We start from the raw sequence: 72,089 nt of genomic DNA on the forward strand, positions 1-72,089 counted from the left end.
TAGAAAGTTAAAATCCCCTACCATAACCACCCTATTATTCTTACACATAACTGAAATCTCTTTACAAATTTGTTTCTCAATTTCTCACTGACTGTTAAGGTGTCTACAATACATTCCCAATAAGGTGATCATACCTTTCTTATTTCTCAGTTCCAATCAAATAACTTCCATTGATGTATTTTCAGGAATATCCTTTGCAAGTACAGCAGTAATGCTATCATTTATCAAAAATGCCACTGACCATCCTCTCTTGACCCTTTTCTATCCTTCCTATGGCATTTGTATGCTGGAACATTAAGCTGCCTGTCCTGTCCATCTTGAGCAGGTTTCTGAATTGCTATAATATCCTAACATGACCAAAAGTTCATCTGCCTTCCTTGTTAGACCTCTTGCATTGAAGTAAGTGCAGTTTAATTTATCAGTCCAACATTGCTCTCTGCTTTGCTCCTGCCTGTCCTGACTATTTGACTCGATCAGTTTCCCAACTGTACCAGTCTCAGAGTGACCCCTTTCCTCACTGTTTCCCTCGGTCCCATCCCAACAACTATCCAGCCTCCCACACCCCCCGCCCTCCAAACTTACTAGTTTAAACCCTCCTGAGCAGCTCGAGCAAATCTCACTACCAATATTAGTCCCCTTCCAATTTGGGTGCAATCTGTCCTTCTTGTACAAGTCATTTCTACTCCAGAAGAAATGCTAATGATCCAAAAATGTGAACCCTTCTACCCTGCACAAGCTCCTCAGCCTTGCATTCATCTGCTCTATCATCCTATTCCTATCCTCAGTAGCTCATAGCACCAGCAGTAATGCAGATATTACTACCCTTGAGGACCACCCTTTTAAATTCCTGCCTAACTTCTATATTCTCCCTTCAGAATCTCATCCTTTTCCCTTCCTATATAATTAGTTCCAATGTGTCCAATGACCTCCTGCTGGTCCCTCTCCCCTTTTGAGAACACTCTGCTCCTTCTCTGACAAATCCTAAATCCCAGCAGCAGTGAAGCAGCATACCATTCTGATATTTTGCAGCTGGTCGCAGAAACGCCTGTCTGTGCCTCTGATTAGAATGTGTTGCTGGAAAAGCGCAGCAGGTCAGGCAGCATCCAAGGAACAGGAAATTCGACGTTTCGGGCATAAGCCCTTCATCAGGCTTATGCCCGAAACGTTGAATTTCCTGTTCCTTGGATGTTGCCTGACCTGCTGCGCTTTTCCAGCAACACATTTTCAGCTCTGATCTCCAGCATCTGCAGACCTCACTTTCTCCTGTGCCTCTGATTAGAAAATTCCCCAACACAATTGAGTGTTTGGAACCCAATATACCCCTCATTACATTACAATCAGTCTCAATATCAGAAAGCTGGCTGTTAGTGCTACATTCCCCTGACAGTCCATCACCTGCTACATTTTCCAAAACAACATACTTGTTTGAAATGGGGATAGCCATAGAAGACTGCTGCACTAACTGACTACCCTTACTAGCTTTCCTGGAGTTTAATTTTTTCATTTAGTTTTATCAATTTACACTTCTTGTAAACATTGGTTGAGTTTTCAATTTATACTGTCTACCTGTTCTTGCTGATAATTTTTCTTTGGCCAAGTGTCTATTCTTGAACTTGGCAAAACTTCCGAAATGTAGTACATTACCGGAATTATTTAGTTTAACATTGTCTCTACTTCCCCAGTTATGCAATTAGTTGTATTACCAGCCCCATAGAGATTATAAGGTCTGCAGATGCTGAAAAGTCAGAGTCGATAAAATGGGGTGCTGTAAGATGCATAGCAGGTCAAACAGCATCAGAAGGGCAAGAGTCGATGTTTTATGCAGGACCTTCATCAGGAATAAAATGTCCTGCCCAAAATGTTAACTCTTCTGCTCTTCTGATGCCAATACCAGCCTCAGCATGATTCAAATGGAGACTAACTCATTTTGCACATCCCATGCATGTTCTCCGTCTCTCAGTATTAAAGTGTTATCCATGAACTCCTCCCTGCTGCTAATGTAACACAGCATCTGCTCAGCTACCGAAACATTCTAAGGAACAACTGAATTATTTTATTCAATTACGTCTTTATCATTGCTAGTTTTCTATATAACTATACTTACTACAAATAATTCACCAGCTAACTAACTGCCTTCTTTTTGACTTTTAAATCCATTGTGAAAAGAAATTCACAAAACCACTGAGATCTGATGGTACTCAGAGAGAGAGGGGCCAATTTCCTATTGTGCCTGCACTGGCTCTTCAAATGATCATCAGTGCCTTAACCATTAATTACATTCTTATAAGACAGAGGCAATTCCATGGAATGTAGAGATTATCACCTGAAGGAATGATTTAAAAATAGAGCCAAGTTGTTGCACTCTGGATAGCAAGCAGCATGTCAGCTCAACTATACAGTGACAGATACTATCAGTGATATCTGCCCTGGGGTTCAGTTGGTTGGATGGTTGGTTTGTGAAGCAGTGTAATGTCAACAGCATGGGTTCAATCCTGCAAATGGCTGAGGTTAACATGAAGGACTCACATTCTCAAACTCTCCCCTCGCCTGAGGTGTGGTGGCCCTCAGGTTAAATCACCACCAATCATCTCTCTCCATTGACAGAGCAGCCGTATGGTCTGTTAAGACTGTGGCAACTTGATACCTAGCCTCCAAACATTGCCTTAGGTCACCAGATGTTGGAGTAGATGGCCATTTAGCCCATCAAGTTTGCTCAGCCATTCAATGAGATCACAGCTGAGCTGATAATCCTCAAATCCATGTTCCTGTTTCATCCCCCATAACCCTTGATTTCCTTAATAGTTAGAAATCTGTTGGTCTTAGCCACAAATGTCCTTAACAACACAATGTCGACAGCGTACATATTGATGTACGTGATGTACATGAAGAACTCAAATGGGTGACCTCTAATTTTGAGATCATGCCCTCTGACCCTAGACTCTCCCACAAGCAGAAACATTTCCACATTCACTCTGTCAAGCCACTGACAAATCTTACATGATTGAATTCTAATGTCTGGTTCAGTTCCATACAGCAACTACACAATTCAGAGAAATGTGAGTCACAAAAGTTTAGGGAGTACAATAAAGGCACAGAGGTAATTCAGGACATTTAACTGAACAGAGAGATGTCACTGTCCCAATTTTTTGCTAGATCAACATTTGACATTAATGGTCAGGTCGAGGCTGAGGGGAGACTTGATAGAAATCTATAAAAGTATGAGATGCACAGAGAGAGTCGATTGTTAGAATCTCTTTCTCAGAGTTGAAATGTCTAAAAACTAGCGTGCATGCATTTAAGGTGAGAGGGGAAAAGTTCAAAAGAGATGTGAGGGGCAAGTTTTTTACACACAGAGTGGTAGGAGTCTGAAATGTGCCGCCAGGGGTGGTGATGGAGGCAGACATGATTGGGGCATTTAAGGAACTTTTAGATCAGCACATGAATACACACGGAATAGAGGGATGTGGACTAAGGGCAGGCAGAACGGATTAGTTTAATTTGACATCATGTTTGACATAGCATTGTTGGCAGAAGAGTCTGTTTCTGTGCTATTTTGTTCTATGTTCTAACAGCCATAACATAAAACAAGGGACTTCGTCACACACAGCAAATGCACAACTTCACTGGTCAGAGTTTCTTACCAGGAACACCGATGACAGCAAGAATTGTATAGTATATATTCTTGATACGGTGAAATGTCTCCATACTTGTCCTCCTGAAAAGTGAGCTGTCCCTTTGTGCATCAAGCAGTCACTCTGTATTAAACTCTAAGATGAGACATTTGCAGAACCTTTATTGTTTACCCAGTGGGATCATCAGGAGAGGTTGCAACATTGTTTAAATTAGATTCTATAGTTTAAAATAACACAAGTAAACAATTTATGACAGCTAAATTAGGTCATTCATGTCACTGGATATATTCAGTGTTGAGACTAAATTAAGAAACTCTAAAGATTTTATGATTTTTCTTTATACTGATTAAAACTGCAAACTATTTTTGTCCAGCAAATATGTTGATCATTTGAACACTCAGTCTTTAAATCTCCTATTATTTCAGTTATTATTTTGCTCTGTTCTATTCCCCATTTTGTTTTGTCCTATCTGGGCCGACCATCGCATTGTGACTGCCCCTTTATTGGTGACCATTCAATGAACCTAATCAAGTGGAGAAGGTTGTCTGTGGATTGTCAAACTTACAGACTTGTACAACACAGAAAAGGACCCTTCGGTCCAACTACTCCAAGCTGACCAGATATTCTCAGTTAACCTCGTCCCATTTGACAGCAACTGGTCTTTATCTCTCTTAATTCTTTCTATTCATGTAACCATTCAGAGGCCTTTCAAATGCTGTTATTGTCCCAGCCTCCACCATTTCTTCTGACATCTCAATCCATACATGCACCACTTACTGCATGAAAAGATTGCCCCTCAGGTCTCTTTTAAACTTTCCCATTCCCCCTTCAACCTATGCCATCTTGTTTGGATTTCCCTACCCTAGGAAAAAAAAGGCCTTGAATATCCAAAGCCCCAGTCTGTTCAGATTTCCCCTATACCTCAAACTCTCCAACCCCAGCAACGTCCTTGTAAATCTTTTCTGCACCCTTTCAAGTTTAACAAGACCTACAGCAGAGACCAAAACTGAATAAAATATTCTAAAAGTGGCCAACTAATGTCCTGTATAGCCACACTCCTATACTCAATGCACTGAGCAATAAAGGCAAGTGTACCAAACATTATCTTCACAACTTTGTCTACTTGTGACTTCATATATTCATAAAAGCCTTACAATGCGGAAACAGGCCCTTTGGCCCAACAAGTCCACATTGACTCTCTGAAGAATATCCCACCCAAACTCATTCCCCATTACTTTACATTTACCCCTGACTAATGCATCTAACCTACACATCCCTGAAAACTATGGACAATTTAGCATGGCCAATTCACCTAAACTGCACAACTTTTGGATTGCTGGAGAAAACGGAGCACCCGGAGGAAACCCACACAGACATGGGGAGAATGTGCAAACTCCGCGCAGACAGTCAACCATGGCTGGAATCAAACCCAGGTCCCTGACGCTGTGAGGCATTGTGCTAACCAATGAGCCAAGGTGTCACTCCAATTTCACCTTCAAGGAAATACAAACCTGCACCTCAAGATCTATTTGCTCAGCAACACTTCCCTGAACACCACCATTAAGTGTAGAAGTCCTGTCCTGATTTGCTTTACCCAAATGCAGGACCTCATATTTATGTAAACTTAACTCCATCTGCTACTGCACGGCTGTTCGGCCCATCTGATCAAGGTCCCATTGGCCTTTGAGATAACCTTCTTCACTGTCTACTACACCATCAATTTTGGCATCATCTGTAAACTTACTAACTACTCTTCCTGCATTCATATCCAAATCATTTATATAAATTACAAAAAGCAGTGGGCCCCCCCCAATCCTTTTGGCACCAATAAGCCTCCAATCTGAAAAAAAACAACCTCCACCTGCCTTCTACTATCAAGCCAATTTTGTATCCAAATGTTTGGCTCTCCCTGAATTTCATCTGATTTAACCTTGTTCGCCAGCTTACTATGAGGAACCTTGTGCTGGGTTCCATTGATGAGAGGTGGAACCAGATCACTGCGCATTGGGTAAAACTGCAGGATGGAGGGCTGGTGAGGAAAATGGCAACCTGCACCCACCAGGCAAGAATTCTGACTTTCAGGTGTCTAATCTGTTTCTAGGGTGTGGGAGAAGAGGAAACAACATCTAACTGAGAAGAGAAGAGGTTACACTGAGATGCAAGTGGATACAAATAATCTGCTCATGAGTGAAGTTCTCATCTTTGGAAAAAACATTTTGCATAAAACTTTCTTGATTATGAGAATCTACTTTACTGCTAACTCACCATTTTTCCCAATGGATTCATCCATACCCAGGGCTAGGAAAATTCAATCCACTGTCTGAAATGTAAGATGTGAGGTGTTTCAAACTGCAGTATCTTTCAGACGTGTCCCTTTATTAACTCTTCTTGGGGATTGTTCTAAAATCCGTCAAGGAACAACAGAGATATCAGTGCGGTTGTTCTTTGAGAAATCTCACACCAGGTTTCCCCGTGGCTCCCTGGAACAAGCCAACACTATAAAACTTTAATGGCCACTGGGAGAGAATGGCCCACTTCCTCACATTGCAAGTCTGTCTCTCATAATTGGCATCATTCAGCAAGTGTCCTAAGACAGACTCAGCCTGCAACAACACTGAAATGGTCTCCAGGGCAATAAACTTTGTCACTGATGTATCCCAAAGGGTACTTCAGCATTGATCTCTTCACGTGATGAAGGCTGTTTAGTTTCCACTATGGTTCACTGCTAGTCCATCACTCATTCTTCTCCATCTCCGCTAGCTTTTGTCACATGCAGCAACAGCAACGAAATTAACCTTGGGATGCACCAAGGACCAGAGGGACCTTAACATGCTTGTCTATTGGTCCCTTAAGTTAACAGAACAGTTAGATAAAATGACTAAGAATATAATTGAGATACTTGCCTTTATTAGCCTTGACATAGAGTTTCAGAGCGGGGAGGTGTGACTGTATAAAAAGTTGATTTGGCCATGGTTGGAGAATTGTGTGCAATTCTGGAATCCACACCACAGAAGAGATGTGATTATTCTGGAGAGAATGCAGAGGAATTTTATCAGGATGTTGTCTGGCTTGGAGAGTTTCTGATAAGAAGTGAGATTGGACAGACTGGTGCTGTTTTCCATTGAGCATAGTTTCTGCATGGGTTTCCTTCAGGTACTTTGGTTTCCTCCCACAGTCCAAAACTGTGCAGGTTAGGTGAATTGTTCATGCTAAATTGTCCGTAGTGTTAGGTGAAGGGGTAAATGTGGGGGAATGGGTCTGGGTGGGTTGCTCTTCAGAGGGTCGGTGTGGATTTGCTGGGCCGAAGGGCCTGTTTCCACACTGTAAGCAATCTAATCTAATCAAGCAGTGGAGACTGAGTGCACAAATGATTGAGATGTATAAAATTACAAACGGCGTAGATAGGGTAGACAGGAAGAAACCTTTCCCCTTAGTGGATTGGGGGAGCATAGACTGAAGCAGCAGGAAGTTTAGAGGGGTGTGAAGAGGCATTTTGCACCCAGAGGGTGATGGGAATCTGGAACTCACTGCCTGGAAAGGTGTTTGAGTCAGAAACCCTCATAAAACTGAAGTAGTATTTAGACATGCACTTGCAATGGTATGGCATACACAGCTATAGGCCAAGTGTTGGAAAATGGGATTAGCTAGGTGGTTGTTTTTGACTAGCACAGACTCAATGGGCGAAAGGGCCTTTTTCTGTGTGGCAGAGCTCATCACTCTATAACCACTGGGTTTGGTGTGGATGAGTCTCTCAGTCACGATGGCAATGAATCTGTATGGGGAACATTATGGACAGAGATGTTCTTGCCTTGAAAACAATTAGCAGTGACATCATAACAATGACAGTTTAACATGCTGCTCTATAGGGTGAGATGTGTTGCATTGCAACAAGAATAGCCATTGAATGTCTCACACTTTAACTCGAAGAGTTCTCCTTTAGTCAGGCTGCATTAGATAGTCAAAGATTGTAAGATTTTGTATTTCATAGATATACTTTACTCACAGAAATATATATACATACAGTCACTGATGCACTTCTGTTCTGTACTGTAGCATATGAAGAAAACAAACATTTGAGCTGACTCTAAGCAACAAACAATCCAAGGGCATTTCTGACCTAAGACAATATTCACATATATTCGAGGCACAGGAAGGGCCCAGTACTTGAACAGATCTCCATTTAACTTCGGCTGAAAGATCCCAAACAGTGGTCTTTCCCCACTGCACCTCGGCAGCAGCTCCCCAAGCTTCAGTGCATCCCTCAGCATGTAGTCCTGGACCTTAGGATGTGCCAGTCTGCAACACTCGGTCAGGGTTAACTGCTTGTTCTGGGAGACCAATAGGTTTTGGGCAGACCAAAGAGGCGTCTTTCACTGAGTTGATGAACCCGTGCATCCTGCGGAAATGATGTGGAGTACAGAGTCCCACATCACAAAGCTCCTCAGGATGAACCTCTACAAAAAATCCCACCACATCTCTCTCTCTGCACTTTCTTTACAAAGGCATATTCCAAAAGGAGATTAGTGACAGTCTCTACATTCCTGCAAACGCTTCGAGAGCTGTGTGTAGTGTTTGAGTGCTGCATAAGCATTGGATTAATTTTCACTTTTCCACATTGTCAGGACAGGTATCATTCCACGTAAGAGTGCCGTGCATTAAACTTCCAGGTCAGGCAGACATAGAAGCAGCCCTGTGCTAGGTGCACCATAGCAGGCTTTGCTTTAGCTCAGTGGTGAGCACTGCTGCCTCACAGTGCCAGGGACCCTGGTTTGATTCCAGCCTTGGGTGACTGTTGGTGTGGATTTCCTCTCACAATCGAAAGATGCGCAGTTTGGTGAATTGGCCATGCTAAATTGTGAATAGTGTTCAAGAATGTGTAGATTAGGTACATTAGTCAAGGGTAAATATAGAGAAATACAGTAGGTGAATGAATTTGGGTGGGTTATTCTTGGGAGGGTTGGTGGAGACTTGTGGGGCCGAAGGGCCTGTTTCCACAATGTAGGGATTCTGTAACATAACATGAATTCTGCAACATTAGCCATGTGCATTGTGGTTTCCAGGTACTTGTGGCGTTTTATGGAATAGTCTTTAAAAAGGCCATTTGGTCCATCGGACCCATGCTGTCATCAAACATCTCTCACTTTCCAGCACTTGGCTGTACCCTAATACGCTGAGGCATTTCAAATGCTCCTTTGAGAATTCCCCGGAGAAATGTGTTTCTTCAGTGCATTTTGGCCTCACAAAGCTGAAGGATTTATCACGTTCTCTTCCGAGCAGGCACTGAGTTTTCTTTCAGCAGCTACCGTCAGTTATTGTTGTGACTGCAGCATGTCCGAAAGGCTGAACTCAACTCACTTCGTTGTGTTTCCGCTGAGCTCAGCTGATTTCCGTAATGTCTCACAAGCGTCTAAGTTCCTGGAGGCAAACCTTGAATAGCCGAGTTCTGCCAGAGCTTGGTGACTCATGGATTGTTTGAATTGGAATTGGTCTGGCCGTGGATTTGCCTCCAATCAGTAAGAGGCTACTCGAGTGAGTAGGAACAGAGTTTCATGGTGGTACGGGTTAGAGCATTCCTGGATTGTGGGCGACTGTTCTGCGGAAAGGATCGCCCAAAATTCCTCTCCCACCATGAGTGGAGACGGAGGAATGGCGGGATTGGTACTCCTGGTGCTTCTGTGTGGGGAAGTCGCTGCAAGTGAGTATTCGCAGCTGAGAGGGGCAGTTTCAGGTTGGGGTTATGTTAACACAAAGGGAAACCAATAGCCCGAGGTATGAGGGGGACAGTACCAGGCTGGCGATTATATTAACGTAGAGGAAAACCAATAGTGCCAGACTGGGAGTTGTGTTACAACATCACAGTGGGAAACTAATAGAGTGAGGTGTGAGGGGGAAGTGCCAGACTGGGAGTTATGTTAGCACAGTGGGAAACCAATAGAGTGAGGTGTGAGGGGGGCAGTACCAGGCTGGGGGTTATGCTGGAACACTTCAGTGGGAAACCAATAGAGTGAATTGTAAGGGGGGGGGGGGGGTGCAGTACCAGATGGACATTGGAGTTACAAGATTGAGAAGGGTGTAGGAGAACGGGATGGGGAGGGTAGGGTGCCCGAAACGTCGACTCTCCTGTTCCTTGGGATTCGGCCTGACCTGTTGTGTTTTTTCCAGTTCCGCATTTTTTTCAATTCTGACTCTCCAGCATCTGCAGTCCTCACTATCTCCTCGGTTGTGAGGTGGTTAGGCCATGGGTAGCATGCCTCCACCATTAAATTAAGTCATGTCTGATAATTTCCCATCTTCAGATCCCATCGATGTTCCAACAAAAATCCAATTCATTTTTGAAAAACACTTGAAATGAGAACTCCCCCAACCTCCCCCAACCCAGCCCCCACCACTGCCTCGACGTTGCCAACTTTTTGAGTTCGGGATTTCCACTATTGCTCAATGTGAGGAGAAACCTGCTGACTTCACTTCTGAATGGCCTGTTATTTTATATTGATGTCAAATTGTTTTGTGTTGATTCTGTCAATGACTTGTAACCCTTTAAACGCTTATTAAAATACAAAGTGGAAGGATTGGAAACAGGAGTAGGCCATCCGGCCTTTTGAGACTGCTCCAACATTCAACATGATCATAGCTGAACATCCAACTCTGTACCCTGTTCCCGTTATTGTCCCCACACCCTTCACAATCAATTAGCTGTGAATGTTCTGCACTCAAGGAATGAGAAGCTTAAATATAAACAAAAAGATGCTGGAGAAACTCAACAGGTCTGCGGAGAGAGATTAATATTTTGATTCCAATGTGGCACGTCTTCAGAACTGTCAGCATTCCTGGTTTTAACCATTCATTGTGAGAATATGTTTCCACAAACACCACTGGTTCATTTAACAATCACCTTGAACTGAAATCTGCAATTTCTAAACTATTCACCAAAGGAACTGGGTTCCTCCCCCTCTTATCTTGGCACTGTGTGATATTGAACACTGCTATCAAATCTCCTTGAAGTCTTTTCTTCTCCAAAGGAAACAGCCCAATCTGTGCACATCGTTGTCATTCCTCAACCCTGGAATAATTTTAGTTTATCTTTTCAGTAAGCTCTCAAAGAGTTTCCTGCATTCCCTACATAGGTGCACCCAGAATTGAAAACAATACTCTAGTTCAGCATGTAATGGTTCAGCATGAATTCACTATTCCTTCCTTCGGATGTATGCACCTCTGGGAAGGCTAGCTTTTATTTCCCAACCCAAATTCCCTACTGGCTTGCCAGGTCATCTCGAGGGGAGTTAAGAATCATACACTCGCTACCATGTGGAAGCAGGTGATTCGGCCCATCCAGATTGACCCCCACCCATTGTGTCTCTGTAACCCAGCATTTCCCATCCCCTATTCCACCTGACCTGCAAATGTTTGGATAAAGGGAGAAAGCCAGATGATCCGGAGGAAATGCACACAGATACAAAGGGAGAACATGCAAACACCACACAGGTAGTCTCCCGAGGAGGGAATCAAACCCAGATCCCTGGCACTGTGAGGCAGCGGTGCTAACCACTAAACTGTCCTGCTGCACAATCCTGTGGGACTGGAGTCACATGTATTCTTGATCTTGCAGATTTCCTCCACTCTGGGATGGGAGTATGAATGAATGTGAAGTTACTTGCTTTGGAAGAAAAATTGTTTTTTAAAAAGCGGCATATTTCTTCGCTGATGAGGTGCCAGGAAGTGTGGGTGTCTGATGAGATCTGAATGCTCTTGCCTTTGAGTTAATAAAAGCATGCAGCATGGAGTCTTCAGGCAATTTTATTTACTCCGTCGGGTCCGGACCTGGGTCCAAGATTTTAATGCCCTCAATTTTCGTTATGACTTCTGCAGCATCTTGTCTGAAGCATGGCTGGTCTGATTTGGCCTGGAATTCCTTTAGCTGGCTTTGGCGGCTGTTTCCATCAATATCGGTTTGAATCTTGTTTGGTAGCTTCAGTCAGTCTGTGACTCCATGAGGCATCCTATTTGGCATGGTGGTGGGTTCGGCCTAGGGAGACAGGGTGTTGGGTCCTCAACACCATGGGGCATGAAATAGACTAAGTAGATTTTGTCTTGAAATCTCTTTTTGTGATTTCTTTTTTCCCCTCTGTTATATTATCATGGGAGGACTGTTATTCTGATTTTTTTTACCTTTTATTTTTCTATTTTTTTCCTATGATTTTGTACTTTTCAAGGTCTGTAATGCTGGACCTTTTTAGTTTTTTTTATTTTCGAATTCTTTTCAGAAGAAATTTCACTCAAGGTTGTACTGACGCTAGTGCTGTAAGTGGTGACTTGTAAACTTTTCACTGTACTCACATGAGTACATGTTACAATCAATCTAATTCTAATGTGGTATTGAGTATGTTGGATTGGAAGTCAGGCAGAATAGATTAGATGTCACTTTGCATCAGCAGTTTCATTTGGAAAATTTTAGCCCCACTGGTATTCATCAAAGCAGGGCTTCCTCAAAGGTGCAGTGGCTTGCAAAGTATCAATGGGGGAGTTATGAAGTCTAGATTAGGGTGGTGCTGGAAAAGCACAGCAGTTTAGGCAGCATTCGAGGAGCAGTAATGAGTTATGAAGTCTGACTGGTCAGCTACATTGGCCCAAACTAGGCCAGATGTCAATTACAAAGTACAGCGATGAAAACATTCCTTCGTTACTCGTGCAAACATTGAAAAAATTAAAAATAAAGCATTGTGCTTTGAAGATTTCCATCACTGGGAAATGCCAGGAATGTGAAACTTGTTTTTAGTGATTCTTCGAATCGTGCATGTTATCCTTGATTTAGACTTCATCACTTTCTCCAACTTTACCTCTTGACTTCCTATTTTCTATAGTGCTGTCCATCTCTGCAAGCACTCTCGGAGACCTGGTATTCCTTGGTAATAGAGACCATTTGGCCCATCGAGTCTGCACCAACCCTTTGAAGAGCATCACACCCAATTCCTGTAACACATACATTTACCATGGCTGACCCACCTAACCTTGATAACTACTGCGCAATCTAGTTGCTGACTCCCTTTTTAGAATTTTTTTCCCCAATAATTTTGCTAAGAAAAATATGACAGCTACATCCTCACTAAGGTTTTCTGTTACTTATTTGCTATTAGCTGCTCTTGATACCTTTTTAGCTTCCCAAGCTAAAAGGTAATGTTTGCCTTCCTTTTGCATGAACCTCCTGTACTCGAGAGCTCATCACAATGACTTGCAAAGGAAGCGCAATAGTGCCTAGAACCTGGGCTTGGTTCCAGCTTTGGGTGCCTGTGTTTTTGGAGTTTGCGCATTCTCCGCATGTCTTCATGGGTTTCCTGCCACAATCCAGAGATGTGCAGGTTTGGTAGATTGGCCATGCTAAATCGCCCAGTAGTGTCCAGAGTACGCAGGCTAGGTGGAATAGCTATGGTAATTGAGGAGTTATGGAGATAGGGTGGGAAGAGTGGGGTGCTTTTCAGAAGATCAGCGCAGAGTTGATGGGCTGAATGCCCTCTTTCTGCACTGTCGGGATTTGATGGCTCTCTTTTTGAGGTCTGTTTGCACCATTTGTGGTGTATTAGCTTGTTACCACTCCCAAAACTCAGTAAGGATTTTTAAAGATTTTGTACCTGCTCTTCTTTTAAAAAAACGACAGTCTCTGCATGGTTTCCTCAGTTAATCACATATTTGCAACGCCAACAGTTCTTTCTTGTTTATGTGTCGCAGTCTTCCACAATTGGTGTCCCAAAGTTTGTGAGAGAGATTGAGTGGATTGTAGGGGCACAGGAGAGTACTCAGTCGGACACAGAATGGGATCTGAAAGCAGGGAGTAAGATTCAGGAGGACCATGGTAGCAGGGTTGAGAGGGAGAGCAGGGATAGATTGAATGTCTCATTTTATGTTGGATTGTAAATGTGGTGGCCATTCCTCTCTCTGTTTCAGATTCTCACTCACTTCAGTACCTGGCCACTGTTCAGACTGCGACCCACCACCTTCCAGGCTTTGTGATCATCGGCTATGTGGATGATGTCCAGTTTTTCAACTACGACAGCACTCGGAAGACATTGATCGCCCAGGGGCAGTGGATGGTGGAAAGTAAGAAGCCCCCATTCTGGGAGCGAAGTGAAATTATGGCACAGCAGAAGGAGAAACATTTCGAACATTACATTCAAATGCTAGCGGCACGGACCAACCAGTCGGGTGGTGAGCTCATACACCTCAGTTGTTAACATCTTTTGAGAGAAGCTGGGAGTAGAAAGGGATCTGGATAAGGTCATGGGAAGGAAGGGGTTCCATCTCCTTAGAGCAGGGTCTAGCAAACAAAGTGTACATTAGACCTCAAAATATATTTGAAAAAAATGTTGTGCCCACCTGTCCTGATGTTCCAAGGTTCAGGGGAACACAGATTTCAGGGTTTGACCAAAAAATGCAGGAAAACCCAGGAAGGGAACCATGAGAGGATATTAAAGTGGAAAACCAGGGTATTCTGAGACTGTTTGAAGAGATAGATAGCACTAGTGTAGAGAATAGAACTTTAAGACATGAAGGTTGAAGTAAGGGAGAAAATAATGAACTCTAAATCAAGGATATGAAAGATGTGGAGTACAGTAAATTAGACTTCAGAGCAACAGGCACACATTGACTTGTGGAAGTATGATGCTGTGACAATAGCAGACACCTGGCTGAAGGGAATGTGTGTTAACTACCTCTGGGTATAAGGTGTTTGGTAAAGATAGGAAAGGAGGAAACAGAAGAGAAATGGCATTATTGGTCATGAAGAGCATTGCATTGGTGGAATAAGGGCAATTGCATAAATAGGGTTGTGGACAGGACTCTGAACTAAATGGGGCATGAGGAGGGTTCAGTTATAGGGGAAATTAGAAAACCCGAATTAAAGGAGGAGGTAAGCGTGCAGAACTCAGGGGAAGTTATTAAAATCTCCAGTATACACAGAAATACAGCAGTGTATATGGAAAGGGTTAGCAATGAAACTTCAAGCACACTGGACAAACGAATGACTGTGAGAAAAGGGACCGTTAATACTGGACTTAAGCTGTTATGTCTGAATGCATGCAGGATGAGATATAAAGTAAATAAGCTTGGTGTGCAGATCGAAATTGGCAGGTATGATGTGGACATCATGGATGCTGCAAATGTGTTGCTGGTCAAAGCACAGCAGGTTAGGCAGCATCTCAGGAATAGAGAATTCGACGTTTCGAGCATAAGCCCTTCATCAGGAATAAGAGAGAGAGAGCCAAGCAGGCTGAGATAAAAGGTAGGGAGGAGGGACTAGGGGGAGGGGCGATGGAGGTGGGATAGGTGGAAGGAGGTCAAGGTGAGGGTGATAGGCCGGAGTGGGGTGGGGGCGGAGAGGTCAGGAAGAGGATTGCAGGTTGGGAGGGCGGTGCTGAGTTGAGGGAACCGACTGAGACAAGGTGGGGGGAGGGGAAATGAGGAAGCTGGAGAAATCTGAATTCATACCTTGTGGTTGGAGGGTTCCCAGGCGGAAGATGAGGCGCTCCTCCTCCAGCCGTCGTGTAGTTGTGTTCTGCCGGTGGAGGAGTCCAAGGACCTGCATGTCCTCGGTGGAGTGGGAGGGGGAGTTAAAGTGTTGAGCCACGGGGTGATTGGGTTGGTTGGTTCGGGCGGCCCAGAGGTGTTCTCTGAAGCGTTCCGCAAGTAAGCGGCCTGTCTCACCAATATAGAGGAGGCCACATCGGGTGCAGCGGATGCAATAGATGATGTGTGTGGAGGTACAGGTGAACTTGTGGCGGATATGGAAGGATCCCTTGGGGCCTTGGAGGGAAGTGAGTGTGGAGGTGTGGGCGCAAGTTTTACATTTCCTGCGGTTGCAGGGGAAGGTGCCGGGGGTGGAGGTTGGGTTGGTGGGGGGTGTGGATCTGACAAGGGAGTCACGAAGGGAGTGGTCCTTGCGGAACGCTGATAGGGGAGGGGAGGGAAATATATCCTTGGTGGTGGGGTCCGTTTGGAGGTGGCAGAAATGGCGGCGGATAATACGTTGTATGCGGAGGTTGGTGGGGTGGTAGGTGAGAACCAGTGGGGTTCTGTCTTGGTGGCAGTTAGAGGAGCGGGACTCAAGGGCGGAGGAGCGGGAAGTGGAGGAGATGCGGTGGAGGGCATCGTCGATCACGTCTGGGGGGAATCTGCGGTCCTTGAAGAAGGAGGCCATCTGGGCTGTGCGGTGTTGGAATTGGTCCTCCTGGGAGCAGATGCGGCGGAGACGAAGGAATTGGGAATATGGGATGGCGTTTTTACAGCGGGCAGGGTGGGAGGAGGTGTAGTCCAGGTAGCTGTGGGAGTCAGTCGGTTTATAATAGATGTCTGTGTTGAGTCGGTCGCCCGAGATAGAAATGGAAAGGTCTAGGAAGGGGAGGGAGGAGTCTGAGACAGTCCAGGTGAATTTCAGGTCGGGATGGAAGGTGTTAGTAAAGTTGATGAACTGTTCAACCTCCTCGTGGGAGCACGAGGCAGCGCCGATACAGTCATCGATGTAGCGGAGGAAAAGGTGGGGGGTGGTGCCAGTGTAGTTGCGGAAGATGGACTGTTCCACATATCCTACGAAGAGGCAGGCATAGCTGGGGCCCATGCGGGTGCCCATGGCAACTCCTTTAGTTTGGAGGAAGTGGGAGGATTGAAAAGAGAAGTTATTCAGGGTGAGGACCAGTTCAGTCAGTCGAAGGAGGGTGTCAGTGGAAGGGTACTGGTTGGTGCGGCGGGAAAGGAAGAAGCGGAGGGCTTTGAGTCCTTCGTGATGGGGGATGGAGGTGTACAGGGACTGGATGTCCATAGTGAAAATAAGGCGTTGGGGACCGGGGAAGCGAAAATCCTGGAGGAGGTGGAGGGCGTGGGTGGTGTCCCGAACGTAGGTGGGGAGTTCTTGGACTAAAGGGGACAGGACCGTGTCGAGGTATTGGGAGATGAGTTCGGTGGGGCAGGAGCAGGCTGAGACAATGGGTCGGCCGGGGCAGGCAGGTTTGTGGATTTTGGGCAGGAGGTAGAAACGGGCGGTGCGGGGTTGTGGGACTATGAGGTTGGAGGCGGTGGATGGGAGATCCCCTGAGGTGATGAGGTCCTGGATGGTCTGGGAGATGATAGTTTGGTGGTGGGAGGTGGGGTCGTGGTCAAGGGGGCGATAAGAGGAGGCGTCCGTGAGCTGGCGTTTGGCTTCAGCGGTGTACAGGTCAGTGCGCCAAACTACTACCGCGCCTCCCTTGTCTGCGGGTTTGATGGTGAGGTTGGGATTGGAGCGGAGGGAGTGGAGGGCTGCACGTTCTGAGGGTGAGAGGTTGGAGTGGGTGAGAGGGGTGGACAGGTTGAGTCGGTTGATGTCACGGCGGCAGTTGGCTATAAAGAGGTCGAGGGCGGGTAGGAGGCCAGCACGGGGTGTCCAGGTGGATGGGGTGTGTTGGAGGCGGGAGAAGGGGTCGTCAGAGGGTGGGCGGGAGTCTTGGTTGTGAAAGTAGGCACAGAGGCGAAGGCGGTGGAAGAATTGTTCAATATCTCGCCGCGTGTTGAACTCATTAATCCGAGGGCGTAGGGGAACGAAGGTGAGGCCCCTGCTGAGGACTGATCTTTCATCCTCAGAGAGGGGGAGATCTGGAGGGATGGTGAAAATCCGGCAAGGCTGGGAGCTAGGACCTGGTGTGGGACTGGAGCTGGAGCTGGAGCTGGGGGCGGGGTTAGGGGCGGGGACAGAGATCGAAGTAGGGGCGGAGTTAGACGTGGTGACGTTGCTCGACGTGGGGGTGGGGTCATGCGTCGTGACGGAAATAAGCGTGGGGGCGGGGTTACGTGAAGCGACGGGAGATGGCGTGGGGGCGGGGTTATGGGCGGGGTTATGCGTAGTGACGAAAGACGGCGTGGGGGCGGGAAAACCTGAGGATTTGTGCTCCTGCAGGTTAGTGATGTCAGTGGGGGCGGAAGTGGCTGCGTCGACGGCAACCGGAGGGGCGGAAATGGTTGCGGCGACGGAGGAGTGGTGGTCATTCCCGGTGGCCGCGTGGGTCGCGGGTCCGTCGGCGATCGTGGAAGCGGTTGTGTGTGTGGTGGTCACCGGGGCAGTTGTTGGGGCGGCGATCGCAGGGGCTCCGAGGTCGGTGGGGGCGGAAGTGACGTCACGGTCGGCGGCGGCCTGGTTACAAGGGGATTAGGATTGGGAGCTGAATATTCAAGGATTGAAAAGGTAGGTAGTTGGGCAGAGGTGGTGGGTTGCCTTATTAGTAAAAACTAAATTAAATCAATAGTAAGAAATGAAGTAGGGGCAGATGGCATAGAATCTGTGTGTGTAGAATTGAAGAATTGCAAAGGTAAAAAAATCAAACCATAGTTGGAGTTACATACAGGCTGCAAAAGTAGTCAGGAGCTAGGGCACAAGATGCACCAGGAGATTGAAAAGATGTGTAGGAAGGGAAAGTTACATCGATCATGGGGGATTTCAATATGCAGATGGACTGGGAAAATCAGGCTGGAGGTAGATTGCAAGAAAGGGAATTTGCGGAATGTTGACTAGATGAATTTTTGGAGCAGTTTCTGGTGGAACCCACTAGGGAACAGGCAATATTGGATTTATTGTTGTGCAATTGATAGGGGAGCTTAAAGTGAAGTAACCAAAAAGAGGCAGTGATCATAACATGATTGAATTTACTCTGTAATTTGAGAGGCAGAAGATACAATCAGAGGTAACGGTATTAGAGCTAAATAAAGGCATCTACAGAGGCATGAGGCATGAGGAAGGAGCTGTGTAGAATTGACTGTAAGAGGAGTCTAGCAGGCAAAACAGAGGAACAGCGATGGCAGGATTTTCTGGGACTGATTCAGGAGACACAGCAGATTTTGATCCCAGGAAAAAGAATCATGGTACAGGGAGGTTAAGGCAACCATGGCTGACTGGGGAAGTCAGAGGTAGTGTAAAAGCAGAAGAAAGAGCATATAATGTGGCGAAAGGAAGTGGGAAACTAGAGGATTAGGAACCTAACAAAGACCCACAGTGGGCAACAAAAAAAGCAATAAGGAGGGAGAAGATTAAATATGAGGGTAAGCTAGCCAGTAATATAAAGAAAGACTGGTAGAGTTTCTTTAGACATATTAAGGGCAAAAGAGTATCAAAAATGGACATTTGGCCTCTGGAAAATGACACTAGAGATAGTAGTGGTGAACAAGGAAATGGCTGAGGAACTGAATAATTACTTAATGTCAGTCTTCACGGTGGAAGACATGAGTAATGCCCCTATCATTCAAGTGCGTGAGGGGGCAGAGCTAAGTGTGGTGACCATCACCAAGGAGAAGGTGCTCGAGAAACTGAATGGCCTAAAGGTGAATAAATCACCTGGACCAGATGGATTACACCGCAGAGGTACAAAGGAGATAGCGAAGGGATAGTGGATTCATTAGTGGTGAACTTTCAGGAATCGCTAGAATCAGGAAGGGTACCAGAGAACTGTTTAAAATGGAGCAAGGCAAAAGATGAAAAATTTCAGACCGATTAGCCTAACCTTGATTGGGGATAAGATCCTGGAATCGATTGTGAAGGATGAGATTTCGGAATACTTGGAGGTTTACAGTAAAATAGATAATGTCAGAATGGTTTCATCAAGGGGATGTCATGTCTGACAAATCTGCTGGAACCCATTGACAAGGTCATGAGCAGATTAGACAAAGAGGTGCCAATGGATGTTATCTATCTGGACATCAAGAAGACCTTTGACAAGTTGCTGCACAGGAGGCTACTGAGTAAGATAAGGGCCCATGGTGTCAGAGGCAAGGTGCTAGCATGGATAGAAGCTTGGCTACTGGCAGAAAGCAGAGAGTGGGAATAAAAGGATCTTTTCAGGATAGCAGCCAGTGACAAGTAGTGTTCCACAAGTGTCATTGTTGGGACCACAACTTTTCCCTTTATACATTCACAATCCAGACAAAGGAACTGAGGGCATCCTGGCTAAATTTGCAGATGATACAAAGATAGGTAGAGGGATAGGTAGCATTGAGGAGGCAGGGAAGCTGCAGAAGGATTTGGACAGGTTAAGAGAGTGGCAAAGAAGTAACAGATGGAGTACAATGTGGGAAAATGTGAGATCATGCACTTTGAGTAAGAAAAATAGAGGTATGGGCTATTTTCTAAATGGACGGAAAGTTCAGAAGAATGAAGTGCAAAGAGACTTGGGAGTTCTAGTCCTGGATTCTCTCAAGGTAAACTTGCAGATTGAGTCAGTTGTTCAGAAAGCCAATGCAATGATGGCATTTATTTTGAGGGGACTTGAATACAAAAGCAAGGGTGTACTTCTGAGGCTCTATGAGGCTCTGGTCAGATCACACTTGGAGTATTGTGTGCAGTTTTGGGCCCCATATCTCAGAAAGGATGTACTGGCCCTGGAGCACGTTCAGAGGAGATTCACAAGAATGGTCTCAGGAATGAACAGCTTAACATATGAGGAACATTTGAGGACTTTGCCTTTAAAATTGATAGAATTTAGAAGGAGGAGAGGGGATCTAATTCAAATATACAAAATACTGAATGGCCTAGGCAGAGTAAATGTTGGGAAGGTATTTCCACTGGTCAGAGAGACTAGGACCTGAGGGCACAGCTTAGAGTAAAGGAAAGACCTTCTAGAATGGAGATAAGGAGAAACATCTTCAGCCAGAGAGTGGTAAATTTATGGAATTCGTTGCCACAGAAGGCTGTGGAACCTAGGTCATTGAGTGTTTTTGAGACTGAGTTAAGTAGGTTCTCGAGTATCAGGAGGATCAATAGTTATGGGGAGAAAGTGAGAAAATGGGGTTGAGAAACTTATCAGCCGTGATTGAATGGTGGAGCAGACTTGATGGGCTGAATGGCTTACTTTCTGCTCCTATGTCTTATGGTCACAAGGGACATCCCAGAAGGTTCAAACATAGTATCAATCTGACCTGATTTAAGAAATAAAAAGAGTGCAATTAGTTTGCACATCTATTGGTCACTAGTGAGTGTGTTACGCCATGGGGTAAACCCCTCTGATAATTTAAATCTGACGCACAGAGAAGTTCACCTCATGCCATAATGTGTTAAATTTTGAGAGGCAAAGAACAATCCCAGCTGACACTACTTAACGTAAAAGTAACAAGTTTATTCTTTACGTCCAACAGAGAACATTAAAACAACAGCTATTTACAACTCCTTTCTCTTACCCCCCCCACTGGACAATATTGGTCAGATAAATTTCCTTTTAAATTTATGGCAAAATTAATTTCAAACCCAGGTATATATTCAGATGTCGAACTTTCTCTGTAGATTTCTTTCAGTTGACCGTAGTGTTCTGCTGCAAAAAAATTCTTATAGACAGGTACCTTTTGGAGAGTTATTCAGCTGGCATTCTGTTTGTTGGTGCTTGGTGCTATTCTCCCCTTAACTGTTCAAATTGTCCAGTTTTATACCACAAAGCATTGAATCATTTCATTGGTTTGATGCCATCCCAAACAGTAAAATTCAAATTCGATTGGATTTTGGTATCTGTGGAATAATGTAAACTTTGAATTTGTTTTTGTACCATGGCAACACAGTGCCAGCTATTTGTGTCAACCAAATGTTAAGCATTTAAATCTTTCAGCCCAATCTGTGCCTCTCTAAGTCCGTGCCAGCTTCCAGTGTCTCTTAAAGGTACAGTACTCACCTACACCTTCATGACAAGTGGGAAGGATGGAGTGTGACAAATCTGGAGGGAAATTACAGAGAGAGTTGATATTATACAATGATTATAATTGGGGCTGGGGGCAGAGTGGAGGTGGAAAAGCATATTAGAAAGTCAAAGGGAGATTATGCGGAAAGACTGGTGGTCAACATGAAATAGTGTCTCAGATTCTTGTGTGGGCATGTCAGTATTAACAGATTAGTAAAACTAGGACTTTTTAGGGACCAAAACATTTTACACATGAAGGCGGGAGACATGGCTGGCATGCTAAGTGAACATTTTGCACATGTCTTTATCAAATAGGTGCTTACGGCCTAGGCAGGAGGCTCTGGGTGATCAGGGTGAAGTGTTCATTAGAGTATCACTAGTTAAAGTTGGCACTATGACCGGATAAGATCTATCCATGGATAGTGAAGGACAGTGGAATTTTGCAGAGGCACTGGGCATGATCTTTCAGTCTTCCCTTGATTCTGGGAGAAGCCCAGAAATTGGAAAATTGTAGATTTTACACTCTTGTTCAAAAAAGCCTGGAAGGTTATGGCCTACAGTCACAGGCAAATCAGTTTAACCTCTGCATTGCAGATATTATTCAGATTAGAATTCATAGTCAGATGAATAAACATGGCTTGTTTAGGGAAAGCCAGTGAGGATTTGTAAAGGGGAAATTAAATTCGGCTAAATTGCTGGAGTTTCTTTGAAGAGGTAAGTGGAGATTGTGTGTTTTTTTTTAAGTTGAGGAGAAGAATGCACGGGGAAGGGTGAAGTCCTTGAAACAGCCTTGACAGGAATGGTGTGGAGTTGCCAATTTACGAACAGTCTATTCTGGAAATTGTAGACCTTTCCAATATACGTGATTAAAGCTTTCACACTCCTTTAAATTAATTCAATGGTTTGCTTCCATTCTGTTAAATTCATCAACATGGTTCAGGAGTTTATTGACAACTTCATTGGGAAGTCTCATTCGTTAAATATGGCATATTTTAAAGACATTCATGCTTTTAAAGAGCGTTTCAAATAGCAAAGTCTAAATGTCTGAGTGTACTAACAATAAAATATCAGTGCACAGAAATAACAGTAATTAAGAAAGCAAACAGAATGTTGCTGTTTATTTTAAGGGGAGCAGAAGGCAAAGACTGGGAGGGTATGCATCAGTTATCCAGGCCATGATGACTCTACATCTGGAGCACTGTATATGGTATTGGTTTCCTCATTAATGTAACAGTGTAAATGCATTGGAGACAGTTCAGAGAAGGTTCACCTGACCAATACCAGAAAGGATGGTTGCCTTAAGAGGAAATGTTAAGGACAGGCTCGGCTTGTGATTGCTGGAGTTCAGAAGGGTTAGAAGCAACTTGATTGAACCATAAATGTTCCTGAGGGGTCTGCCAGGGTGGGTGTGAAGAGCAAGTTTTCTCTTGTTTGACGACCTAGATCCAGATTCACTGTCGAAATAAAGGAGATCATCTGTTTAAGACCAGGAAAAGGACATGTATCTTTCCTTTGTGAATCTTTTGAACTCTCTTTCTAGCAGGTAGCCTTTTTAAAAGAGTAAAAGGGTGATGAGGAATGAATATCAGAAATGGAAGGTATTGGGAAGTCATTAGTTCAGCTGAATGGAATGGCGGGATAGTTTCAAAGACCTAATTCTGTCCCAGTTCTATAAGTTTAAGTACTCCTTTAGAAAGCACCCAGGGTTTGATGCTACTGCCTGCTTCCCAGTGTTGAATGATCTGATGTGAGGTGCAGGCTAATGGGTGGGCTCACTCAGTCTAATGGTTTCTGATTCCCTGAGTCTATCTCACTGACAGGGATCCACTGGTTCCAACTAATGACCGGCTGTCAACTGAGGGAGGATGGCACCACAGATGGATTCTCACGGTTCGGCTGGGATGGGCAAGATTACATGAAATTTGACAAGGTTCACCAGGACTGGGTCACCACAGTACGATGGGGAGAAAAGACAAAGAAATGGTGGGAGGAAATCAGGGCCTGGAATAATCAGCAGTGGACATATTACCTGGAGAAGGAGTGTGTACACTGGCTGAACACCTACTTGGACTACGGACAGCAGATGCTGAGTGTCAGTAAGTGATGAGTCAGGGAGAGTGAAAGTCTGTAAGTGTGGGTGGGAGTACAAGTCTGCAGTGAGATGGGAATGAGAGTTGGAGGGTGGTGGGAAAGTGTGAGGTTGTCAGTGTGGGGATGGTGAGGGGGGAGCGAGAGCTGGTAAGTGAATAGGGGAGTTCGGGCTGCGAGGAGAAGTTGTGGAGTGAGATGTGAGTGAGTAGGTGAGTGGAGAGGAGCAAGAGTTGTGTGTGAGGGAGAAGAGAGTTGGTGAGTGAAGGGCTGGAGACAGAGGTAGTGGGTGAGTGGAGTGAGAGACTCGGGGCATGAGTAGGGAGTGAGAATCGGAGAGTGAGAGTCGGTTAGTGAGGGGGGAGTGAGTCAGTGAGTGGGGAGGGTGAGTGAGAGTCGATGAGTAAGAGTTGGTGAGTGGGGGAAGTGAATGGGGAGGGCGAGTGAGAGTCAGTGGGGGAGGCAGGATGAGAGTCGGTTAGTGAGGGGGAGAGTGAGAGTCGGTGAGTGAGGGGATAATGCTTGTTGGTGGGGGAGTGAGAGTTAGTGAGTGAGGACAGAATGAGAGTAGCTGAGTGAGAGGGGAGTGAGGGGGAGTGAAAGTTGGTGGGGAGGACTGAGTCGGTGAGTAGGGGGAGTGATTGTTGGTGGGGGAAGGTGAGTGAGAGTCATTGACTGGGGGGAAGTGAGTTGGTGAGTGGGGAGAGTGAGAGTCGCTGGGGGGGAGTGAGTGAAGGGGTGAATGAGAGTCAGTGAGTGAGGGAAAAGTGCATTGGTGAGTGGGGGGAGTGAGTCAGTGAGGGGGGGGAATGATTGTTGGTGGGCGAGGGTGAGTAAGAGTTGTTGAGTGGGGGGATTGAGAATTGTTATTTGAGGGGGGTGTGATATTCAGTGAGTGGAGGGGAATGAGAGGGTGAGTTGTGGCTGAGTTGATGAGTGAAGGACAGTGAGTGAGGGGTGAATTGAGAGTTGGTGAGTGTCAGGTGAAGTGAGAGTGACAGTGAAGGAGCGAGGGGAGTAGAGTGAGTGAGTGGCTGTCTCTCTCTCTCTCTCTCTCTCTCTCTCTCTGTTCATGCAGTAACTCCTCTTCCTCTCTGTCTCAGGTCCCCCCATGGTGTCCTTTACCCGACAGGGTGATTCCAACCGGCTGTCTTGTCTCGTCACTGGGTTTTACCCACAAGCCATTGAGGTGAATCTGTGGAGGGACAGAGTCTTGATCGATGAGACCCTGTCCACAGGGATCTTACCCAATCACGATTGGACCTACCAGATCCGGAAATGGACAGAGTTTGACCCAAAGGATCAGGCTGAGTATTCCTGTCGGGTGGAGCACAACGGGCTGGAGGAGAAGTTGATTTATGGTAAGACTGATTCTCACTGTTAGAGAGGAAACAGGCTCAAACCAGAATCATAGGAGGGAATGTCAATGGTGAGTTTAGGACAGGCTAGGGGCCAGGATGGAGAGTGAGAAATAAATATTCACTTTCAGTATGTCAAAGATGTACCACTTATTGACAGGAGTGATTTAGACTGTGTGTGACAGTGTGTCAGGAACCAACGTACCTTGGAGTATTGTGAATAGACTCTAAACTGTTTGATGAGGTAGAAAGAAAGATTGATATCTTCCTTCAAGCACAGAGTTTACTGCATTGCTCAGTCCTGCCTCTATTAGACCATACCTGTTTTCACGGTTGCTCTGTTAATAGATGGTCAAAACAAATTAACATGAACCATTAGGTTCTCTTCACATGAACAATGTGATTCTCCATACCCAGGTTCTCTTCTTCGAGGTAACTCTTTTGTTGCCAGTTTTCTAAACCGAATTGAAACGAAATAATGGGCCAGGATTTCTGGAGAATGCCATTCCACTCCCGTCATCTTTCACAGAACAAAGAGCTGACTGTTTCTGAGAGGAGATAGTGATCTGAAGGAGATGTGTTCCTTTAGAAATACAGAACCATACTACCATTCTGACCTGAGCCAGAGAACCGAAGGCAAGCCATGCTCCTGTTTTCACAGTGGTCAGTATTCTGAGACCCAAAATGGTGCCCAAAAAACCAGACAGTATAGTAGCTGCTGCAAAAAGTTACATTTGTAAGTAACCGTGAGGCTGGTGTGCCAGGTGGGGAGGGGAAGTATGATGTCAAGTTAAGTAGGGTGGCAGTTTGGAAGATAGGGTGCCAGGGGATTATGTGCCATCTGGCTAGGATGGCAAGTGGATCAGGCATTCAGGCATTAGGGGACCGTGTAACTGATGGAGTGGTGTGGATTCTGTAGAGTCATGAGTTAAACAGCACAGAAACAGACCCTTCGGTCCAACTCACCCATGCTGACCAGATATCCTAAACTGGTTTGTTCCCATTTGCCATCATTTAGGCAATACCTCGCTGAACTCTTCCTAATCATGTCCCCATCCAGATGCCTTTCAAATGTTGTTAATGTATTTGCTTCCACCATTTCCTCTGGCAGCTTGTTCAGTATGTGCACTAACCTCTGAGTGAAAAAGTTGCCCCTCAGGTTCCTTCTAAATCTTTCCTGTCTCCCCTTAAACTGATGCCCTCACCTTCTGGATTCCTGTACCCTGGGGAAAAGGACCTTGGCTATTCACGCTATCCATGCCTCTCATGATTATGGAAACCTCGACAAAATCACTTTTCAGCCACCGATGCTCCAGGAAAAATAACCCCAACCTATTCAGCCTCTCCCTATAGCTCAAACCCTCCAACCCTGGCAACACCTTGTAAATCTTTTCTTTGCCCTTTCAAGTTTAACATCTTTTCTATACCAGGGAGACCAGACTCGTTCCCCTCAGCCCCTCCACTCACCGAATCTCACATATTTTGCCCATCAGGTGGGGGTGGAGTGGTGTCACATCTAGAGGGATGCCGGGGTCAGTGGGAATTTGCATTCACGGGATGGGAAGTTGGGTCCAGGGTGGGGACAGGATGTTGGGGTTGGACATATCGAGACAGGGGATTGGCAGGAGATGTAGGATTCAGCATACGGATGTGGGAAGCTGCACCTAGAGTGGAATAATGGTAGGGTGGGATCGTGGGTGGAGAGGAGAGTTCGATATGAAGGCAAGATTGCAGGAGGAGATGTAGATTTTGGTCAGAATTTGAGATTTTAAAAGGGCTGTAGGGCGGTGTATTCGAGGTTGTCTGAGGTACATTGCGGGAGTCAACATAATAGTTATCTAGGGTTAGACTGGGCCTTGAATCATGGAATCCCTAGAATGCAGAAGCAGGCTATTTGGCCATTTGAATCCACACCAAACTTCCGAAGAGCATCCCACACTGACCCGCTCACCCTACATTATCCCTGAAACCCTTCAATTCCCATGATCAACTCACCTAACCTATACATCACTGGACACTGTGGGCAATTAACAGTCTAACATTACCACTGAGTCCCTGTGAGTTAGCTGCAGCAAAACTCTCTGAAGGCTCCAATTTCTCTGGAAATCTTCAGAGGCTTCCAGGAGGACAGGAAATGCCCAGCAAATCTTCAGTTATCTGGGTCACATCTTCAGTACTGTGGTGCGTGGTCCCCAGTGCAAAACTCAAATCGACAGTGCAGAACGAGCCCTGTTCCCAAAGGAAAGTCTGGATCGAAATTGTCTAATCATTTCCTTGTTGCCAGTTATAGTGTAGGCCATGAACAAGTGGAGGTCTGTCAGTGAGTGGGCCATGCTCAGGTTGGGTGAGGGTGGTGGGGAAATAGAAATGGAATTCATGGCCATTCCACACTGACGGAGACATTCGGGTTTGGATCTGGTGGAGGTGACACTCTCAGGCCTGAGTCCTGAGGATTATGTCTGACATGGAGCTAAAGGGGACAAAAGTTTTCAGGCTCGATGGCAGGTTTGGTAGAGGGGAGGTTGTTTTTTATGACGTGGGAGTTTGAGTGTGACTGAGCAATGTGTAGTCGAGTTGGGGAGGTGTGTGTCTTCACGTGCGTGTGCTCGTACGTTCGTACCCACGTGCTTGTGTTTTCATATGCGTGTCTGTGTGTGTCTGTGGTTGTATGAGTCTCTGTGTGTCTGTGTGTTTGTGTTTGTGTTTGTGTGTGTCTGTGTGTTCATGCCTCATGCCTTGTGTGTTCGTGTCTGTGCGTGTCTGCACCCGTGCCTGCCTGGGTGTTGTTCGTGTCAGTTTGCTGCATCTGTCGGTCATTGCAAGGCTTTGCGGGAGCAGCAGGGTTGAAGATGTTGGTTGTAAAAGTATGAAAATAGCATGTCATAACAGCTAAAGACTTTTGTTCACAATTCACGTGAAGCCTCTTGGAGCTTTCTGATATTGTGCACGTTCTTTCATCGTTTGTGCCTGCAGTTTGTCAGTTCCCCTCCTTCCTGGCCATTGAAAGCTCATTAGCCACCACTATCTGATTTCTCAAACCAACCCAAAGCCCCTCCTTTGAGCTCGGCAGTGCATCCCAGGCTTCTAATTTTAATCTGTGCAACCTCTTGATGCCTCCTGCATCTCTAATGATATCTCTCTTATTTTCATCCACCCAGAGCTTATCACTCTGAGAGGGATAAAATTAAATGTTCCGTTGTTATAATAAACTTGCCTGGAACCTTGGTGAGACTGCATTTAGAATCCTGTGTGAAGATCTGGTCTCTGTGTAATTAAAAAGCAAAAATATAGAGACACTGGAGAGGGATGCAGAAGAGATGTATCGGCATGGTAACAGAATTGTGTGTGTCTCAGTATTGGGGCAGGATTGGCTGTCTGGATCTCCTCCCTCAAGGGAGCAAGACAAGGAATTGGTGACAGAGGTCATTAAAATAATGAAATGTTTCAGTAGCATAAATATATTGTGAATGTTTCCTGCTGGGTGGGCATAGAGCACCAATAAAACATTGTCACCCACACAGTCCAGAGGAAATTCAAGAGAAGGCTCTGTAAGCAAACAGGATAGTGGAATCACAATCAGACTGAGTGGTTGAAGTGGATAGCACAGAATGGGTTTAAGGAGAAACTTGGCAATAATACAAGGCAGAAAAAAATGGATGGCTGTGACAATATGGTTCTGATGCTGGTGGTACGGTGGCTCAGTGGTTAGCACAGCTGCCTCACAGCGTCAGAGACCCGTTTTTGATTCCAGCCTTGGACAACCATCTGCATGGAGTTTGCACGTTCTCCTGTTTCCTCCCACAGCCAAAGGATACACAAGTTAGGGTGGTTAATGATGGGAATTTGTGTCTGGGTGAATTGCTTTATGGAAGGTCGGTGCATACTCAATGGACCAAATGACCTCTTTCAGCGTTGTAGGGATTCTACCATAAATTGACATGGGTTCAGACGGGAGGAGACTAGAATGGAGCATTGTCACCAGAATGGAATAATTGAGCTGAATGGCCTGTGTAATCACACGCTTTCTCTTCCTCGCTGTCTCTGAAAGTACACAGACTTTTTGTCTCTCCTTACTGTCTTACAGTGCCAGAGTCTGACTCCCATGTTCTTGTTGCTGTTATGGTTTCACTTGGCGTCTTCATGATCATCGTTCTCCTTTTAGGGGCTTTCGCCATCTTTTGCAAGAAAGGTAAGAAGATTCCATGCAGCTCCCCAATGGAGGACCTATGGGTATGTGGGGTGAGCCCAGAGCCATGGAAGTAAAGGGCTCATGGTACTCGTGGAGCTGTTCGGGGAGAGACTTGTCCTGAGGAAACTTGGTGGTGGGGGATTAGCTCAGTTTGTGGGGTTCTGAGTCCAGGGAGGTGACTGGAGCACCTCATCAATGTTTAGAGGCATTGAAGGATCTCAGGGTTGGTCAGTGAAGGCTTTGTCGGTGTTCAGGGTGGGAGAGTAGATTAAGCTGTCTGTGGAGAGGACTTAAGTGTGGAGTGTGCTTAGCAATTCTGGAGGCCTCATTGCATGACTTAGCCACGCTCCAGCCAATGCTTTGGCCAGTCCATCAACCCAGTCAACTACCTGCCCTCCCACACTGATCAGAATGCAAGGAGACGTCATACCCAATTGGATAATAGAACATAGAACATAGAGCAATGCAGCACAGAACAGGCCCTTCGGCTCTCGATGTTCAGCTGACCTGTGACCTATTGTCAGCTCGTCCCTGACACTATCCCAAAGTCATCTCTGTGCTTATCTAAGGATTGTTTAAATCTCCCTCATGTGGCTGAGTTAACTACATTTGCAGGAAGGACATTCCACACCGTTACCACTCTCTGTGGAATGAACCTGCCTCTGACATCTGTCTTAAATCTATCATCCCTCAATTTGTAGTTGTGCCCTCTCGTACAAGCTGACATCATCATCCTTGGAAAGAGACTTTCACTGTCTAGCCTATCTAATCCTCTGATCATCTTGTATGTTTCTATCAAATCCCCCCTTAGCTGTCTTCTTTTCAGTGAGAACAGACCCAAGTCTCTCAGTCTTTCCTCATAAGACCTTCCCTTCAGACCAGGCAACATCCTGGTAAATCTACTTTGCACCTTTTCCAATTCTTCCACATCCTTTCTGTAATGGGGCGACCAGATCTGTACACAATATTCCAAGTGTGGCTGCACCAGCATTTTGTATACTTGCAGCACGATATAGAGGTTCTGGAACTCAATCCCTCTACCAATGAAACCAAACACACTGTATGCCTTCTTAATAGTACTATCCACCTGGTTGGTAATTTTCAGGGATCTATGCACATGGGCTCCAAGATCTCTATGCATATCCACACTACCAAGAATCTTTTCATTGACCATGTACTCTGCCTTTCTGTTATTCTTCCCAAAGTGCATCACCTCACATTTAGCTGCATTGAACTCCATTTGCCACCTCTCAGCCCAATTCTGCAGTTTATCCAAGCCCCGCTGCCACCTGTAACATTCTTCCAAACTGTCCACCACTCCACCGACTTTTGTGTCATCTGCAAATTTACTAATCCATCCACTTATGTCTGCGTCTAAGTCATTTGTAAAAATGACAAACAGCAGTGGTCCCAAAGCAGATCCTTGTGGCACACGACTAGTAACTGGACTCCAGACTGAATATTTTTCATCAACCACCACTCGCTGCCTTCTTCCAGAAAGCCAGTTTCTAATCCAAGCAGCTAAATCACCCGCAATTCCATGCATCTGCATTTTCTTCATCATCCTACCATGTGGAACCTTATCAAAGGCTTTACTGAAGTCCAAGAATACCACGTCAACTGCCCTACCCTCATCCACATGCTTGGCCACCTTCTCAAAATATTCAATGAGGTTTGTGAGACACGACCTGCCCTTAATGAAACCATGTTGACTATCTGAAATCAAATTGTTGCTTACTAGATGATTATAAATCTTATCTCTCATAATCCTTTCCAAAATCTTTCCTACAATAATGGTTGATCTTCTGTGAAAAACTGCCCACCCCTTCATTTTTCCATATTATTTTTGATATTTTAACATCTGATTAAAAATAAATGTGTAAAGGAAGTGACCGATCTTTGATAATAATGGCCCTCTCTACTTTCTCCGGCGTTATAAACAGTTGGAAATTGGTTCAGCTCAATTGGCTGGATTGTTCATTTGCAGAGAAGTATGATGCCAACAGCGTGGTTTCAATACCCATCACTGATTTGAGGTTACCATAAAGGACTCTCTTTCTTAACCTTTACCTCGCCTTAGGTCTGGTGGCCTTCAGGTTAAATCACCACTAGGCATTTCTCTGTCATGAGAGAGCACTCTCTATGATCCAATACAACTATAGTGACGCAACAGAAACAAGAGACAGTTGGATGTTGCTTGTATGGTCTTCATCTCCCAAAGATTCCAAGGCAGTCCTGCTATTTAGTCAATGCTGTGTATTGGGCTTTGGCGGTGGTGTTGGGTGGGTGGGAGATGATGGATAGCAGAGGCTTAGGGTGTCCCCGTGCTCCTCAGGTCTTGGTGGAGGGTCGCAGGTCAATGGAGGGAGTACTGAGTGTGTGTGAGGGCACCAGGCAGTAGATTGAGGGCCTTATCTTTGAGGCATAAGATGCTACAGCCAGAAATGGGTTTCAGTTTGGGAGAGGCTCTCAGTTCGCTCAGAAGGGTGGGAGGGAATGACGGGGGAGTTGAGGTAAGAACTTTGGGTGAGTGTGGGAGCGAGAGGGTCAGGTGAGTGTGGGAACGAGGAGCTTGGCTTCAGGTTTGGAGTGAAGTGTTACAGGATGGAGTTAGAGTGAGTCAGAGTGAGGATTTGGTGGGGAATGTGCCAATTAGGGTATGTGGGAGTGAGAGGGAGCAAAGAGCATTAGGGTAAGCAGGAGGAGTGAGAGGGAGCCAAGGAGATGGGAGGGGGCAGTGGGAGTAAATGGGCGTGGTGGGAGAGAGAAGGAGTGGGGGCAATGTTTATGTGGGACTGATCTGATGAGAGAAGGATCAAAACTTTTTGTTTGACTGGGAGTCCTCCTCAGTTTTCTGCCTTAACTTTTTTGTCAACATATTGTCAATCACTGAATGTCCCTTGTTTTCACAGTGAGAAGGAAGAGTGACTACATCCGTACACACAGTAAGTTAAATTATCCTCTGGATCCTCTGTCCGTGTGTGACTGACACACTGACCAACTGGTTGCTCCCTCTGTTGGTGTGTCTCTATCTCTATGTCTCTCACTGACTCTATCTGTGTGGTTCACTATTTGCATTGTGGCCGTGTGAGTGTATGTGTATCTGACTCTGTGTCTTTGTGTTTGTATGTATGTGTGCCTCTGTGACTTTCTCGCTCTCTATATTTTATCCTCATCCTTTTCCCTGTCTGTATCCCTCTCCCTGTTTACCCTGTATGTCTTGTGTGCTTGGTGTGATATTGAACAGATTTTAATGCCTCTCTTTCCATTAACAGTTTCTGATGATGGGATATCCTCAGCCAGTTCCACAGCCAGTTCCTAAGGTACAAATCGTTTTAAACAATGTTGGGAGCAGATCATTCTCACTGGGATACTGGATCAGGTATTAACTGTACATTCTGGACGGTGGACACTAAGCTCAGTCTCTCTCCCCCTGTGTGATGACTGAAGATCAGCTCATATAGTTCAACACTGAGCTTTCAGACTGCCCTTCAACAGATGGTTGCCCGGTGCGCATCTGAGATTTCTGAGACAGGTTTGGTTGTGGAAATACCTGGAAATATGGCATCATGGATATGGTCTTCTGTCAGCTGCTCTACTTCCTTAAGGGATTCGATATTCTGAGCTTTCTCAACATAGTTATTTGCGAGTTTAGCATTGGTCTCCTGGGATTCTGAATTTTTGGGTGTTTGCAGAATGCTTTGTGGTGGATGGGGTCTGGATCTGATGGGGAAATCACCGCAGTTCAGAAGATCAGAATGTGCAGAGCCATGCAACACGAAAACAGAAACAACTTGTCTGTGCAGACCAATTTTCCCAACCCAAGCTATTCCCATTTGCTTATGTTTGGCCCATATCCTGCTAATCCCTTTCCTATCAATGTACCTGTCCACATGTCTTTTAAATGTTGTAACTTTACCCTCATCCACCACTTCCTCTGATGGTTCATTTCACATATGAACCTTGACTTGGAGGGAGTGCAGTGTAGATGGACCGGAGTGAAACCTGGACTTTGAGAGTTTATTTATGATGAGAGATTAAACAAACCTGAAGTGTACTCTGAGATTTGGCAGGTTAAGGGCTGATTTGGTTGATGCTTTTTGAGATATTAAAGGAAGTAGCCAATTTGATGGAGGCAAACTTTCTGTTGATTGGGGAGTCTCAAAGGCATGTTGTAAAAGTTCAAGCCAGACACATCGGGTGTGTCGTTAAGAAACTCTTCCACATTGAAAAATGGTTGAAATGCTATTGCCTAATAGGTAATTGGTGTTAAATTGACTGTTAATGAGTTTGATGAGCAGAAAGCTGCAAATCTCCAAAAGGAGATGATCAGGGGAAAGTCAGCAAATGTGCAGTTTGGCCACAAGTCCTCCACAGTGACAATATATTCAGGGGCTGAGTGGCTTCCTGGTGTTGCCTGCCCTGTGGACTTTGCAGATATTATGTATGTTGGTCAGCTGGCTTGTTCCCAGTGAATTTTGTTCTGATTTCAATTTTTTTATTAGCCATATGGCGTCGATTGCCCATCCCAGATTTATTCCATGTTTCAATCGCATTTGGTGAGGTCTGAGATCTGCTGTTTATTCCCTGAGTCTGTAACTATCGTTTCTTTCCTTTCCCCAGTGGTCAACCATATCTCACTGGGAATCTTCCGACATCATTTCCCAAGATCAGCGTCTGGAGGGGAGAAGAGACTAAGATCGGATTGACTCCTGCTCACTCTCAAATTCTGGTGCATTTTGAAAATCTGATTCCTGATTCATGGCAACATTAATATTTTGTTCACTGACCTGCTAATGCCTGAGCTGTATAATCAAAATGTGACTTCTATTCCTGGATAGTAACCTCACCTCCAACTGGTGACCACTCCCCGACCAGTGACTGTGCAAGTGGCACTACCCTGTCAGTGATTAGATTACATTAGATTAGATTACTCACAGTGTGGATACAGGACTTTCGGTCCAACAAGTCCACACTGACATGCCGAAGCGCAACCCACCCATACCCCTACATTTACTCCTTACCTAACACGACGGGAAATTTGGCATGTCCAATTCTCCTGAGCCGCACATCTTTGGAATGTGGGAGGAAACCGGAGCATCCGGAGGAAACGCACGCAGACACGGGGAGAACATGCAAACTCTACACAGTCAGTCGCCTGAGGCAGGAACTGAACCCAGGTCTCTGATGCTGTGAGGCAGCAGTGCTAACCACTGTGTGGTGATGTGTACATGTTTGACCCCCTTCACAGACCATTCACCAATGGGATAGCATTGGACCTCAGATCTTTGCACTTTCAGTAATTAGTTAACCTTTACCTTCACTCGTGTTCATAACAATTCTTGTCCAGACTGATTGAACCCAGTAATTGCCTTACTGTGATATAAACTGTCCAACTGCAGGAGAGGACCAGACAGCAGCACCTGTGGATAATGGGCCACAAGTTTAAGGCTAAGATTAGGAGGAAAATCTGCTCTCTGAGGCTTTGAAATTCCTACCACAGAGGACTGTGCAAGCAGAGTCCCTGTGTACATTTAAGGATAAGATGAATCCATTCAGATGGAATCACAGCTGAAAGGGAAGAGGAAAGGGCTCACGAGGAATGGCAGTTCAACCGTGATCTGAGTGAATGGCAGAGCAGGCTGGAGGGGGTGAATGGCCTACTGCTGATCCTACTTATTAAGCTCTTATAGTCATGCATCACAAGCTTATCTCCCTTCCTCGTATAATTGTTGTCTCGGAATCTCTTGACTTCAGCTGTTCCCTATGTTCAGGTTGTGAGTGCAATGCTCTGTCTGACTCTAAAACAGGGAAATAGCGGTGTACTGTACTCCTGAGTGGAATTCAAGACTCAATCATTCTCTACAGGCCTCTGAGATTCTACTGACAATCTTATCTTTTTGAATAAAAGCAAAGTACTGTGGATGTTGGAAATTTGAAGCACACAGAGTGAACACTGGAGAAACTCGAATCTGGCAGCATCTGTGGAAAGAGTGAACAGAGTTCACGTTTCAAGTCCAGTCTGTCTTGAACAAGAATGAATTCTTCTGTTTGGCAGTATAGTCATGCCTGACTCGAGACGTTATCTGTGTCTCTCTTTTATAGATGTTGCCTGACCTGCTGGGTTTCTCCAGCATTCTTTGTGTTTGATTTTTTTTGGTCTCAGAGGGCTGTCTGCTTCATCTTCCATTCCTGACAGATACATTTTTTTTCGTTTTTCACCACTTGAGGACTGACAAAATCGATGGTTTCTCTATCATGTTTTGTCAATAAAGACCTCAGACTGTGTTTGGTTTGTACTGCTGCCTCATAGAGGCAGATTCGATTCCAACCTCGGGCGACTGTGTGGAGTTTGTACATTCTCCCTGTGTGTGCAGGTTTCCTCTGGGTGCTCCAGTTTCCTCCCATAGTCCAAAGATGTGCAGGATAGGTGAATGGGCCATGCTAAATTGCCCCACAGTGGCTAGGAATGTGCAGGCTAGGTGGGTTAGGATAGAATAGAGGGGTGGGCCTGGGTGAGTTGCTCTTCAGAGGGTTGATGTGGAATCAAAGGGCCGAATGGCCTACTTCTGCACTCAAGAGATTCTATGCTCCCCAACAACCACCAACACACCATGCCACACCGCATCACACCACAAACGCACCTCAGCTGCTTTACTTTGGGCAGAATGCATACAGGATTTTTCTTATTAAAAAGTGGAATATCTCCAAGATTTCGCCCGGTGAAAAATTCTGAACCCATATCAGTGAGAATTCTTGCCGTTCTGACTCCTGGAGACCAGCGTTTGTCTCCAGATTCTTGGGGGAAAAATGACTAGGGGATCAAAGGAAGAGTGTCAGGGACTTCAGGGGTTGGGAAGGTCGGGTTCAGAAGTAGTAGCTGAGTGGTGACCTTCAGCAAGCATCTTCTAGCCCTTTCCCTCTAGTTCTTGCCATGTTGCACCCAAAATGAGGACCCCAACACTGCACTTAAACCTAGCAAACATGTTGACCTAGCTCTCCATCTGGGAGGCCAGCCACAACTCTTAGTTGCTGGCAAGACAGTTAACTGAGCTCTTGGGTAAGGCTATTAATTGGCCATTAATTGATTGATGGTGAGTGAAGTCGTCACCCACAGATATTGCAACTGAACCTTTAATCATCGAGTTGGCGAGAAACTTGTTTCTTGGGTTAAAGTGCACAAGTATTTGCCCTTCCTGACTCCCTCCTCACTACTCCAAGGGAGTCTGCAATCAAACATTATAATTTGAGAGTAAGAATCAAGTATTCAAATTGCAGGTTATTAAACTAATTTAGAACTGTCCTGAAAGTCATTTCTCGAGACTGAAACACGTGAATCAGATGTCATGAAATTGAAGGAGTTTGCAGTCCTTAAATTAGCTCTCTTTAAAAAGCTAATGTTGGATTTTCAAGCTTTTTAACAGAGATAGCCTGTGCAATGGATTTTGGTTTGCACTTTTTCAAATCAAGGTTTTGTTTCTCCCTCATAAGTTTGTCTTCCCATGCATTTTTCTCTCTCTTAATAACAGAGCTTCTTCGTAAGCATGCTGTCTCTGCAGCATTATCGGATCAAACTCCACACATCTTTTCGGAAGGTTTTGCTTTTTTAGGTTCAAATGAGCAAGAAGCATTAATAACAATTAGCAAACAGTTTGCAGAGATTTCAAAAAGCAAGTTGGTGCTTGAAAAAGGACACTAATAATCTTTGAGGAAGTAGCAGAACTGTTTACAGGAAACTGTTTAGGTGCAGAGCAGAGGAAAGTTAAGAACATAATGTCAAATTATCACACGGGTGTGGATTAGAGAATATTACGTAAGTACTTTGTATTCGTCTTCACACAAAATAAAGTTCTAACTGTAGCACGACATCCTTATACCATTCCAACCCATCATTCAAGGTTAGGACCTGGAACGAAGAAAGCTGACAACATGTTACTTCAGAGGTTCCCGTCCAGCACCTCAAATAGTGGTTCCTATTTTTGATATTTCAATTATTTGTGTAGAGAAGTCTGCCACACTGGGCAAGCGGATGTAGTGAGGCAATGTAACTAATACCATTTTCGATTTCAGACAATAAGCGGAAGAAGTTTGTGTGCACAAATTTCTAGAGGTGTCACAAGAAGTGGAGAATAACTGCTTAAAAATGAACTACTGTGAGCTTCTGAACTTTAAGATCTCCAAGAAAATATGGAGGGAAAGGCCATGGCCTAATGGTATTATCACTAGTTATTAATCCAGAAACTCAACTAATGTTCTGGGGACATGAGGTGCTGCAAATCCTGCCACGAGAATTTGAAATCAATAAAGCTTTTTGTAATTTACATGCATGATTTGTGTGTGAATATTACTGGAGTAGTGGGCAGTGAAGGAAGTTATCTCAGAGTACAATGAAAGCCTGATCAGATGGGTCGAGGAATGTGAGGTTTTGGGCACGCAAATGAGGGCAGGGCATGCACACTTAATAGTAATATCAGTGGGAGTGTTGCCAACTAAAGAGACCTTGGAGTGCAGGCTCATAGTTCCTTAAAAGTTATGTCACAGGTAGACAGTATGTTGACAATAGTGATCAGTTCCCTTGCCTTTATTGAGCAGTGCATTGGATATGGAAATTAGGATGATATAGCTAAATAGGACATTGTTTAAACCACTGTTCGAATATTATGTTCAATTCTGGTTCCCCAGTTTAAAGCAAGTTTTTTTTTAAAATCATTCATGAGATGATCGCTGACTAGGTCTGTATTTATTGTCCATCCCATATTGCTCAGAGGACAAGTAAGAGTTTCTATTCATCTGGAGTCACATGCAGGCCAGACCAGGTAAGGATTGCAGGTTCCTTCCGACAGAACATGAGTCATTAAGATGGATTTTTCACAATAAGTGTTAATGGATTCAGTGTCATCATGAGACTCTTAATTCCGCTCTCTGTGGTGGGATTCAAACCCAGATCCCCTGAAGATTACCTAGGTCACTGGATTAACAGACCAGCAATTAAAGCACAAGGCCATTGTCTCCTCATGCTGTTGAGCTTGAAAGGCTTCAGAAAAGATTTACAAGGATGTTGGTAGAATTGGAAGGTTGGAACTACAGGGAGAGTCTGAATAGGGTGGGGCTATTTTCTCTAGAGTGTGGGGTTCTGAGGGAGGTACAGGAGTTTATCAAATTTTGAGGAAGCATGGATCGAATAAATAACCAAGAACTTTTTCCCAGGGTAGGGGGGTCCAAAATTAAAGGGCTTAATTTTCAGGTAAGACAGGGAAAGATATAAAAGACCTCAGTGGCAACTTACTCAAGCAGAGGGTGATGCATGTATGGAATGAGCTGCCAAAGGAAGTGAAGCTAATATTTAAAATTCATCTGAATGGGTACATGAATTGGAAGGGTTTAGATGAATGTGGGCCAAATGTTAGCAAATGGGTTTAGGTGAATTTAGTATGCCTTGTCGGCATGCATGAGTTGGTCAAAAGGATCTCTAACCGTGCGAGATTACAACTCTATAGTTGCAATCTGGAGGTAAGGCTCTATTGGCAATCATGAAGCAACTGTCGATTGTCAGAAAGATAACTGGTTCACTAATGTTATTTAGAGAAGGAAACCTGCCATGCTTACTTGGTTTGGCCTACGTGTGAGTCCAGATGCACAGCAATGTAGTTTCCTCTCAACAGCCTCCATGCAATGAGGAATTGGTGATAAATGCTGGCCTAGCCAGAGCTCTCCACATTTCATGATCGAATAAGAAAAAAATACAATATTCCTATGTTAAAATACAAAACACTCTGGATGTGAAAGATCTGAAATTAATGCTGAAAATGCTGGAGAAACTCTGCATCTCTAGCAGTAAGAATCAAATATGGTCCTTCTTCAGAATTGAGAGCTAAAAAGCCAAATGAACTAAAAGAACTGAACTTGAGATAAGTTAAGAGTAACTGCTCTTGACACCAAAATAACATTTGACTGAGTGTGGCAACATGGAAAACAAAAATGAAGTCAATGATATGTGGTGTCCATCAACCTAGGACACAAGTTGTTTTTATTTGAGGCCAAATATTTCAGTCTGACCACATTGGTACAGGAGCTTCTCAGAGTAATGTTATAAAACCAAATGCCTTAAGTTGATTCCTGGATGACCAGTCCTCTATCAAGAGGACATCATGGAGATATTACTTAACGATTGCACAATGTTAAGCACCATTCACAATTCCTCATGCATTGAAGTAGTCCTATCCAACAGGCAGTAAAACTGGACCATATCCAGTCATAAGTGGCAAGTAGTCGTCAAGCCAGGAATGACCATATTCATGAAGAGAAAATCTAACCATCTCCCTTTGACTATCAATGATTCTACTGTCAATGAGTTCACAATATCCACATTCTGGGTATTCCTAGTGTACAGAAAATGAAGTGGAGAAGCCATAAAAATACTGAAGCCTAAATAATAGGTTAGAGGCTACAAATTCTAAAGCAGACAACACACTTCTTAATTCTCCAAACATAGGTCATCATCACTCATCAGAAGTATGCTGAAATAATCTGTATTTTCCTTCAGCCAAAAGAAAGTATTGTGCTGAATTTGGTGGTGGAAAGTTGTTCAGTTGTGCGTGACAGCACTTATGAGTAATAAGGAAAATAAAAGAAGGTGCAGACTTGAAGGAACAAAGTCAGTTTCTATCTGCAGCAAAGTAAATGAAGCCTGGAAACAGTTATTATTTCCTGACATTTTTATGGTTTACTGTTGCCTGTAATGAGTGACTGTGAAACTGAACAATTAGCGTGTCAGTCATCTATGTCTTTGCCAAAGAATGGAAAGAATTTGGAAGGAAGGAACTTGGAAAACAAAGGATTTTGAGGATCCAGAATAGCACCTCATCATGAAGATGGCTTTTGGTTATTGAATTGCATTTCCCTAGCGTATTTTCCCTGAACCATAATGCCTGCTGTAACTTCCATTGTCTTTTTTTTAGATATGTGCATGTTTTTGAAGGCAGTTACAGTTTTATAAGTTGAAGGTGTGTGTCCACAGTTCATAGTTTTATTTACTTTTTTTGAAAACTCACTTATTTCTTAAAATCAGTAGTACTTGTTGAGCACAGACACATGGCCATGATCTGAGTCCGTCAGGAAGGCAAATTTGGAGCTTTGTGTACATTGCTTAAATCAGAGTGGGTCTTGGCAGTAAGTACACTTTCCCAAAAAGTGTCAGAACAAATGTACATTTTCAACAATGTTTTTTTTATTATGTTTCAGTGAGAGACCACCTCATTCAAACAAAAGCAAAACAAGATTTGATCTATCAAGCCAGTTTTCCATCTGAGATCTGACTTGTCCCATAACAATATCAATTGAGATAAAAACGCATGTATAGCTGAGGATGTTTGCAAGAAAAATCTATAATTCAGCATGTTCTTCGTTATTTGAAATCTGGAGAAGTATCTCATTCATACTAGGGAAACATGAGCAACTCAATCCAAGTTGTTCTCCATTGTTTTGCTTTTTAAGTATTTAATTTTAAATTTGACTGTATGTTTTGCCATGCTCTTCAATTGTTCCCTGAACTTGGACTGAGTCACCCCATAAATAAATGCATTTGAACAACAATTTAAACTGAGCAGCATATCTGCAACATCTGCAAAGATATGCATTGAATTACTGTAATATTCAGGACTAATTCCAGTAATGACAAAATGCAAGAAATCTATAACATATAAAAGCCACAGGAGTATGAAGCTGCCAGATATGGTGAAGAGTAGCACCATAGACTTCCTTCTATTCTCCATCTCTGGGTCATGGCAATTATGTCCTTTGCTCTGATTCCTCAGTGCCTTCCGGACTTGACTGGTCACTAATATGTATCTGACTGTTAGAGTGTTGAACAACAGAATTAAAGCATATGGGATTAATGGAGTTAAGACCTTATCAAACCAGATAAATGCCACCCATGCAGAATCAGTGAAGAAGCTTGGCTTTATAATGCAGAACTAGGGAATATTGTCAATTATTGCTCTATGTTCAATGGTGAAGAAGAAGGAAATATCTTTCAAGCAGAGAAGAATGCAGATAGTTGTCTGAACCAGCACTGAAATTTTTCCACTGCAGTATTTTGTTTTCAGCTTCTGGCAACAAGTGGCCACAAATCGATCAAAGGAGAAAGTGACAGTAAGCCAGACTGAACATTCTGAGGATGCATAAATCAGGACAAAGTTAATATTACACACAGGGGTGATGTTGAGGAATGATCCTGGGAAATAATATAATTTAATTCTCCATAGTATAAATGCAGTGATAACAACCAGTAGATCCACTGTTGCCATCGCTATCAGATAATGAGTGGTGCAGGTGGAAAGTCCACACTTTCCTCGTGATAGAATCAAAATTGCTAATAAATTAACTACAAGACAGGCAAAAGAAACAAACTGGATATTACTGATAAATCATGATCTATGTTGACCTGGAAATTCAGACGTTTTATATGTAGAATATTAGATTGGCAAGCGGAAAAGAAAATCAAACATGAATTGAATTTTTCCACATTGCTATGGACTAAGTCAGACATCCTCAAAACATTTCAAGAAGGTAGCCCAGACCCTAACTTTTCAAATTGTTTTAAGCAGGTGTAAAGTGGATATTCCAGGACTGATGCAGCTGGCCCAACCACTCAGTTTTAGAGATAACGTAATGTTATCAAGTTTTAAGAAGATTTGAAATATAACATAATTTATTAAGAACCACTGAATGAAACATGATTAAAAGAAAATCAACCTTTGAATAAACTTTGAAACTTTGAAAGCCCAAATGACTCTATGGCGATGTTTCAAATATTTGCAACATCCCCACAAACATCCCCTTGACAAAAAAGTTAAAATGAAACACAGGTTCTTACAGCAGAGAGATCAGAGAGAGAGAGAGAGAGGATCAGCATAGAGCTAGTTCTTTGGGTGCCAGCAGCTTCTTTTGGTTCCCAGCTAAAACTTGACCAGCAGCTGCAAACATTTTGCTGAGGCTAAACCAAACCCTGAACTGGGAGAACTGGCCACTCCATTTCATTGTACAAGTGTTTAAAAAAGAACACTGAAAAGCTTTCCGAAGTACGTATTTCCAGACGAGTCAAAACCTCTGCATTTAGGAACCCTCTGATAAAAAGGCAAAGACAACGTAACCTTGTTAAAGGAGTAGCATCATCACACCTCCCCCTTAAATAAAATTAAACATCAATATCCAAAGATGACTTCATTTTAAAACCCCTTAATCTCATACTGTTAGTACATTATTGAACACATATATTTCACATTGACTCCCACCATGCAAACATGCACTACTACCATCTATTTCAGTCCATTTATTCCTGCCACCGAATGCCTCTGTTTCTCAACCAAGTCTCAGCAGTGTGGCAACAATCACATTTTCTTGTTCTGCTGCAGGTACAATTTTCAAATTGAATGCCTGTAACAACAAGTTCCATGAAACAGTCTGAATATTTTTGCTTTAATGTTTCAAAAAAATTCAATGGATTATAATCAATGTGTATGATTGTCTTAGATATATTACTGGTAACATTAACATTGAAATGCTGTAATGCTAACGCTACGCTCAAAGTCTCCTTCTAAACTGTCAAATATTTCTGCTGATGAACATCCAATTTCCTGGAGAAATACTCGATAGGTTTTTTTCTATCTTTTCATCGTCTTCCTGCAAAAGCACACCAGAAAGTTTTCTTGGACTTTGACAAGTTCACTCTTAGCCAGTTTTTATCATCAAGCCTGCCTCCCGAAGTCAACTGAACAATTCTGATAAATGTTGCAAATACTTTTTCCATGTGTGACTAGAAAAGTCATCAGGTTATCAATATAAACTAAACAACTGGTTAATCCGGAAGTGACCTTATTGGTTAGTCTCAGGAATGTGGCTGCGTCGTTTTTCAAAACAAATGGCATGACTTTAAATTGATGTAATCCATTTGACATTACGAAAGCTGAAATTGACTTCACTGTTTTGGATCCTCTGAGTAAGTCCAATTTCAAAATAAAAGTTGCTTGACCCGCCTTTGCAACACTGTCTTCCAAACGTGAAGTCAGGGATGCATCACTCTTTGTAATGCATTGACTTTGTGACAGCTAAACCTTGACCACCAGCAACAAACTAAACAACTTGTTAAAACCAAACCAAACCTAACCCTGAACTCAGAGAACTAGCTATTCCCCTTTCATTGTGCAAGAGCTTAATTGCCAGAGAGGTCAGAAAGGGGGGCAGACAGAGAAAGAGAGAGAGGGAGAGGGGGGTGATCATCGCAGAAATGCTTCTGTAATTATCTAAGCATATTTATTCCTCTTTCTTAAGTACAGGAATTATTTTATCCCTGTGTTAGTCCTCTATGCTATATCTTGTTAAATATGTGAAGCATTATTTCTGCTACATTTGGTCTAGATTCTTTTCAACTGTAACTTGTGAAAACAACAGTCTTTATTTCCTCTTTTAGTTAGTTTATTTTATTCCAATGTAACCTCTTTTTATTTACAATACCCTTATCTCATTGCTAGTTTTATCATTCATTAACATGATCCTGTATCTTTAGTTCCCTGATACATTCCAAGGTCAAACGATCCTTTAGATGTCTGCCCGCTCTCTATCTTGAACTGTCTGTACAGCATTATACCTGTTATAGTGCTACATTTGTATATCTGTTTATAATTTTTTGTTTTATAGTAATTGTTCAATAATTTGAATTCACAGATCCTCTTTTTCTAACTTGATTAATTGATTTAAATCTGTAATTTTCCCCTTTGTATGATCTCTTACCATGCACTCTAGAACAATGAGCTTCATGTTTCTCTTGACTAACCCTCAATTGTCCTATTGCATTCCCAGGACGTCCAAACATAGATTGGGATACATACAGATGGACTCTAACCTCACAGCTTTAATGCATTGTCTGAGTGAAATGTCACATTTTAAAAAAAAAATATCAAACCTTTCTTTCTTGAGAATGCGACTAAAAATATGTTCTGGGATTTACATATTCATGAACTGAAACCTGCAACCCATTCCAAAAGATGAAAGACTTAACAGCAGTAGAGATTTGTTCAATATAGCATTTCGGTTGCATGACACTGTCATCTTTTGTGATAAATTCTGCGTCTTTTGATTCTTTCTCAAAGTTACCAAATGAAGGATCAGAAGTCCAAAAGCTAGTGCTTCCAAATAAACCTGTTGGATGAAAACTTAGTGTTGTGTGATTTTTAACTATGTCCACCCCAGTCCAATATCGGCACTTCCACATCATGGATAAAAGGGCATTGAATTACCATCACAGACAAAATATGCACTTCCTCAGTACTAACCCTCTGACAATGAAGCACTGCCTCATTACTTAACTTCTGACAGTGCGGTACTCCCTCGGTCCTGACTCTCTGAACTTTCAGCACTCCCTCAACATTGACCTTTTGAAGCACTCCCTCAGTACTGTCCCTCTGACAATGCAACGTTCCCTCAGTATTGACGCTCTAACAGTGCTGCACTCCTTCAGTACTGACTCTCTGGCAGTGCAACACTCCCTCAGTACTGATCTTCTGATAGTGCGGCACTCCCTCAGTATTGGCCCTCTGACAATGCATCAAACATTCACTACTGACCTACTGACAGTGCAGCACTCCCTCAGTACTGAACATCGGACAATACAGCAATCTGTTACTACTGATGACACAACAGTGTTAGTGTTGCCTCAACATTGACGTTCTCATAATTCACGATTCCTCAGTGTTCTACTTCTGTTAATGCAATACTTCCCAATGATGCTTTTGTGACAGAGTAACCCTGCCCAAGGAGTACTGTGAGAAAGTGAGGACTACAGATGCTGGAGACCAGAGTTGAAAAATGTGGTGCTGGAAAAACACAGCAGGCCAGACAGTATCTGAGAATCAGGAGAATTGGTGTTTCGGGCATAAGCCCTTCTTCAGGAAGGAGATTCCAAGGAATACTATGAGCAGTTTTGCTCCCCTTAGTTCAGGAAAGATGTCATTTTACTGGAGGCCAATGAAGAGAATATTCAGTGGAATAATTGCTTTTGGCAAAAAGGTCTAAACACTAGTAACTGGATTTTAGAAGAATAAGACGTGATTTCATTAAACATGTCTGATTTTTAAGGACTTAACACGGTAAATGTTAAATGGTTGGTTCTCCGCATGGAAGAGTCTAGGAGTACAGGGCTGAGTCTCAGAATAAGGCAAAGCAAATCTGAGATTCAGATGAGGACAAACTTCTTCTCCAGGAGGATTGTGATTGCTTGGAACTCCTTTCCGCAGAGAACTACAGGGGCAGTATTCTTATTTATATTTCAATTTAGGATAGATTCATGATCAATCAGGGAGCAAGGCTTATAGTGTAAGTGCAGGAAAGTGGTAGTGAGAAATATTGGTTTGCTCATTTTGTTAATGAATGGTTGTGAGGTTTGATGCACAAAATGGCCTACTCCTCTTCCTGTTTCTCATTCTCTTAAAACTGATAGTAACAGGCTACACTATCAATAATAATTCTGCATCTGGTGACAGCATGTTAATGGGCATTACATTTGCTGACATAAGTGTGTCATACTATATTTCAAAAATGATTTTCTTATTTCAGTTTGAATTCTGATAAAATACAAATACATTTCTGACCACATGGAATAAGGATCATCTCTGAGTCATAGAAATTGACAACATAGAAAGATAGCATTCAACCACTGTCAAAGTGTTACGCTGCCTCATTTCCACTTCTTAGCAGTTAGTGTTTAACTTGGAAATTTAGGACAATTGAAGTGCATCTTTGGATGCTTGCCTTTGTCATCCTTCATGCTTAGATTTCTAGACTTCCAAAATGCTCGCTATGCAAACATCTTTCTCAGTTCCCCTTTAATTGCCCTGATTGCTGATAACAATTTGTTAAAGGATATCTGTCTTTGTCTCCATTCATTCTACATCACCAGGAATTGCACTCACCTGCATCCAATTTCTCTGCAGCATTTCTGTTCCATACAAAATCTGAAAACCTTATCCTCCCCTTTTCAACATGCTTCGGCACTGGTGAGTCCTCATAAATCTCCACTACACTTACGCCCATATTAGCACATCACTCCCATGCCAGGCACTGTGTGCAGAATCTATGGTCCAGCTCTTAGTTCATTTTGCTCTTGCATTAAATTCCTGCTGTCTCCAGGCAGTCCCCAGCTTATGAACATGTTTCAGAGTATGTTTGTAAGTCAATAAGTTGGAAACAATATGGTACTGTGAAAGTATAAGTGAACATTGACATGCCAGCCCCTTCAACTTCTGAGTAACATAGCATATCTTGGAAGTAAGATCACAAATTCCGTATTCATAAGTCAGTCATGAGCTGGAAAGGTTCTACCCATGGTTTTTAATTATCTTCACTCGCAATAGTTGATAAGCTGTTATACGACCCATCATGCGGTCATACGTATTTATTTTCATGTAGTCATCAATCTCATTCCATTCTAAGATATTTTCCTCAATACCATTCCCCAATACTTTTCCAAATGCTATAATTATGTAGAAAAGTTCTATTGTGGGATTGTATTAAATACTTGTTGAAAATGCAATTACAGAAAAAGCATGTGCATGTCTCTACCCGCTGGATCAACTTTAAAATATGTACAAATCTCTCAGGTATAGTCCTTCTAACAAATGTATTGATTTAAACTTTTAGACTGGGCTTTCATATCATCCACAGGCTTCTTCTCACATTTTGCAGCTCTTTCCGCATTGTTGTTTTTATTCTCACTATTTCTCCCAATCTGAGTGATTTGCCTTCTGTGAAGCTTTTATTCTAGTTCTTTCTTTAGCTTTGATTCAGTGTCATACTCATATAGGTAATGCTAAGTATTTGTTGGTAATCTATTGGTGAAAGCCCTGTTGAGAAATAAAGAGCATTATGCTGAGGGAAGATGATACTTTTGTATATCCACACTGGTTGATGGCAAAGAATAATTACTCTGTTTCTCAGGTGCCAGCCATTTTCTGATTCATTATTGAAGACAATGTTATTGATTAAATCAGGGGCAACATTTCTGATGGATAAGTTAATCAAGGTTTGGCAGTTAATTGACAGTATCTGCTAAGTGGTGCACTTTCCATGGCCAAACCTCCACCAATCAAAGTCCAATTACTTAATAACCATCCCGTCATCCCTTGTCTAGTCCTGTTACAATTTTATACATTTCTATGAGATCTCTCCTCAATCTTCTAAATTGTCCTGTATTTAGCCCAACCTGATGCAGTCTCTCTTCAGAGCGATTCCACATGTGGAAGAATTCAAACCTCAACGCCATAAATGCAAAACATTACAAGTAGATGCCTTGGAGGTCATCAGGAGCACTCTTTTGGGTGGTTACAACGTGGAACTAGCTTCCATGAGGAGTTGATGAGGCAAGTTGTTTAAATGCTTTCAAAGTAAAACAAGAGAATGTGTATTTGGAAAATGGGAGGGATTGATGAACTGAATAATTGAGATGAAGGCAATGGAGTGAAGTCAGTTCTATAAGCAGAATAAAGTTCAAGACAGACCAGATGTATACCTGGCCATTTCCCTTCTCGACATTGTCTAATAAATAATATTCTCTGTATCTGTATCTATCGAGGAAGATCCAAATTTTGAAGTTGCAAAAGATCTGCTCCACTCCACAGCTGATCTAACTCACACATGACATGCTATGCACAGCGAACAGTCAGTGGTTCAAATGTAGAGACAGCCAGTAACTTTTTTTTTCTGTTTGAGTTTTGTCTGCATTGATGTCTATTGTTGAAAATGAGTTGCTGGAAAAGCGCAGCAGGTCAGGCAGCATCCAAGGAGCAGGAGAATCGACATTTCGGGCAAACGGTATACAATATTCCATTAAACGAGCAGACTTGTGAGGTTTACTTTCATTCGGATGAAATAGAAGGGATCACTTGAGGCATTTAACTGATCAAAAATGGAGAACAAATCAGTATTATGGGCGGCACGGTGGCACAGTGGTCACAGCGCCAGAGACCCGTGTTCAATTCCCGCCTCAGGCGACTCTCTGTGTGGAGTTTGCACTTTCTCCCCGTGTCTGCGTGGGTTTTCTCCAGGTGCTCCGGTTGCCCCCACATTCCAAAGATGCGCAGGTTTGGTAAATTGGCCATGCTAAATTCCCCGTATTGTTAGGTGAATTAGAGAAATCTGTCTGCCTGCAGATAGTATGGTGAATAAACTGTTGTCTCTTTTTACAAACAAGCCTCAGGTGAGATTCGACAATTTATTTAGGTTCTAAATTGGAGATACCCTGAACTTTTAAGCTCTTTGAACTTAATCATTCAGACAACATTATATTCAGCGGGGCCTCCCACTGCTTCACTGACACCATTTTACTCTGATTGAGCAGTTACGTGCCAAATTTGAAGTGTTTCTTGAATGTCCAATAACATTTTGATACACAGCTGCCCTCTATAACTGTAGCCAATCAGATAAATGATTAAATGAGCAATTCATGACAATATATTTTCAAACAAATACCAACTATCAGATTATTGCAGCCCTTCAGGCTAACATAGAACCTCAAACTAATTGCACATAACATAATTACAAAAACAAGCCATTAAGCCAAAGCAGTCTTTCAAAATCATTAATTAAACATCTCAAATGCACTTATGGAGGTGGCCATGAGGCGTCTTCTGAAATTGCTTTGAGGAAGGGAGTTCCAGCCTTTTGAACCAAACAGTCAATAAATGATCCCATTCACTGTCAGATTGCCAGATGGCTTGGAAATGAACTTGCAAATAAATGCCTGCAGCAATGTTGTTGGACCAAGCTGTCTGGCATAAATTAGATATCTTCCTTGCTCTAAGATATGATTCTTACCAATGGACTCCCATTAATTTCAACTTTGCTACAATTGTTCCATCCCACATTCAGTCAAATAGTCCTTGATACGAAGCTCTCGGTCACCTCATTGATTTCTGATATTTTGTCATTTTGTTTAATCATTTGGGGGAAATGGGCGTCACTGGCTGGGTAGCATTGATAGCCCATCTCTATTTGCCCTTGAGAAGGTGATGATGAGCGGCCTTCTGGAATCGCTGCAATCCACTCACTGTGGGTTGACCCACAATGCTTACAGGAATGGAGTTACAGGAGTTTGACTCAACAATTATGAAGGAGTTGTGGTATATTTCCAAATCAGGGTGGTGAGTGGCTTGGAGGGGAACATGCAGGTAGTGGCGTTCCCAAATGTCTGCTGCCCTTGTTCTTCTAGATAGAAGTAGTTGTGGGTTTGGAAAGCACTCTGCCTGCATTCCTGATGAAGGGCTTTTGTCTGAAACGTCGATTTTCCTGCTCCTCGGATGCTGCCTGAACTGTTGTGCTTTTCCAGCACCACTCTACCCCATTATGCCATCTCACCTTCAACCCTGCTTCTGGTCTTGGACAATCTGTGAATTTTTGAAAGGATGTGTAGTAAGAGGTAATTTAAACTCATTGTCAGAGTCTTAAGAAAGAGTGCAGGGATCGACAAGTTTTAGAACAAATGCATTGACCTCCAGAGGCACTTTCATGGCACAATGTTAGTGTCCCTGCCACTGAGCTAGAGAGTCTGTGTTCAAGTCCTACCTGTTCTACACGTGTGTAATATCCTTTCTGAGCAGGATGATTTTGCAAATATCTACAGGAACCTTTGAAGGTGGCATTCCAAATCATGAATAAACTGCCAGATTATCTTTGCAATCAGAACATGTGTAACCCTTTGTTTCACAAGCCAACCAAAATAGCAACAATGTTAAGCTAAACATTCATAAATTGCTGACCGTGCCTCAGATAGGACATCATTGTTCCGATCTGGGCAGCATAGTTCAGGGGCGATGTTTTTCATAGAATTCCTGCTGTGTGGAAGAAGGCCACCAGACCATGAATCCACACTGACTCTCTGATCGGCACCCTACATAGATCCACCCTAACCCTGCATTTCTCATGGCTAATCCACGTACTCTGCATATCCGTGGGCACTGGGAGTAATTTTTCATAGCTAACCCACTGATCTGCACATCTCCGGTCTGTGGAAGGAAACTGGAGTACTCGGAGGAAACCTATGCAGACACAGGAAGAATGTGCAAACATCACACAGACATTTGCCTGAGGCTGGAATCGAACCCTGGTCTCAGGTACTGCGAGGCAGCAACGCTAATTATTAAGCCACCATCCTTATCTCAATGGCTTTTTGAAAACTGGTATTGGGATAAATTGTAGACAAATGAATGATTGGTTTAGGCCACTACTTAACAGACTTTGGTGAGACCCCCCATGGAATTCTATGCGAGCTTTGTTCTCCTTATGTAATGAAGGGTATTCCTGCGATAGAGGCTGTACAGTAAATGTTTAGTAGACTGTTTCCATGAATGGCAGGATCGAAATATGAGGGGAGGTTGAATTGGTTAGGATTTTACTTAGTGGACTTCAGCAGACTAAAGGAAGGGGATGATAATCTCATTGAAACCTATACAATTCCAGCAGGGCTAGGCAGGGCAGATGAAGGAAGGGTTTTCTTAATGATGGGTGAATCCAGGACCAAAGGTCAAAATCTAAGGATATAAGGTAGGTTATTTAGGACTGAGATAAGAAATTACTTAACCCATTGACAGGTGAGCCTGTGGAGTTCATGAATACAGAAAGGAATCGAGACCAAAATCATGTTAGGATTTCCAGATGGAGGTTCTTACAGCAGTTGAGGAAAAACGGATCAAACTATATGATTAGAAAGCATTAGATCACTTACAACTTACACCTTCGGACCAACAACTCCACCCACCCATACCTCTACATTTACTCCTTACCTAGCACTAAGGGCAATTTAGCATGGCCAATTCACCTGACCCGCACATCTTTGGACTGTGGGAGGAAACCGGAGCACCCGGAGGAAACCCACGCAGACACGGGGAGAACGTGCAAACTCCACACAGTCTGTAGTTTGAGTCGGGAATTGAACGCAGGTCTCAGGCGCTGTGAGGCAGCAGTGCTGACCACTGTTAGAGGTTAGTTGTTTTGAGACATGAATAGCATGGTAGCCTTTCAGCTGGAGATTGAGCATGACTGGTACATTGTACGATAAGGTTTTCAGATATTGGAATGGAGTTCTTGTTGGAAGAGATGAAAATGCGGAGAGATGTCCTGTATCAGCAGGGAACCAAGAGGCCTGACAGACATCTCAGCAAGCAACAAGTAGTGACAGAGGTCAACAGCTCACACTTATCTAAATTACTCTTGATCCGTCACTCCTTTACCCACTGATGCATCAGAACACGATCCCATTGTAACCTGAAACTTGCCCTAATTGATTAGGTCTCTTGACTGTGAGATTCCCAGAACACTGAGACTCCCTGAACTGTAATTTGCCCTAATCAATAAGGTTCACTGTGCAGAGAGACTTCCTGAGCAATGAGACTGCCACAGCCTTGGGAATCCCTGAGCCTTGAGAATCATTGAGCCTTGAGACTCACGGAGCAATGAGATTATCTGAACAACGAGACTCCCTGAGCAGTGAGAGTCCCTGTGCAGTGAAAGTTATAGATTCATCGATTTGTGCAACACAGAAACATACCCTATGGTCGAACTTGTCCCTGACGACCAGATGTACTAAATTAGTCTAGTCCCATTTGGCATCATTTGGTGCCATTTTTTCCAAACCCTTTCTAACCATTACCCAATCCAGATGACTATGAAATGTGGTAATTGTACCAGTGTCACGTCTGGATGCTCATACTATATACGCACAATCCTTATGCACACCATCCTGTGAAATCACATATTGCTCATTGAGTCCAATTTATGTCTTTCCCCTCTTAACTTAAATTTATGCCCTCTTGTTTTGGACTCCCCTACTCTGGGTGAAAGATCTTGGCTATTCACGCTATCTCGGCTTCTCATGATTTTAAAAGCCTCCATAAGGTCACCACCTCAGTCTCCAAAACTCCAGGGCAATCAGATCCAGCATATTCAGTCTCTGCATTTTACTCAAAACCCTCCAAACCTGACAACATCATTGTAAATCGTTCCAGCAAGGTTTCATGTTTAACAACATTTTTTCTATGGTAGGGAGACCAAAATTCAATGCAGTATTCAAAAAGTGGCCTATCCAATATCCTACACAGACAAAATGTGCCTTCTCAACTTCTATACTCAATGCACTAAACAAATGCCTTCTTCATTACTCTGTCTACGCATGACTCCACCTTCAAGGAACTATGAACTTGCACTCTATGATGTCTTTGTTAGCTACACTTTACAGAACCTAGCATAACATGTACAAGTCTTGCCCTGATTTGAATTAGCAAAGTGTTAATACCTCACACTTATCTAAATTAAACTCCATTTACTGCTACTCTGCCAATTGACCCATCTGACTGAGGTCTGTACCCTGGTATAACATTCACTCTTCACTTTTGGTGTTATCTCCAAAGAAGCTAACCATTCCTCCTATTTTCACATTTACATTGCTTATATAAAGGACACTACTGGTCACAGGCTTCCAGTTTGAAAACAACCGTTTACCACTATTGTCTGTCTTCCACCTTCCGTCAGTTTTGCATTCAAATGCCTAGCTCTCTCTGGATCCCACGTGATCGAACTTTGCTAACCAATCTAACATGGGGAACCTTATCAAATGTCTACCTGAAGCTCACAAAGAAAAGGTTCACCACTGTTTCTTCATCAATCTTCCCAGTCACTACTTCAATAAATTCAATCTCCTAGAGCAGTGATTTGCCCTGATCGGTGTGGCCCCACTGAGCAGTGACACTCCCTGAGCAGTGAGACGCCCTGAGCAATGAGACTCACTAAACTCTAATAGACCTGAGCAATGAGACTCCTTGAACAGTGATTTGCCCTGATCAGTAGATCTCCTGAGCAGTGGGACTTCCTGAGCCTTGAGACTTTCTGAGCAGTGAGACTCAGTAAACGCTGGTAGTCCCTGAGCAGTGAGATACCCTGAACAGTGATTTGCCCTGATAATTTAGGCCCCCTGAACAGTGACAGTCCCTGGGGACTGTGTCTCACTGAGCTTCGAGACTGTCTGAGCAATGATTTGCTCTGACCAGTAAGGTTCCCTGAGTAGTGATACTGCCTATGCAGTGAGACTCCCTGGGCAGTGAGAGCCTTGAGCAACAAGGCTGACTGAGCAATGATGGTCACTCAGAGTTGATTTTCCCCTGATCAGTGAGATATCTCTGAGATGGGAATCTTAAGCCATGGGTCCCTTGCAACGAGATGACTATTTAGTGAGACCCCGAATGACAAGGCTGAACTGAGTTCTAAGATATCATGAAATATGATACCTGGAATATAGAAAATTTGAGGCTGGTCACCCTGACAAGTCTATGCTTGGCACACGCTGTGAGGAGTTGAACATATATGCTGTTGGAAATTAACCATATAGTTAAAGCAATATTCTGTTGCATATCTGGAGAAAAAAAAAGGAGGGACGTTGTAACAAACCTGCATCCAGGCTAGTTTGGACCACATTTCAGATAATTGTATACAGTTCTGCTCACCAGATGAAAAAAAAGGGAATTGAAACACTGTGAAAAACCAAATGAAGATTTATAGGCGTGTTTACAAGTTTTGTGTCAGAAATTGAAGGATAAATGCATCAAGAAGGAAATAAAGTCCAGGGAGTGGCAGTGAGTAAATGATATAGTTGGTTTCAAAGTGTAACGAAACTGATTAACCCAGGAGACTGAGGCAGCACTTATCAGGGTCAGATCTTATGTGGGTGGTTTTGAATTTGCAAGATTTACTGCAGAGCAATTAAATCTCTGAAAGAAACTTCTCTTCAAATCTATTCCAAGCACTTTCCCCCATTGATCTATTACTATCTGTGATTTCTCCGTGCAAACGCTCAGACCGCATTCCATTGCCTTTTCTTTCCTCATAGAAGGTCATTGAGGAGCCATCAGCCCGAGTTGAATCTGTAAGGCACTATGACATGCAACAGAGGGATGTGCAAGAGTTGTGGTGATATGCATTGAGTTTTGACTAATATGCGATCACCTGAAGTTAGGTCTACTCAGATAACCGGGACAAGGGACTCGAGGGAGCATGCACACAGGACTGTGAAATCTAGTGGCATATCCTGATGAAACAGGAGAACAAATATTTAAAGTCAGGAGGTGATTCTAGGCCTCATTGAATGCAGTTATGACACAAAGCCTTTCAATGTGAATCATCTGCTTGTTAGGAGCATTTTATTGTGAATGAAACTGAGGGAAAATTTGAAACTGGGATGAAGTTGGCCAGGTGCCAACCTTCAGACTGTGAACTGTGGCAGAGATTACCAGGGATGGACAACAGTACAGCACAGACCTCACCAAACTGTGTTCCGTGCCAGCTAAACAGTAACATAACGCTGCATCTGCCTTTACGATGACTGCAATTGCATTTCAAGTGGAATTGACAGTTTATCAGCCTATGCAAAGCGGTAGTTTCAATCAACAACTATTCCTGTCAAAACATGAGCACAGTGGACTTTGTAACAGAGATTAATAAAGGTTGGCAAAGAATAATGAGTTCAGACAAATCTTACACTGAGTAGTGAAACAGAGTGAGACAACAGTACTCAGGATCAAAGTGTAAAAGGCAATTAAACCTCTGACATAACTTTCACGTTTATCTTTTCTAACCCACCCATCAGTCCTAGGATTTCTCTCTGAATGAAGGTGCACACTATTCTATCTCCAGTTTTTTTTACAAATCCCGAAGAAAAAAACGTGTAGAAACATGGAAAATAGCAGCAGGAGTAGGCCATTCAGCCCATCAGGACCGGCCATGTTATTCAATATGATCATGGCTGGTCATTCAACTCAGTACTCTGGTCCCACTTTCTCCCATAACCTGTGATTTCTTTCGTGCTAACGCTATATATAACCCCTCAAAAGCATTTCGTTTATTGGCCTTAGCCATCTCCTGTGGCAGAAAATTCTACAAGCTCACCACTCTCTGAATGAAGAAGTATCACATCTGCACAATTCTAAATGGTCTATCCCATATTCTTTGAGCATGAACCATGCTTCTGAATGCTCTGGTCATCAGGAATATCCTTCTTCTATTTTCCCTGTCTAGTCGTGTTATTATTTCGTAGGTTTCTACACGATCCAACCCACTAGCCCATTCTTCTCAACCCCAATAAATGTAACTCTAGCTAAATCAGTCTCTCTTCAAACATTTTTCCAACATTCGAGGAATCAGTTTGCTAAAGCTTTGATACAATCCCTCTACAGCCAAAGCATCTGTCATCAGTTAACATCAAAACTGGACTCCGTATCAAATGTGATCTTACCAAGTCCCTGGACAATTGCAGTGAAGCATCTCTGCTCCTGTACGAAAATCGTCACTCTATGACGGCCAACATATCATTTACCTTATTCTCTACCTCCTGCACCTCATACCCCTCACGCTGTCACCACTGGGAAAACCTTTCCTTAGATTATCACTGTTCAGTATCTCACTCCCTGTGGTCTAACACCTTTGATCATCAATGTGTAGGGAGTTTCCCTCCACAGGGAAAGTTATAACGGGGTGGTAGCAGAGATAGCAGACTAGTTAAATCTTCGCCATGCACAACACAAACAACAAACTGTTGAGGAGTAAACTGCAACTGAGCAATAATTTCTGTCAATACGCCACTTAACCTTTGCAGCCTGCTCCACTATTCATTAAGATCATGATTTTTAATCCAAAGCTGTCTCCTGTTCATACATTCTCCCTTCGATCCCTTTAGACATAAGAAATTTATCTAATTTCTTCTTGAGCAGTTTCAGTGGGTTTTTTTCCCCTTCATCTACTTTCTGTGGTAAAGAATTTCACAGGCTACGTAATCTTTGAGGCAAGTGATTTCTCCGATCTCAGTTTGACATGGTCTGCTCTGTAATTTTACAGGGGTAATTCTAAATGTCTTTCATTTTTTAATATGTTTGATAATACAGTGAACAGCGCTGCGTGCAGTATGTAAGCATGATCTAACTAAAGTTTGGTACAAGTTTGGCATAACGTTCTGACAATTCAACCCGAGTACTCTGTTTGAAGTGGAATGTCCAGTTCCTTTTTATTAACAATAATGCTACTACCGACTCTGCACTTCCTCGAGGTCAGCCGGATTGTATGCAGATTAAAAATTTTTTCAACTACTTCCTATATGATGCAAGATAACTGGTGTTTTTGTGGATCTTTTTGAGAATAGAATAGAATTCCTACCATGTGGAATCAGGCCAATCAGCACAATGAGTCCACTCGAACCTTCCAAAGAGAATTACAACATTACCCTTGCAACCATGGATATGATAATCCTTGTAATTCTCTGGCTAACACATCTAAGCTACACAACTCTGGACAATATGGGCAATTTTGCATGGCCAATCCACGTAACTTACGCATCTTTGGAATGTGGGAGGAAACCTGAGCACCTGGAGCAAACCCACGCAGACAAGGGGAAAATGTGCAAATTCCACACAAATATTCGTCAAGGGTAGACTCAAAACTGGATCCCTGGCATTGTGAGGCAGCAGTGCTAACCACAGAGCCACCATGCTGATAATTTGTCTGATAAACTTTGGTCTTCCTTTATTTAAAGCACGTTGGCAGCCTTTTGAGTATATCGTCACATTTGAAGTATCATGGCAATCAAATTGTAAATCTAAAGCTTCCGGTCAATCAATCCAACTTTCATTCTGGGATCAGTTATATACAGTAATACTGTGAGCTGAGATCTGAATAAAAGCAGCTCAAACTTCAGGGATGATGGGAAGAGTTCGAGACAAAAAAAGACTGCAGATGCTGGAATACAATTAGCCAAACAGGAGACTGAAAGAACGCAGCAAACTACGTAGAATCAAGAAGTGGAGAAATCAGCATTTTGGATGTAACCCTCCTTCAGGGATAGGTGTGACTATAAGAGGATCTGCAAATAAAAGGGGGTGGGGAAGGGTATTTGTTGGGGAGAGCAGAACAGTCATGAGGTTGGTATGGGCGAACACAGGTAAAAGATATGACTGCTTGGTCAATGCAAAGACTGATTCTAGTTGGTAGCTGGAAGGAAGGGTCGATCAGAGGAATGGAAGGGTAGAGGATGGGCTAGAGAAGGAGTTGGTGGATGGTTAGGAAGGCTACTTGAAATTAGAGAACTCAATGTTATGTTGTCCGGGCTGTAGACTGCCCAGGTGGAAGATGAGTTGCTCTTTCTTCAATTTGAGGCCTGATTCACTGTGGAAATGGAAGAGGCTGAGGATGGTCATGTTGGAGAAGTGGGAGGGGATCTAAAATGGATGGTGACTAGAGTTTCAGGTCGACTCTTGCAAGTCCGGCTGAGATGCTCTGCGAAACGTGCCCTGAGTTTAACTTTGCTCTGTCCAATGCAGAGAAGACCATTTCAGGAGCACTGATGACAGCAAACGAGATTGCAGAAGAGGCAAATTAACCTCTGTCTCACCTGGAAGGACTGTTCAGGGCCCTGGAGAGAGAGGTGAGAGAGGTGGTGTGGGAGGCTTTGCATCTTTTATGGTTGCAAGGAGTACTACCTGAGGGTTCGGGGTGTTGATGGGGAGAATGGTGTAAATCAAGGATTGGCGAAGGGAATTGTCATTGCCAATGGAGGCGGGAGGGGAAGATATTCTTGGTGATGAGTTATCTTTGGAGTTGATAGAAGGATAAAGGATAATAAGTTGCATGTGGAAACTGGTGTGGTGGTAGCTGAGGACAAGGGGACCCAGTCTTTATTGAGTTTGGAAAGCAGGTTTGTTTAGAGCGGTGGAATGGAGAATGGATGAGGTGTGAGGGAGGGCTGTCTCGATGACAGAGTGGGAAAAGTACATTGTTCAAAATAAGTGGACATCTGGGATGCTTGTGAGTGAAATATCTCCTTGTCTGAGAAGACACGGTGGAGGCAGAGGAGTTGGGAAAATGGGATGGCGTTCTTGTAGGATATTGGGTGGGAGGAGGTGTAGTGCAGGTAGTTACGGGAAGAGATAAGCTGTTCAATGGTGAATCTTTCACTCCTTCACGCAAATTTCTCAATTTACTCCATTTGTTAGAGGTAGATGCAGGAGGATATTAAGATCCGAGCACCTCTCTTGACATCAATAAAATCTGGACTTAAAATCTACATTTTAGTGCCCGATCTTTAGGTCACATTACTTCCCTAAGTATCTAACAATCTATCAAAACTCTGTCTTGAACATGCTCAATAACTGAACATCTTCATCTCCCTGAAATCGTGAACTCCAATATTTCTCACTGTATTGATTGAAGTTGTTTCTCCCCAGTTCATTTGAGAATGGATGACCATTTACCCTTTGACTATGATCGCATGGTTTGAATTCCTGAATCAGAGGAATTACATATTTTTAAGCAGATCAGGAATCAAGGATTATGGGAATAAGGCAGGAAAGTGAAGTTAAAAATTTTCAGATCAAGCTAGGATCTCATTTAATGGAGGAGAAGACTCAATGGCCTGATTGGCTATCTTCGGCTCCTACATCTCATATTTGTATTAAGGTCATAAGGTTTGCTGAAGGACATTTCTTTCCTTCGTCTTCTTATCATTCACCACGATTGACTCATTGGAAATGAGTTTTATTTATTATTATTTCTAAACCTGATCAAAGTTCAAATATTGTTGGATAAATGTGATATTATTTCTCGTTTTGACACATGTGCTTCTGTGGCACCTAAACTAGGTTGGATATCCACAGTTTGAAAACGACCTGCTTCAATACTCATTTAATTGAGCCACCCTTTTAATTCGGCTTATGGTGCCTATTCTGAAGAGTTGAAAATTGAGATTTATACTAATGATGAGTAATCTGCATAAACGGGCAGTTGGGAAATGATGATCTGACTCAATGTTGTCAGCATGGATTTGAAAATGGGAAAGCATCATTGACAAATCTGTTTCCCAGTCTGATTCCTGAAGTGTTTGGACTAAATTGGCTAGGATTATATTCTCTGGAGTTTAGAAGAATGAGGAAGGGCTGTACAGAAATCTATAGAATTGTGAGAAGACCAAATAGGGTTTATTAATGATGGGTGCTCCCAGGATTGGGAAGTACAGAGACAGAGGGCATAGTGTACGGATATGGGTGGGCCATTGAGGACTGAGGTAAGAACAATTGTCTTTGCCCAGGCAGTGGTGAGCGTATGGAATTTTCTGTGACAGAAGGTAGTTGAGAACAAAATATTGGATGTTTTTAAGAAGGAGCTAGATATAGACCTTAGGCCTGACAAGATCAAAAGGTATGGGGGAAAATGGAAACAGGGGACTGAATTAGGTGATTAGTCAAAATCATACTGACAGTCTGAATGTCCTTCACCTATTCTCAATTTTGGAAGTTTTGTTTGGCAGAATGGACATTGTACATTTTGAATTTCTGAAGGTTTTTGTTGAGGTTCTGCATAGGAGATTAGTTACCATGTGAAAGCCCATGGGATGGGAAGTAATGCAGTGACATGGACACTTAACTGCCTTACAAAAAGTAAGCCGAAGTGGATATTCCTTGTGTTGGCAGATTGTGACTAGTCCGGTGTAGAGACATAGAGTCATATAATATGGAAACAGATCCTTTTGTCCAACTAATCCCCGCCAAACGTGTTCACAAACTAAAGTAGTCCCACCTACCTGCATTTGTCCCACATCATTTCAAAACTTCACCATTCATGTACTTGTCAAAATGTATCTGAAGTGTCACCACTGTAACTGCAAGCATTACCGTTTCAGGACAATTGACGGCAATGTTAGTCTGAAAGTCAGCAAGTCTCAGGTAAAGGGTGAGTATCAGAAGGCAGAAGCTTAATGGTGATCTCAACCAATAAAGGAATAGAAACTTTATTGCCATTTTAACTCTATGTTGTAAACTAGCTTTCCAGAAGGTAACCAACTCCCCATCCCACTTCGATCCCCAAAACACTTCCCATTCCCCCCCCCCCCCCCCCGAAATAAAGTAGCGTTAACGGTTCTCCATCACAGTGGCAGTAGTAAGTGAACACTTCAGAATGATGCAACTAATCAAAACTTCCTCAATAGTGCTTTACAATCCACAAACTCTACAACTTTGAGAAAGGCAGCAGATACATGGGAACACGAAGGCATGTATAGTTTGCTCCAAGTCCCACAGTAACTATATCTACATTCCTTCACTGTCACTGAATCATAACTCCTCCTTGCCTTTGTGGATGTCTCTGCATCTCATTCAACAAAATAGCTAAAGGCAGCCACTCTTCTTTTCTATGGCAATTAGAAAGGGGCACGAAATGTTGGCTTAGACAGTGATGTGCACATCCTGTGAATGAATAAAAGAAAAACATTCCACAGTCCCAAAGATTCTTTTTATTATACGTTGGTTGAGTACAAAAGCGACACTTTGGACCATTGAGTCTGCACTAGTAAAAATATACTCAAAATCAATCATTTTTGATTTGATTTGTGATTGTTTTATAAGTATTTTTGTTTTGATTTATGGTTAATTTATATGTATGGCCTTGGCTTCTGTGTTCTCTGGTTTCATACCAATGGAAGTTTCTGTGTCCACCTCCAACCACCTTAATTTCTTTAAAGGTTTTACGATGTAACCTTCCAACCTTCTCTTGTCAGCGAAGAGAGCTTCACCTCAGTCAACACTTCCAATTGGAGCTAAACTCTTAATTCTGTTATCATCATTATCATACTGTTCTTGCATTGTCATCATTGTCTGTGTGGTACCTTTCGTCAGTCTTAAACACCAAATTATTCTCAGTCTACTAATGACTTTCCATTTGTAGTCATTTTGTCTCTGTAGCAGTCCCAACAGAATCAATGGAAGATAAAGGATTGGATTTGGAGAATGACGAAGGGTGCGGGGGGACGCAACTGAGGAGAAAAAAAGATTATTTTGTGGACGTGCGTCGTGAGGGCATGTTGTGCATAGGGTCCTTTTAAAAAAGTTACTTAATTTACAAAGAAGTCTCAATTCAAAACCACTGTTGTTTATCCTCAGGAGGTGAGTCTTGCTGGAAAGACCAGGAATTATTGTTTCCTCACAATTGCTTCTTACAATGATGGAAATCAGGCTTTCATTTTGTGTTTGCCACTGGCTAACTTGCAATTATCATCCCACTTCTAATTTCCAAGATCAGCTGTATTCAGTGTGGTGACATTACACCTGCATTGCTGTTAGGGTGGAGAGTGCCTTTGAAATAATTTCTGCATGAAAGACTTTGGAGGCAAATGTTATTTCAGGGACTTTCACAGGGACTAGTGCGTGCTCCACAATTATTCAGTTCTCAAAACTTTCTTCTTGCAGATGATGCCAATGATAATTCTGTCCCTTCAACAAGGCTACTTTGCCCTTGATTTTTTCTGCTGGTCGGTTCATAAATTCAGAAGTTCTAATATGTTAAGGTTTAACTACTTGAAGAAGCTTTTAAATGTGTTTGCTTAAAACACCTGTACAATAAAAGGGCAGTGGCCAGTTCTCCCAGTTCAGAGTTTGGCCTGATTTGGTTTCAGCAAGCTGTTTTTGTTGGCAGTTGCTGGTCAAGTTTTACCTGGGAGCAAATAAAACTTCTCTCTGACATCTCTCCTGTAAGAACCTATGTTTGCTTTTACGTTTTTTGTCAAGAAGATGTTTCTGGCGATGTTGCAAGTATTTAGAACAACATTATTAAGTTGTGATTTGGAGGAGCCGGTGTTGGACTTGAGTGTATGAAGTTAATAATCACACCACACCAGTTTATAGTCCAACAGTTTTATTTTGAAACATTGGTTTTCGGAGCTGTAATGTAAAACTTTACTATAAATTCTGTGTCTTATAATCACATACTCCACAACCACTTGATGAAGGAGCACCACGCTGAAAACTGGTGCTTCCAAGTAAACCTGCTCGACTATAATATGGTATGGTGTGATTTGTAACATCATTAAGTTGCGTTTTCGTGTTGGTTATGTTGTCAAATAGTTATGACATTCTAAATTCGATATTCTTTTGTATATCTGTAAAAAAAAATCTGTTTGTTTAAAACTGAGTGATTTGGCAACTGCGTCACTGCTGGAATAAACACTTTTCACGTGCTTAAAACAACTAGAAAATTTAGGGTCTGGACTGCCTTCTTGAAATATTTTGATGGGGTTTGACCTGGTCCATGACATATCAGACCTGTTCAATTTAGCCAGCAATTTCTATTTTCAGATTTCCAGCATTTGCAGTTCTTTGGTTTATTTGATCATAACTAATTCCCTTTATTCCCCCAAATCCTCTCTATTGTTATAACCTTCCCAGCTCTATCTTCCTTCACATGTGTCTAACCTTCCTTAAACCTTCCATTTCTCCCAATCTGTAATCTGTGCAGTACATGTCACCATACTGCCACCAACAGTGCTGTGACAAAATCGACCTCTAGGATTTGATACAGTGAAGTGGTTTGTACCCAAAGTGAAATGGTGCATGTCTTGGAGGGGAACGTGCAATTGGGATGTTCCAATGCATCTTCTGTTTAACTTACGAAGTGATAGAGTTCAATAATTTGGAAGGTGCCAACAGAGCCGGGATTAATTTTTGAATACGTCTCATACTTGGTACATGTACTGCCTTTGCATATCCATAATGGAGGGACTGAATATTAAATGTGATAGACGGCATGCTAATCATATGGAATGCTTTAATCTGGGTGATGCCAAGGTTCTCAAATGTTGTTAAAGTGCATCCATCCAGGCAACTGAACAGCTTTAAATACACGGCTGACTTGTGTCCTGTAGATGGTGGACATGCTTTGAGGAGGAAGGGAGTTTCATTCCATGGTGATGGGTTCGCAGCCTCTGGCCTGTTTTTCTGGCTACAGAATACATATGGAGAGTCCAGTTCAGTTCGCGATTAAGCTGGGCATTTAGCTGCCTGGATCATAAAGTTCAGAATTGTACCTAAACCTCTCCACCTGCATCTCTCTATATTTTCATCTATGTGTCTCTGCATCCCTGTCTTTGTCACTGTCTCTCTTGCTCTCTCACTCTGTCAACCTTTACTTTCACTTTTAAAATCTTAGTCATTCAGCAAGCGTTGACTCAGTTTTCCTTGCTTTTCCTTTGAAGTTCTGTTTGATGTAAAATAATCCCTTCTGCATGGGTAGTTTATAATGTTAGCATTAGATAATTGTTACTTCACCAAACAGGATCATTCATAGGATAATGAGGAAATCTTTCGCGAGTGGAGCTGTTTATACTGTGCATAAAGGTCACGGCTCATGATCAGCTTGGAGAACTTGATTTTCTGGCCCTCGTTTTAAATTCCACAGTTCTTCTGCTCGAAGTCAATAAAATAGATTACCATGGTTAGACTCTTCGCTTGTCTCAGGAGAGAGAACTGATGTTGGAAGGTTTACAGAAGTGAGGCGTAGAATATGCAAAGAGAAAACTCATCACCATTACTAGTTGTAGAAAGCAGGGAGGAACTCGGCCAGGACCAAACAAGAAGCGCAAGTTGAGGTATCAAACATTTCATCCTGTATCACCCTGGTCACAGCCTCTGACCTCGCATTGTAAAAGTACAGATTTGAGACGGTCCAGGGAATCCTTTGTAGACGAAACCTGTAAGCCTCTCTTGGCTCGTCTCAGAAGTCATACTTTTTGTTAATCTGGAATAAAAAAAACACTTACAGACAGTTTAGTTTAATTTTAGTTATCCCCTTTATTTACCAATAGCATCACTGTTACAACATAACACTGATATCTTTTAGCTAAACTAACTAGGTTCTAATAACCCAGGAGAGTATGATATTGCTCTTCCTTTAAGATACCTCGCAGGCTACTCTGCTGTACTGTCACAAAGTGGCTTCCTTTTTGCAAAATGTTCACAATTCACTGCATGTTCATAATTGAACAGATAACTGTGAGAGAAAACAATTCGTAACGAAAATAAGTCAATTGACAGATCTGTGTGCGCTTCACTGATCACTCCGACTGGCCTTGAGATATCCCTCAGGTGGGAAAAACAACTCTAGAAGAGTTAGGGGTCTGCTGGCAAGCTAGGTTCCTATAAAGAAGTACCAGTCTAAATTAAGTGAGAGGTGTCATAAGGTATTCTTGCACAGCTCGCATGTCTGAAACAATTGTTTTATAAAATGGACTCTTAGCAAGGAGGGCAAACTCTTGACCATAAAATGCCTTCCCAACAGATTGTGTCAGAATCTCTTCAATGTAAGGTTTAGAATAAGTTTAAGCTGGGAGCAGAGTCCTGCTTTTTATCTTCGCACAGAATCATTTTGTACCTGAGGCTGAGATGTTACTGTTTAGTTGCATTTAAACTGATGCATTAGTCTTGAGTTAAACATGCTTTCTTTTCAAGGTTGTGATTCAAATTCGAATAAGGCATAAGATCTGATTCGATAGAATTGGCAGTGGGGCAGACTGTAAGGATTATAGAGTGGTCTGCAAGAACAGCAAGTAAGTTAAAGCTTCATTAAAGCTACCTTTCACAGAGTTTGCATTTCATAATCAGCTATGGCTACTCAAAATCATCATAAAATCCCCAATGTGCAATTAATTTCAATCCACAGCAAGTAAGCACCGAGAGTTTAATTTTGTACTGGCTTCGGCAGTCCCAGTACTAAAATTCACGCTCTCTCTCTCTCTCTGTCTCGCTCTGTCTGTCTGTCTGTCTCTCTCTCTCTATCTATCTCTCTCGTGTTCTTCTGTACTCTCAAGTCAGGCACTTGTAACAGAAACGATGTTTTTCCTTTTGTGTCTGCCGAGACTAAAGGGTGACAAGAATCCATTATAATTGATGGGACCTGACTGTTAATTGCAAGGCCTTTGAAGATATCGAATTTCGGTTCGAGGTCAGAATCAAACACTGTCATTAATTTCACATGGAACAGCCGTGAATGTTATCAAATGGTGTCCTGTTTATACGGATTCACTGATGTAAAGGAAAAAATTCTTAAATGCCTTAGAACATCCTGTTATCACTTGGGTAGAACAGATGATTTTACCTTCTGCATAACTTGGGTTCTCCCTTTATTTGGCCTTACCCTCTCTGACTTTAGGCTTATTTTCTAGTGTGCAAGAAATGTGTTCTATAATTCATTGCTACATTGTATTCTTAGTGTTTAAGGACAAGTTTAAGGCTACAGACTTTTTCAGCATCACGCCCTCCATCACCAGAAGAATTAAACATAAAACTAAGGATGTTATTTTCCCATTTTATAGAGCAGCAAAATCTTGAATAATTAGGGCAAGATGATACACATCTTGAATAATTAGGGCAAGAATACTTGTCTTATTTAAGAAAAGACATAAATGCATCGTTTGACTCTTCAAAGCTGGTTTTGTACATTCATATTTGGAATAAATATGTTGTCTTAAGAGGAAAGTTGGGGGTGACTGGGCATCTCTTCATTGGAGTAGAGAAACGTGAGGGGTGACTTCATCAAACTGTGTTGAGTCCTGAATATCCTAAGAGAATGAAATCCCTCAGCCCCACAGCCCACAAACCCCATTGCTGATGGAGGGCGTATGCCCAAAAGGTCGATTCTCCTGGTCCTCGGATGCTGCCTGCTCTGCTGTACTTTTCCAGCACCACACTCTCAACTCGTAAATATCCTTGTCGTGGATGTGGAAAGAAAGTAACCTCTTGTGAGGCAGTCCAGAATTAGGGAAACCCAACTTTAAAACACTAAATGTCACATTTTGTGGGAAGAGATGGGAGAAATCTTCCCTTTACATCACGATGTAACTCTAGAATATTTCATTGGAAAAAATGTGAAAGTTGAGTCAATGCTCAATTGCTTTTCAAGCGATCACAAATATGTTCTTGTTAGGCAGTGGAAAAATCTTATTGTGCTATTTTGGAATGTAGAATTTGGAACACAAATAGATGAGCCATGATATTGTTCCATGGCTGAAGGATCTCCTTCTACTATTTCATATGTTAATGTAAGTTCCTTTGCTGTACTTGTGCGGACATAAACGCACTTCCTAACAGAGAGGGAGGTGGGGTGGGAATAGAATTAGAATTAATTTTATTGTCACACGTTCTGACATGAGTGCAGTGAAACATTCACAAATGTGCCACTTATGGTGAAAACTTTGTTACCAATTACCTAAATGCAAAATCTTCGGAAAAATATTGAAATATAAAAAAAAGTCAGCGTTTCAAGCAATTCACGCTCGTCCTTGCCTCTTGATGTCACCAGGCCTTGCCTCTTGATGTCGCCAGGCCTTGCCTCCAAAATTCGCCAGGACGTCGCACCCTTAAGGTGCTGAACTCAAACATATGCTGAACAAAGGATGCAGCTCTGCTCTGCACGGGAAGTTCTGCCGTAGACGACAACCAACTGAGCATCAAACGCAAATGATGACCTATCTACTCAAACTGTCGGCATACTGCAGGGCATCAAGCTCCTCCATAGAATAGGGCCTACCAAATTATGAGTTCAGGCTCCAAGCCTGCGGAAGCCACGAGTCTTTGAGAAGCACTGCAACTACTGATGCTGATACACTGCCGACAATGTTCATGTTTCTGAACAATGTCGGAAGGTGAAAGAAAAGAGAAAGAGCCAGATGGAGAGACACAGACAGATGGACAGATAGAGACAGAAAGTGAAGAATGCGACCAGCAAAAAGCATATGGGCATAAGCCCTTAACAGTCCCTACAATGCGAGTGCTGTGAAAAACAGATGAGAGAATGAAATAGAGGCACCTTCAGTTAACTATCATCAAAAATAAATTCAAATAACTGCACTTTATTGACACAAGTGATTTTATACATACATATTCCTCTTTACCATTGAACAGATATTTTGTTTTCTGTGGATTAGAAATAATTAGCAAGGAGATGAGACTGCAGTCACTCCTTTTCACCATTCCCTTAAATGGGAGCTCAGACCTTCCCCTCCAAAATCCCCACTACTCATGTTGCCTGACCGCAATCCTCCCTCGCAATCCCCACTCTACTAACACTGCTCAAGTTCTACCTATGGAAACCTGTAGGTAAATGAGGATGAATGTTAGTGGAAACATGGGACTCCCAGCACTTGTTAAGAAAATGAGACATTGATGTACATGAATTTTTCACAGCACTCTTGAACTGCTCCCTGAACTTGGACTGAGTTGCACCATAAATAAATGCATGTGTGCAGCAACTTAAATCCACCAGCATTCTGCCTATCTCTGCAAAGTTGTTTAAGGAATCATTGTATTTTTCAGGAATATATCCTGCAATGGTACAACATAAGATGTTTATAACAAATAAAAACCAAAGTAAAATGAAGCTGCCTGATATTGTGAAGAATAAAATTGCAGAATTTCTTGTGCTCTCAATCTCTGGGTCAGTGCAGTTTCCAACAGTATGCCTGAGTTGTCTCCAGACCCACCTGATCATTAAAATGTGTCTGATAGTGAGCACATTGACAAAGAGAATTAAAGTATATGGGATCAATGGTGTGAAAATCGTATCAAACCATTCAAATGCCACCCATGCAGGATCTGTATAGTAGCTTGTCTTTTCCTTACAATGCCAAGGAACATCATCAATCATCTCTCTGGGTTCAACTGTGAAGTAGAATTGGATGCTTTTTAAACAAATCACAATGGATGTGATTGATAGAATCACAAATGCAGTTTTGCCAGTGCAATACTTTGTTTTCAATTTCTGGCAACAAATGGCTACAAATCGATCAAGTGAGAAAGTGACAACAAACCAGACAGAACATTCAGTACCAACGTAAATAAGAATAAGTATGATATTACACACATGAGTGATCTCCAGAAAAGATACTGGGAAAAAGTAGGAAATGAGTTGATCCAATATGATAGAAGAGAAGATGACCAGTAGATCTGCTGTTGCCACAGCCATCAGGTAGTAAGTTGTGCAAGTGGAGAGGCCACACTTCTTCCATGATAGGATGACAATTACCACTAAATTGACTGTAAGAGAGAGAAGAAAAAAAAGTAAAGTTTGGAAATTACCTCGTCACAAAACTAAAATCAAGAGAAACCTCATTTGTTTGGATTTAACAAGGCAAGGAAAACGATCAACATTCTTCAGTACATGAGTGATGTGGACACAATCTTATTTCTTCACTTTCATCGATACAACTGTTGATCATTCTTAGTCTTCAATCAGCACAACTGCTCATGCAGGCAACAGCACATGCAGTTCTACTGCTGGATAAGAGATTGCAGTTGAAGGGAGACGATCCAGTTGTCTTTCTCCTTGCAGGTACCAATGACACAGGTAGTCTAATAAAGAGGTTTTGCATTGCAAGTATGAGGATCTGCCATAGAACTAAAAAGAACTTTCAATGAGGCAATTCTTGGTGCAAAAACTGAACTACATAAAAATTAGCATTTGATCAATAAGTTTAGAGTTATTGATGTGTGACTCAAGGGCTGCTGTGAGAATACTGATTGCTGGTTTGTGATGATTTAACACGAGTACTGGAAAAATGTGGCTGCATTGTTGAGATGGGTTTCAATTAAACAGTGCTGGAGTCAGTCTTCAGGCAAGTCACCTGAATTGGGAGATACAAAGACAGTAATTGAATAGGGGAATAAGGGAGCATATCGAGATGGTTCCAGAAGTTAAAGCGAGAGGAAACAGTAGTAGATCAAGGCAAAAGTCAAATAATAATCAGAGTATAGTAGGAAATACAATGAACAAAAACAGGAAAGTATGTCAACAGATAGGGCAAAAGATTATAGAGTGGGTAAAGAAAACTGAATTAAGAAATTTGTGCCCTGCACTTGCAATCATTTTCATCAATTGTTAAGTTCAATATAAATTCATAAGCATGATCCGATAGTAAGTAGTGAATTAGTGGTATTCAGGATTGGCAGTATGCTGGAAAATTGTGGTGATGTAGCTGTGTTCACTAAAGAGTAGAATACAGGAGTGAGGAAGTAAATGGCATTTTGGAAACTGGAGGTGCTTATGACAGGATGACACAATAAATGTGGAAAACTTCAATTGACATATGAACCACGTGACCCTAATTAATACTAGCATAGTTTGCGTGGGACAAATTTTCATATGCAAGTGAAACATATTCTAAGCTGCACATTGGGGAACCATCCAGGTAGTAGATTGTTTTAGATTGCGCATTATGCAAAATAAGGTGGGCAACTGAAAACTTTGTTGAAAAGTGTAATTTACGAAAGAGTGACCATGACATGAATAATGTTATATTTAGTTTATAATCAGAAACCACGGCCTTAGTTCTCTACAAAATAAAGTATGAAGATCAAAGGGAAGATTTGGTGATGGTGGATGAGGAAAATGCAATGAAATATCTGATGTTGAACAAGCAATAGTTAACATTTAAGGAACTAATACAAAACTAACAATCAAAATACATTTCCACAATGCACAAACATTCAACAAGGAAAGTTTCCAAATGTGGCTAATGAGGATTGTATCAGATCAAAAACCTGTCAACTCAAGTTAGCAAACAAAGTTTGCCCAAGGAGAATATGGACACTGTCATTCTCAAATAATAACATTGTACAAATGGGAAAAGTAGCAAAAGAAAGACTCTAAAATCCAGTATAAATATTTATAATGATACAGATTAGTAAAAAACAAGGCAATGTGTTTGCATTACAGGAGAATTTAAAATGGGGTGTAAGCAAATAAGCAAGTAACAAATTCAATAATTTGTCTCTATATGAATGGAGGAAAGAACTAAAACACTTCCAGTAATAATGCAGTGTGAAGGTCTAAATTAAAAAAAAAAGTAAATTCAAAACATTAATACAACTTCAAAAAATTCTGTCGATCCATATATTCCAAGCAATGCTCTGAGGACTTATGTTTGCATTCTTCCAGCATAAATGGCTATTTTGAATTCAATCACAAAAGAAAATAGAATTAATAATCTAATGGTGACCATGAAACTGTTGTCAGTTGTTGAAAAAAAAACATCTTGTTTATTTGTATCTTTAGGAAAAGAAAATACTGTCCTTACCTAGACTGGTGTACGTGTGACTCTGGACCCACATAACATGCTTGAATCTTAACAGTCCTCATTATAATCTCCAGGAATTGAAACTACATCATTAGCATTTCTCTGCATTAGCAAACCAGTCAGCCAGTCAACTGTGATATTTACAACTGACACCAACTCAGAAATCACACCCAGCTATTCCCAGATTCATCACAAAAGCGGACGCCAGGAGTCTGGACGATCTCACAGGCAGGTAACTCATCAAGCAATCCCCACCTGAAAGAACAGAAAAAAACATTCCCTCTATCTCAGTGGGTGTGCATAACCATCCTTCAATAAATGAATGTACAGCCCACAAGAATGAAAGTAGTAATTATGACCTGAAATTTGTGAACAGAGTTTTGCGCATTTTAAAGTTATAAATTCAACAAAATATAAAATGGCATGCTTCATTTGAGCTGAAGGATATAATAATATCGGAGAGTGAGGGTAGAGAGCGGAAAGTGAGAAGCAAAACGTCAAAGCAATAGGAAGCTAAGGATAAAGAGTGACGACTGAATAGAAGGTCCCAAATTAATGTTTCAATCGAGAGTAGACAGCATTTTGAGCAGGGAATGTAGTTGTTCACATGGGAAAAATAAAAGAAAAGAAGCCAGTACTTAAACTGCACTGAATTCTTTAGGACCATAGCTGGTGTGACGGAAGGTTGTATCTCGTATTTTTGCATAGCAGGAAGGCTGTTGGAAAAGATAGAAGAGGAAATGGGAAACAGGGAGTCAGATTGCATGGGACATTGCTGGGATAAACAAGATAGATAGGTCCATTGGTATTACTGGATCTGGATTAGTGGGAAAAGCGGCGGAAGATCTATTTAATTTACCTGGTAAGAACAAGGGAGAACACCAGGGATGGAAAGAATGAATCTCATTAACATATGAAATGATGGTGCTGGTCTAAACTCATCTTATTTTCCATAATATGGAATATTAATTAAGACTGATATTGCTTTTTGTATACTTTTCACCAACATTTTACTGTGTTTACCTTGAAAATTATTTACCCTGAGTGTTTACGCTGAAAGTTCCTCCTCCCACTGCCTCCCTTTATTGGTTTTCCTATTTTGGCTGTTTCCTGTTCATGAAGAGTCAGCTATTGTATGTTCCAACGTGGCTGTTGAACCCGTTTGCAAACGCATATAATTCTTCTTGTTGGGACAGATATGAATGCCCTGATATTTTTGCCATTTCCATTTTTTGCTGCTGGTGTTCTTAATGGTTGGAAAAAAATATCTTGGATTTGTGACCTAGATTGTACTCTCTTGAACAGTTTGCCTTCATCTCCCCGCCCCAACAGAATCTAGCGGAAAGTGCCTCCAAATGCAAAATCCCTTTCGTGACCCTCTTCACCCTATATGGTAGCAATGTCATTTTCGTATTGTCCAATGTTGCTGAGCAATGTTTGGTAATTGTTTCTGCTTAGTGATTTAGAACTCCACTAAACGCCCAAGATAGATGCAATTGTTATTGTCACCCCAATGGGTCAATGAGGAATATACTAACAAGTCTGCAGCATAATTTGGCACCCTGATGTTTTCTGATACTGAATTTCACTTGTCCAGTGAACCAGATCGACGAGAGCATGTCAGGTTAGCTTGAAATATGTGCACCAAAATGTGGAAATTTCGGCTCAGTTAAGAAGTTAACATTTTCACTTGGAAACTTAGCATATTGTAGTTGCAGAATTCCCAACCATTTGATATGCTGGAAGGCCAGGGTCATCTCCTGCAACATGGCTCCAATCCTTCCCAGAAGTTCGGTAACCACATCTGATCAATGTAAACTTTTGCAATGAATCCATTGTGACTAAGAAAGCCGATTTGAGATTAAAATCTACTCAGTGCATTGCATATTTTACTCAATTTGCACTGTTTCAATTTGGACTTCTCAGTTTGCAAAAACCCACTGGAATGGAAAGGATACCTGTGAAAGACTGACCTGGTGCTCCTGCGGCAACTCTGAGGGATGGCACTGAGCCGAGTTGCACAGAAAATCAATGGGGGATGGAGAGTGAGGATGGCAAGCTCTCCAACCAAGCAGATGTAGGTGGAAAAGACCGAAGCAGTCAAATCCAGCTTGTTTCAAATCCGCAAAGGCAGTGGGCTCCAATTATCCAGTGTTCACTGTAGTCAAGACTATGTTCTTATAAATGCTGGTT

General features: G+C 42.6%; 1 protein-coding gene across 1 annotated transcript; it reads left to right on the plus strand.

The window, feature by feature from the left end:
• Window positions 1-9,038: 9,038 nt before the first annotated feature.
• On the plus strand, window positions 9,039-37,251 carry LOC132832380 (major histocompatibility complex class I-related gene protein-like). The gene is made up of 8 exons (XM_060850330.1): window positions 9,039-9,327; window positions 13,569-13,829; window positions 23,116-23,391; window positions 24,487-24,744; window positions 28,826-28,930; window positions 31,843-31,875; window positions 32,206-32,253; window positions 33,554-37,251. The coding sequence occupies exons 1-7, from the start codon at window positions 9,261-9,263 to the stop codon at window positions 32,250-32,252; spliced, it is 1,047 nt and encodes a 348-aa protein (XP_060706313.1). The 5' UTR covers window positions 9,039-9,260; the 3' UTR covers window position 32,253; window positions 33,554-37,251.
• The last annotated feature ends 34,838 nt before the right edge of the window (window positions 37,252-72,089 follow it).

This window comes from Hemiscyllium ocellatum, chromosome 35 (assembly GCF_020745735.1).
Source record: "Hemiscyllium ocellatum isolate sHemOce1 chromosome 35, sHemOce1.pat.X.cur, whole genome shotgun sequence".
Taxonomy (NCBI): Eukaryota; Metazoa; Chordata; class Chondrichthyes; order Orectolobiformes; family Hemiscylliidae; genus Hemiscyllium; species Hemiscyllium ocellatum.

Coding starts and splice junctions, on each gene's coding strand:
- LOC132832380 (XM_060850330.1), top strand. CDS start 9,261: ATGAGTGGAGACGGAGGAATGGCGGGATTGGTACTCCTGGTGCTTCTG. Junction 13,830..23,115: donor ACGGACCAACCAGTCGGGTG/GTGAGCTCATAC, acceptor TCTCACTGACAG/GGATCCACTGGTTCCAACTA. Junction 23,392..24,486: donor ACAGCAGATGCTGAGTGTCA/GTAAGTGATGAG, acceptor TCTCTGTCTCAG/GTCCCCCCATGGTGTCCTTT.